At 35.7% G+C, this 72,089-nt stretch overlaps 2 protein-coding genes, 1 long non-coding RNA gene and 1 pseudogene across 3 annotated transcripts; 2 read left to right on the top strand and 2 right to left on the bottom strand.

Moving 5' to 3' along the window:
• The first annotated feature begins 16,682 nt into the window (after nt 1–16,682).
• Nucleotides 16,683–21,150, top strand: LPPBETA (Phosphatidic acid phosphatase (PAP2) family protein). Its single transcript, XM_012972794.2, has 2 exons — nt 16,683–17,478; nt 20,897–21,150. Exon 1 carries the CDS (start codon nt 16,785–16,787, stop codon nt 17,463–17,465), a length of 681 nt encoding a protein of 226 aa, XP_012828248.2. The 5' UTR covers nt 16,683–16,784; the 3' UTR covers nt 17,466–17,478; nt 20,897–21,150.
• Nucleotides 21,151–28,383: 7,233 nt separating this feature from the next.
• On the bottom strand, nt 28,384–30,474 carry LOC105953600 (uncharacterized). Its single transcript, XM_088818253.1, has 5 exons — nt 29,882–30,474; nt 29,569–29,796; nt 29,388–29,480; nt 29,130–29,293; nt 28,384–28,879 (listed from the first exon to the last, which is right to left on the bottom strand). The coding sequence occupies exons 4-5, from the start codon at nt 29,238–29,240 to the stop codon at nt 28,520–28,522; spliced, it is 471 nt and encodes a 156-aa protein (XP_088674379.1). The 5' UTR covers nt 29,241–29,293; nt 29,388–29,480; nt 29,569–29,796; nt 29,882–30,474; the 3' UTR covers nt 28,384–28,519.
• A 4,687-nt stretch (nt 30,475–35,161) lies between these two features.
• On the top strand, nt 35,162–37,281 carry LOC148770578 (uncharacterized). The gene is made up of 6 exons (XR_016031412.1): nt 35,162–35,439; nt 35,611–35,771; nt 36,381–36,449; nt 36,715–36,783; nt 36,915–36,993; nt 37,093–37,281. It is a non-coding gene; the product is annotated as an uncharacterized LOC148770578 (long non-coding RNA).
• Nucleotides 37,282–48,524: 11,243 nt separating this feature from the next.
• On the bottom strand, nt 48,525–49,248 carry LOC148770577 (secreted RxLR effector protein 161 pseudogene; annotated as a pseudogene).
• Nucleotides 49,249–72,089: the final 22,841 nt, after the last annotated feature.

Genomic DNA, 72,089 nt, shown 5'->3' with positions numbered 1-72,089 from the left:
TCGTCAATCCCTTCGTAGAAGATGTGGATTTGCCGACATTGCTCCATTCCATGTGTTGGACACCGCCGCAAAAGAGTTTTAAACCTCTCCCATGCCTCGTATAATTGCTCGCCTTGCTCTTGGAAGAAATTATTGAATTTCCTGTTGTATTCTCTCGTCCTTCTCTGGTGAGCTGTAAACTTTCATGAAAACGTTTAGGAGTTGAGGCCACGACGAGATATAATTGGGGGCTTGGGACATCAACCACTGGCGAGCTCTTCCTTGTAGGGAGTGCTTGAAGAGAATTAATTGAAGCGCCTCTTGGGAAACGCCGTTTTGACGATGGGAATTACAGGTATCTAGAAAATTGAAAATGTGAAGATGGGGATCTTCACCTGCCAATCCACTAAATAGCCCGTTATTTTGGAGCATCGACAAGAGGCCTTGCTTGATCTCACAATTGTGCGCCTCAATGGGTGGATATTGAATGCTCGGGCGGAATCCGTCGAGAGTTGGGATTATGTAGTCTTGAAGTGCCCCTGGCCTAGCTGCTGGTTGTAGTGGAAGCCTAAGATGTTGGTCGTGGACTTGGTTTCGGTTGGTTAGTGACTAAAATTTGTAACAACAAATTCTTATCTGCGATTTAAACAAACAAGAAATACTTGCAAAAATATAATTTATTGAATATAATAGCTAGACGCTAAGAGCATGTACAATGGAATAGCTAAAAAAACCCTCTCTAAAGAGTGGGGTCCACATGCCACATACTCATTTTCCTTCACTTTATCAACTCTCAAAAAATGGGTCCCACATTTATCACTCTCCAAATTAAAATTGCTCCAATGGGTATATTTTGTTGCTCTCCAAAATGACTCTCCAAATATTAAACTATAATAAAATATTCACTATTAATATAAAAAAGTACAAATTAAATTTTCAAGATTTTATATTTAATTAATAATATTAATATAATTACTTGACTTTAAAATTAGACTAATTACGTAAACAAAATTATCATTTAATCATGTTGTGATTTACGTTAGTTTATTTTTTTTATTTTTTATTTTTTGTAATATATAAAAACTAATTAATAATATAAAAATTTAACAACTAACATAAAATTGACATAAATATTCATAACACAATTTTATAGTATTTGTTGAAATACTCAATTATTATAAAAAAAAAATAATTAAGAATATGAAATTAACAAATACTAGAAAATTGAATTTTATTAAAATATTGTTTTTCGTTTGTTCGCTTTGATAAGCAAAAAAATTAAATTTAAATTTAATTAGTATTTAAAATTTATAATATTTTATTTATCATTTAAATATATACATAAATTAAAGTTAAACAGAATAGAAATAAAAGAATAAATAAAAGATATAAAAATATATTATTAAAATATAAATGGGCCCACATACCTTTGCTAGCTTGCTCCATAACTATGGCGATGACTTTTTAGTTACTCTCCAAATTTGGAGAGCAATCAAGAGCCTCTAATTATTCCACTGCAGCCCAATTTCATCTCCAAAGTTTACCTAGCCTTAAAGTCTGACACTAAAAGGGCTTTTAATGAGCCCATTGTACATGCTCTAAGTCCTAGCAATTAGTGGACAATTAAGTCCGGATAACGATTCCACAGAGAATATTTAATTTCTTAATCCTAGACGCTAAATCCTAGCAATTATTATCAAGTCCACCCTACACAGTCGAATTTGGAAAAGAGTAACTAAATTAAACTAAATTAAAAATCAAGCAAAAACAAGAAAGCAATTTAAAACGAAGATTTAATCAAAGTAAACAAGCCTAGGATTTTATTCTCCCCCCCTATGTGATCCATACTCCCCCAACTCCCTCAATTATGCAAGCAATTAACTCGGATTATTAACCTGAGATGCTAAATTAATCATAACCCGCTTCCCTGTGAATTACGATTCTAATACTCTAGATTCAATCACTGTATTCCTACGCAATTAATTCTAGAACACATCATTAAGCACAAATCTCAATAATGGCTACCTAAGAGATTAACTATATTCCTATGTTAATACCACAAAGGCTCTTCTACCACAGTTCTAATTATTAACCCGATCTTCCGATTCATGCGATTAACAATAACATAAAAGCAAATAAGGTGATCAAGTTCATGAACTTAATAAAACAAGTAGAAGAAATAATCCATAATTAAAACTTGCATAAAATCATAAAATTGGGTACATAAATCCCACATAGGGTTCAAAATAAAAACCTTGAAATAAAGAAATTAGCTATATTAAAGTAAAAACAAAATAATAATTCATGAAAAGATAAATTATGCTTGTAATCTTCGAATTCTTCGTATTTGTTATTGCTTCGTTGCTCTTGAAATTGCGTAAAAGATGGATCCACAATTGTGTGCTTGGCTTGGTCTTACATAGGGTGGAAAACTTGGAGAAGAAGGCAGTTTTCTTGTGCAATTAAAATTTCTTTACTGCGCCTTTTCGTCATATCGGACGGCCGTCCCGAATTTCGTACTAAAACTCGGACGGCCGTCTCAAAAGCAGAGACTGCCTCTGTTTCTCAGACGACCGTCTGAGATTTAAGTGTATTTCTCAGACAGCCGTCCTGGGCTATATTTCTTCAGATTTTTGACTTCTTCACTTTTTGCCCATATTTTCTCCAAAATAGCAGTTTTGACCCTTTATTTATCCAATTCATCAACTTGTACCTTAAATACAATAAATCAACATTTTAAACACCAATTATCATTAAAACACATCAAAAACTCTAATTAAAAGGTACGATTAAGTGTAAAAATATACACTTAACAATTATCATGACGGATGCCACCTTTGAGTAGCTTGATGTTGAACGAGGCGTGGGCTGTGAAGTCTCTCGTTTTGAACCTTCCACCTCTGCACTTGTGTTGACAAGAGGTAGTAAGCCTTTCTCAATTGTTTGGGGGCGTCGAGCTAGTCTCGGAGGATGCTTGCATCTTTTTAGCCATACTCTTTGTAATTACGCCCACACTTGATGAATCCGAAGTAGCAGTCTTTATTGCGAACGTAGAGCAGTCACTGCAACACTTCGAGGATCTTCGAGAGAGAGAAGAGATGAGAGGTTGAGATGTCCCACTTGGCGTGCCAAAATTTGTAACAACAAATTCTTATATGCGATTTAACAAACAAGAAATACTTGCACAAATATAATTTATTGAATTAAAATAAAATATTGCGGGTTATAAATATGATTTATCTTCGGAAGGAGAATCGGAAGCCGGCGCCAGCGTCGTGTGCTGCTAAGTGTCTCCATCGGTGAGTGGTGGTTTTAATGGACAACGTAGATGTGAGAAAATTATATAGGAAAAGGAGGGAGATGTGTTACCATTATCAATGCGGCTTGGCTGCGCGGAGGAAAAACTGGTCTCCATTAGAGTTTTCAATTTCAGTAGAAGAGCTTCATTGAATTGGTGAGCAGACGACGATGGTGTGCAAAAGAGGAAGAATGAGGGGCACACGTGTTGGGAATTGGGCACGTGTTCGTAGCGGAAAACAGAAATTTTATATGAAAAACAAGTTTAATCATATAAACACATACTCGATAATAACAATTAATTGTGTACATTAATGCTTCAAGCGAAATTAAATACAACATGCATATAATTTATTCAATAATTAAATCAAGTAGCATGCTCGCAGTAAATCACAAATCATACATCAACAGTCACATATAGTAATTCATGAAAAATCATACTGCGAATATCAACATTTAATTTAATCTAATTAAATTAAAATTTAATTAAAAACGGATCCGAAAAATTACCTCTCGAAGCGTGAGGCGAGTTCTCGAATTGAAGCTAACTGCCATGGAAACCAATCCGTGCAGTCGGGAGATGCAGCGACGAAGCTGTTGGGTTTCGGGCACGCATACGCAGCGGAAAACAAAAATTTTGTGCGATTTAAACGACTTTAAAGCACATAAGAACATGCCCGATAAAATAAATTCAATTAATTGCGTACCTTTGCGCTTCCAGCGAAATTAAAAACGATTTACATGCTAATAATTTCAGCCGAATTAAAATAGTTAACATGCTCGCGTTTAAACCAAATAACATGCTTGCAATGATTTAATCGATTACACATAATCACATAAAATCATACAAAGCAAAACATGAAATCATAGATTAAACGAAACTCAAAAACGAAACTAGGGTTTCGTGTGTTTACCTCTTGAAGCGTGAGGTAGGGGCGATTAGCACGTCGTGATTACTACGGAAACCAATCCGTAGAATCGGGGCAGCAATTGAGCAGCAGCAGCGGCGGTGTACGGCCACGGCGGCGCGTGGGGCAGCGTGCGGCAGCGTGCGGCTTCGGCTCGTGCGTTGCTCCTTGGTTCTTCGATCTACGATCTTCCTCCTCTCGGATTTCACCTCGTATACTTCGATCTACTAAAACGTGGCACTAGACACGAAGTAGTTAGAATTAACGGAAGAAAAAGAAAGGAGAAAAGAATACCGAAATGGATCGGCCAAGGGATGGCCGATTCCGGCGACGGGGCGGTGCCAACGGCGGAGGTGGCCGCGCGGGAGAGGGGGCGAGAGAGAGAGGTGGACGGCCGCTAGGGTTAGGGTTTGTTGTGTGTGTGCAAGGTCTATAAATCATGTATTTATAGTCCCTTGCATAAAACCCTAGCGGGCTTAAGTTGGACTGGGCCCAACAGCTTAAGCTCGTTAGTTCCTTTACTTGCTCGTCTCTCTCAATTCAATGACCGAAAAATTTCAACGATTGCATTTTCGGAATCATTATAACTTCCTCGTCATTAGGAGTGCCATCTCTTATTTTCCAACTTTCCAAAAGTGGAAACCCTAGTTCAGTGGACTTTCTAAATTTGGAAACTTCCCGATTTAGAAAGTTCACTAACACGTTCGCCTATTCTTTTCCTTTTCTTATTCTCATTCATAATTCCAAATCATGAATGTTGGACTCAATCATATTGACATCCAATCATGCAAAGATAAACTATTTTATCTCTGACCGTTCATTCAAAGATCTCATGTGCACGAGCAGTGTGACCCTCGATGGTTCAGGTGTAAGCTAGCCGTGGGCCCACAACCCTTTGTGGTCAAAACTCGTCCCTTTTGAGTTACGATTAAGATGAAACTCGTTTCACCTTAACCACCCAACGAATCAAGATTGGCGTCTAGCAACTACGCGTCATGATTCCCTAGATACAAATGAAGTGCCTGCAAGAACCTTCAGATATAGTTAACGTACAGTACGGTCCCTTCGATTCATATGTCCCGATCGAACTAGAGGCATTGGTTCATCGAGACCTCTTTATATGTTCGATGACGGTGCGATCGTTCTAAGTGTTGTAATCCTTACGTGCATGACTTAGAGAATCGAATTCTCTAATCATCACTTAGTCAGCTCTGGCCAGAGACTTAGAATGATTACAAACTTTCAGAACACACAGGACATCCAAGACTATTCTAGCGATCGAATCCCCGACTACAATGCACAGACCTCCCACTAGATTTCGGACTGCACGAACACTGGCCCTTGGGATGGTCCTCGGTGGAACTCAGGGACAGGTCACGATACAGCTGGTCCTCTAGTGAAGTCACGGTGATGTCTAGGTCATAAGGACTAATGGTGTACAACTATACCATAGATATCTCTACTTGATTATTGGGAACCACTTAGAGATTTCTAGGGTGAGGGAGTTCAGTGAACTCGTCAACTTACGAGCACCCACTTATGCATGCCGATATCACAATACCGTTTACTGATGAGATGCAGTACACATACACTAAGTGCTAGTCTTAATGGGAAAGGCCGATATCCTCATTAGTGGCGTAACCCTTCGACTAGGAACACGTTTAACAGTTATAATACTTAAGTAAATATCTCACGATCCTAACGATCAATTACTAGTACTTGTAATAACTGTAAGGACTATATCTATGCTTGTGACAAAGGGACAAAGATATAGAATGCCAAGGTGTTTTATCATTAATACGAATAAAGGTTCGTTTATTACAATAATAAATACGAAAGACCACAGCCACAGGTTGGCTTGTTGGTCACCTACTCTAACAATCTCCCACTTGACCTAAAGCCAACTACCCATAAACCGCAATCCCATCGACTCTCGATGTTTCTCATGGACCGATCTTGGTAAAGGCTTCGTGAAGGGGTCTGCAACGTTCTCTTCCGAGGTGACTCGTTCTACCTTAACTTCACCTCTATCAATGATCTCTCGGATCATATGATACTTTCTCAGAATATGCTTCAACTTCTGATGAGATCTCGGCTCCTTAGCTTGCGCCAAGGCTTCGGTGTTATCACAGTACAACGGTACTGGATCACTAGCATTAGGAATGACACCCAACTCTTGGATGAACTTCCTTATCCAAGTCCCATCTTTTGCAGCTTCGGACGCTGCAATGTATTCCGCTTCGGTAGTGGAATCGGCCGTCGTGCTTTTCTTGGAACTCTTCCAACACACGGCACCACCATTAAGCGTGAATATAAATCCAGAATTCGACTTTGAGTCGTCCACGTCCGATTGAAAACTAGACTCAGTGAAACCCTCTAATTTCAACTCGGCACCCCCATTGACCAAAAATATATCCTTAGTCCTTCGCAAGTACTTGAGGATATCTTTCACGGCTTTCCAGTGAGCCGGGCCGGGGTTAGACTGATATCTGCTTGTGACACTCACAGCATACGCAATATCGGGTCTCGTACATAGCATGCCATACATTATGCTTCCTATGGCAGAAGCATAGGGCGTCCTTTTCATCTCCTCGATTTCACTAGGTGTTTGGGGACACATAGATTTCGAGAGACGAACCCCATGGGACATTGGCAAGAATCCCTTCTTGGATTCTTCCATGCTAAACCGTTTCATAACGGTGTCTATGTACAGGCTTTGGGATAAGCCAAGCATCTTTCTTGCTCTATCTCTATAGATGCGTATTCCTAATACATAAGATGCTTCTCCCAAATCCTTCATTGAGAAACGTGTGGACAACCATGCTTTCGTTTGCTGTAACATTCCTACGTCATTCCCAATGAGTAGAATGTCATCAACGTAAAGCACTAGAAATATTACTGCCCTCCCACTAACCTTCTTGTATACACAAGGTTCCTCCGGATTCTTCTCAAAATCAAACTCTTTGATAGTTGAGTCGAACCTAATGTTCCAACTTCGGGATGCTTGTTTCAATCCATAAATGGATCGCTGGAGCTTGCAAACCTTTTGCTCACTTCCAGAAGATATGAAGCCTTCCGGCTGCGCCATGTAAATTTCTTCCTCAATATCTCCATTAAGGAAGGCGGTCTTCACATCCATCTGCCATATCTCGTAGTCGTACCACGCAGCTATGGCCAGCAAAATCCTAATGGACTTCAGCATCGCGACTGGCGAAAAGGTTTCCTCATAGTCAACACCTTGCCTTTGAGTGTATCCTTTTGCTACCAATCTAGCTTTATAGGTCGATACCTTTCCATCAACTCCAATTTTCTTCTTATAGATCCACTTGCAGCCTATAGGAACAATTCCTTTGGGTGGGTCTACCAAGGTCCATACCTTGTTGGAGTACATGGAGTCCATTTCGGATTTCATGGCAGTTAGCCAATGTCCCATGTCCGCATCCGATACGGCCTCATTGTATGTTCTTGGATCTTGTCCAAGATCAACATGATCTTCATCATTTTCGAGGAGGAATAACCTATCCGGCATTTTCCGAATTCTTTCGGATCTACGTACCGTAGGTTCAGGAGGTATATTAGTGGTTTGTTGTATTGGTTCGATTGCTTGTTCTTGCGTTTGAACTTCACTTTGTGGTTCTTGAACTACTTCAAGTTCTATCATGCTGCCCTTTCTATCGGATAGAAACTCCCTTTCCAAAAAGGTGGCATTTCTCGAAACAAACGTCTTTGCTTCTTTGACATAGTAGAACTCGTATCCCATTGAGTCTTCGGGATACCCCACAAAATAGCACAAGTCGGATTTACTATCCAACTTATCTCCCACTAATCGCTTCACATAAGCGGGACAACCCCATATCCTAATATGTTTGTAATTGGGTTTCCGGGAATGCCAAAGTTCATAAGGTGTGGATTTAACTGCTTTGGTGTTAACTCTATTCAGCAAATACGCGGCAGTACGAAGTGCGTGACCCCACAAGTATGCCGGTAAGTTCGTGAACCCCATCATTGATCGAACCATATCTAATAAAGTTCGATTCCGACGTTCGGACACTCCATTAAGTTGAGGAGTTCCCAGTGGAGTCCATTGGGACTGTATCCCATTTTCTTTTAGATAGTCAATGAACTCGATGCTCAAGTATTCTCCACCACGATCGGATCGCAGCTTCTTAATACTTCGTCCGAGTTGCTTTTCTACTTCATGTCTAAAATCTTTGAACCTTTCAAATGTTTCAGACTTGTACTTCATCAAGTACACATACCCATACCTAGAATAATCGTCGGTAAAGGTGGCGAAGTAGTTATATCCACCCTTCGCACTAACACTTAGTGGACCACATACGTCTGTATGGATCAAATCCAAAAGACCCTCGGCTCGTTCCATTTTCCCTTTGTAGGGTGACTTGGTCATTTTCCCTTTAAGGCAAGATTCACAAGTTTGTAGTGATTTCACGTCCTCCAAAGAGAACAGTCCTTCACTAACAAAATCGTTCATCCTTCTTAAAGAGACATGACCTAATCTAGCGTGCCAAAGTTGTGCGGGGTTTTGACCTATCTCCTTACGTTTTGCTGAATTTCGCCTTAGGGGCCCCCACTACCTTCACCCACTTCGAACTTGCTGATTGGGAAGGGAACTCTTTCCTTTCTCTTCTTTTGGAAAGAACTCTTCTTTCCAGAAGTAGCAGCAATGAGAACAAACTTCTCTTTCTTAATGGTGGACTCGAAGCTGACCAACATGTTCATTAACTCATCCAAGGGAGGATCTAGTTTGTTCATGTTGAAGTTCACTATGAACGATTCATAGGAACTAGGAAGGGACAACAGGATCAAATCCAAAGAGAGCTCGGCTGGGAGGGTGACATCAAGATTCACTAGCTTTTCAAGGAGAGTGATCATTTTGAGACAGTGCTCGTGGACCGAAGTCCCTTCGCGCAGTCTCGCTGTGATCAACTCCTTTGTAGCAGCGTACCTCGATGCCCTAATATTCTCACTATACATGCTATCGAGATGAGCCTTTATATCGAAAGCATGCAAGTGAGACTCATATTTCCTCGCAAGCGCGGGCTCCATGGCGGCTATCATATAGCACCTAGCATGAGTGTCATCTTTCTTCCAAACTTCATAAGTTTCCTTTTCAGCATCAGTCGCTGTGGCAGGTATAGTGGCGGGAAGCCTCTCGTTCAAAACATAGAGACGCCCCTCAGCAGTTAGCACAAGCTTAAGACTACGCAACCAATCTAGGTAATTAGGGCCATTGAGTTTATTGTCGAGGATTGACATTATGGGATTCTTAGACATGATTATCTGAGATATATAGAGAAGAGGATTATTAGAGATTCGCGTTAAATGATTGTTACAATTAAATGTTTGGACTTATGTTATTTAATTGTTCTCCCACTAATTTTATCGAGTTCCACTTCCCTCTAGTAGACAAACGAGAAAACTGATTTTTCTTAATGGGCTTTAGGTCCAATAGACAAATATAACCCGTAGTTAATCTAGCCCGATTATATTTGCCCAAAGGTAGATCACAATCAATCATATCCACAATATGACCCTAAATTAAATTTTCCTCACACTTGATAATGACCTAAGTTAATCTCGCGAATATCAAAATCGTCGTGTGTCAAGTCTAACCTACCAATCAAAGATGCTCATAGAACTCGATTATGCCAAACTAATGCAGTCCCTAGTTAATCTAGCCGACCACGTTAATTCAACATAACCCTTTTCTATGGCTACCTTCATCATTATGTCAATTGAATTACAGCTTACTCTACCATAGCACTCCCCGCTAACACGGCTTACTGCACTATAGTAAAGGGCTACACATAATCCAACCGTTGGCAGAAGGAAAGAAATAACTCAACAGATTGGGTTTTTCTTTATAGCTTGAAATGATTCTTAATTAAAAGAATGAGGGATTTTTAATTAAAGTGTTTTATCTCATCAGAAGGTTATGGATTGGTCTATGTGATTCCTACATCTATGTTCTTTAAAGGTATATGGAAACGCATATTGTCCTAAGAGGAACATACGACCTAACTACATAATTAATTACATTAATTAATTATCGAGTTTTCAAAATAATTATAGAACCTCAACTAGCATAAATCATTCAAATAACGTTGAGGTACTACTAATTAAGTTGAATTTATAATCAATATTATATATGTGTTCTATTAATTGAAATCAATTTAACAATTTAAATCAATTTAATTAATCTAACACCTATTTACTAAAATAGATGATTGTCGATCCAATTATCTAATTGGGATTAATTGAAAATAATTTTCCAAAAATTAAAATCAATTTGTTTTAAGTTTAATTTTAGAAATCTGAATTTTTTTTTTTTTTTTTTTTTTTTTTTTTTTCAGTGAACCGGTTCGGTCCAACCGGTCTGACCGGTTCGGACCGAAGCGGTCCGGTTCTGCCCGGTCCAGCTGACCCAAATCAGTGGGCCGGGTCAGTCGGACCGAGAACCGGTCTGACCGACCCGAATCCACGTGGATTCGGTCAACTAAACCGCACACAACCATCGAACCGGCCGGTTCGACCGGTTCGATCCGAACAATTAAAAACCGACGTTTTAAAAATAATTTCAGATCCGATTTTCCAATTTTAAACAATTTTAAAGCTGGAAAAACTCTAAACAATATTTCAAAAATATTTTAAACTTACGAAAACTCCCAATTACATAATACGACAATCACTACTTTAATAAATCGAACATGCATATTAAAACGAACGCAATTAATTGCGCAACGAGCTCTGATACCACTGTTGGGTTTCGGGCACGCATACGCAGCGGAAAACAAAAATTTTGTGCGATTTAAACGACTTTAAAGCACATAAGAACATGCCCGATAAAATAAATTCAATTAATTGCGTACCTTTGCGCTTCCAGCGAAATTAAAAACGATTTACATGCTAATAATTTCAGCCGAATTAAAACAGTTAACATGCTCGCGTTTAAACCAAATAACATGCTTGCAATGATTTAATCGATTACACATAATCACATAAAATCATACAAAGCAAAACATGAAATCATAGATTAAACGAAACTCAAAAACGAAACTAGGGTTTCGTGTGTTTACCTCTTGAAGCGTGAGGTAGGGGCGATTAGCACGTCGTGATTACTACGGAAACCAATCCGTAGAATCGGGGCAGCAATTGAGCAGCAGCAGCGGCGGTGTACGGCCACGGCGGCGCGTGAGCTTCACGCGCGGACTTCCGGGGCGGCGCGTGGGGCAGCGTGCGGCTTCGGCTCGTGCGTTGCTCCTTGGTTCTTCGATCTACGATCTTCCTCCTCTCGGATTTCACCTCGTATACTTCGATCTACTAAAACGTGGCACTAGACACGAAGTAGTTAGAATTAACGGAAGAAAAAGAAAGGAGAAAAGAATACCGAAATGGATCGGCCAAGGGATGGCCGATTCCGGCGACGGGGCGGTGCCAACGGCGGAGGTGGCCGCGCGGGAGAGGGGGCGAGAGAGAGAGGTGGACGGCCGCTAGGGTTAGGGTTTGTTGTGTGTGTGCAAGGTCTATAAATCATGTATTTATAGTCCCTTGCATAAAACCCTAGCGGGCTTAAGTTGGACTGGGCCCAACAGCTTAAGCTCGTTAGTTCCTTTACTTGCTCGTCTCTCTCAATTCAATGACCGAAAAATTTCAACGATTGCATTTTCGGAATCATTATAACTTCCTCGTCATTAGGAGTGCCATCTCTTATTTTCCAACTTTCCAAAAGTGGAAACCCTAGTTCAGTGGACTTTCTAAATTTGGAAACTTCCCGATTTAGAAAGTTCACTAACACGTTCGCCTATTCTTTTCCTTTTCTTATTCTCATTCATAATTCCAAATCATGAATGTTGGACTCAATCATATTGACATCCAATCATGCAAAGATAAACTATTTTATCTCTGACCGTTCATTCAAAGATCTCATGTGCACGAGCAGTGTGACCCTCGATGGTTCAGGTGTAAGCTAGCCGTGGGCCCACAACCCTTTGTGGTCAAAACTCGTCCCTTTTGAGTTACGATTAAGATGAAACTCGTTTCACCTTAACCACCCAACGAATCAAGATTGGCGTCTAGCAACTACGCGTCATGATTCCCTAGATACAAATGAAGTGCCTGCAAGAACCTTCAGATATAGTTAACGTACAGTACGGTCCCTTCGATTCATATGTCCCGATCGAACTAGAGGCATTGGTTCATCGAGACCTCTTTATATGTTCGATGACGGTGCGATCGTTCTAAGTGTTGTAATCCTTACGTGCATGACTTAGAGAATCGAATTCTCTAATCATCACTTAGTCAGCTCTGGCCAGAGACTTAGAATGATTACAAACTTTCAGAACACACAGGACATCCAAGACTATTCTAGCGATCGAATCCCCGACTACAATGCACAGACCTCCCACTAGATTTCGGACTGCACGAACACTGGCCCTTGGGATGGTCCTCGGTGGAACTCAGGGACAGGTCACGATACAGCTGGTCCTCTAGTGAAGTCACGGTGATGTCTAGGTCATAAGGACTAATGGTGTACAACTATACCATAGATATCTCTACTTGATTATTGGGAACCACTTAGAGATTTCTAGGGTGAGGGAGTTCAGTGAACTCGTCAACTTACGAGCACCCACTTATGCATGCCGATATCACAATACCGTTTACTGATGAGATGCAGTACACATACACTAAGTGCTAGTCTTAATGGGAAAGGCCGATATCCTCATTAGTGGCGTAACCCTTCGACTAGGAACACGTTTAACAGTTATAATACTTAAGTAAATATCTCACGATCCTAACGATCAATTACTAGTACTTGTAATAACTGTAAGGACTATATCTATGCTTGTGACAAAGGGACAAAGATATAGAATGCCAAGGTGTTTTATCATTAATACGAATAAAGGTTCGTTTATTACAATAATAAATACGAAAGACCACAGCCACAGGTTGGCTTGTTGGTCACCTACTCTAACAGAAGCGACGGCGGCGGACGCGCGGATCAGCGGCGGAGCGTGAGGGCGCGTGCAGCGGCAGTTCGGCGGCGGCGTTTCGGCAGATCGACTCCTTTGTCTTCCTCCTCTCGGATTTCACCTTGTATACCGAATTCAACTGATATGTGGCACTAGACATGCAAAAGTCAGAATAAAACGAAACAACAAAACAAAGGATAGAACTACCGAATAGTATCGGCGCGTGGGCGTCGATTCCGGCAACGAGGCAAGGTGAAGACGACAACGGCGGTGGTGGATGGCAGCGGACGTGAGGAGTGAGTGGCTAGGGTTTTTGTGCCTTGTCTTTTGTGCAAGACCTATAAATCTTATATTTATAGTGTCCTCTGTAAAAGCCCTAACAGGCTTAAGTTGGACCGAGCCCAACAACTTAAGTTCGTTATAAGTCTTTCTTCGCTCGTTTCTCACAACTCAATGATTGGAAAATTATAACAATTATATTTTCGGAATCATTGAAACGTCCTCCTCATTAAGAATTCCAATTCTCAATTTCCAATTTTTAAAACCGGAAACCCTAATTGAGTGGACCTTCTAAATTTGAAACTACCCAATGTAGAAAGTTCACTAAGATGTTCCCCTAGTTCTTTCCTTTTCGAATTCTCATTCATAATTCCAAATTACAAGTATTCGACTCAATCATATTGACTTCCAATTATGCAAAGATTAAACAATTTTATCTTTGACCGTTTATTCAAAGAACTCGAGTGCACAAGCAGAGTGACCATCGATGGTACATGTGTAAAAGCTAGCCCTGGGTCCACAACTTTTTGTGGTTTAAACTCGTCCCTAGATTTACAATAAAGATGAATCTCGTTTCAATTTAATCACCCAACGAATCAAGATTGGCGTCTAGCAACTACGCATCATGATTCCCTAGATACAAATGATGTCCCTGCAAGAACCGTGTGATATAATTAATGTATAGTACGATCCCTTCGATTCATATGTCCCGATTGAACTAGAGGCATTGGTTCATCAAGACCTCCTTAGTAGTTCAATAATTGTGCGATCGTTCTAAGTGTTGTAATCGATACGTGCATGACTTAGAGAATCGAATTCTCTAATCATCACTTAGTCAGCTCTGGCCAGAGACTTTAAAGATTACAAACTATGAGAACACACAGGGCATCCAAGACTATTCAACCGATCGAATCCCCGAGTACAATGCATAGACCTTCTACTAGATTTCCGACTACACGAACACTGGCCCTTGGGGCGGTCCTCGGTGGAACTCAGGGACAGGTCACGATACAGCTGGCCCTCTAGTGAAGTAACGGTGATGTCTAGGTTTTAAGGACTAATGGTGTACAACTATATCATAGAGATCTCTACTCGATTATTGCGAACCACTTAGAGATTTCTAGGATGATGGAGTTCAGTGAACTCGTCAACTTACGAGCACCCACTTATGCATGCCGATATCACAATACCGTTTACTGATGAAACGCAGTAAACATACACTAAGTGCTAGTCTCTTAATGGGAAAGGCCGACATCCTCATTGGTGGCGTAACCCTTCGAGTAGGAACACGGTTTAACAGTTATAATACTTAAGTAAATATCTCACGATCATAAAAGATCAATTATAAGTAATTGTAATAATTGCAAGGACTATATCTATGTTTGTACAAGGGACAAAGATATAGAATGCGAATGTGTGTTATCATTTATACGAAAAAGGATTATTTATACAAGAATAAACGAAAAGACCACAGCCACATGACTTGTTGGTCAGCTACTCTAACACGGCGGCGGTGTAAATCTGGAGGAAGGAGCGCGGCGGCGGTTTATGGATCTGAAGAAAAAAAGAGAAATTGTAAGAGAAAGATAGAGAACGTAGGGAGATATAAAAAGAGAGTTAATGTAATACTACAATCACGTGAGATGATTATAGAATTTATTGCAATTATTTTAAAAACTACGGATAATGGTAGTTTCGTCTTATCACGCTTGTTGAGGGGGGTTTCACTAATTGAAATTGGACTTTGGGTGTTGGTAAAAGTCTTGATAGTTAAATGGATTTAACTCATAATATTTTTGGTTTAAGGGGGATTGCATATTTTCCCATTAAAAAAATGCTACAGGGGTTCTCACTGATAGTCCCTAATTATTTTAGTAATGTTTTTCAATGAAAGAAAAAAAATTATGCGTTGAGTATACTTAAGGAAAAAATGTATCCGTTGAGTATTACTAAAAATCAAGGTTGTAAAAAGCGGTAATCGGACCGGAGACGGTTAGACACCGACTCACGATTAATCGGTGCGGCGGTGATTAGTCGGCGATAAATGGTAAATAAATCAGTTTTTAAAATTTAAATAGATATAATTATAATTACTCAAATATATATACAAATATATTTAAACATAGTTATATCTCCATCATTTATATATCATAATAACATAATAAAAATTTAAGAATAATAAGATAATAATACAATAAAAATAGTTATAAAATACAAAAAAATAATGCAAATCTTTTGAATTTAAATATATTCTTAAAATATTACAAGTATATATCATTAGGTTCTTTAATAATAAAAAATAACAAAAAACAAAATAAAGCATTAGAGGTGAGCAAAAAAACCGAAAAACCGAGCCCTTTCAAACCGTACCGAATAGCAAACCATATGTACGTTTTTTTATTTTTGAAATACCGAATTATTCGGTTCGGTATGTTGAAAAGGGTAAATTACCGAACCGAACCGAAACTATAAAAAATTGACTTCATTTTATATAATATATGCATTATTTTACCCTAATTTTTACTTTCTATCTTCCTACAAATGGAATGCATTATTTGTTCATAAATTGAGACATTGTATTTTATTTATTTAGTAGCTAAAATTTTATTTAAGTTCATGAATTTTAGTAATTTGGTTGATGAAAGTAGAAAAAAAAATGAAGCATAATACATAATCTAAATTACGATAAGTCCTATGAAGCATAAATCATAATCTAAATGAAGCATAATAAATATTTTATATTTTCATCCCATTAGTTACTTGTGAAAGTAATTGTAATTGAATTCTTTTGTTTATATAACTTGAATATAAAGTTAGTTAATCTTGAACTTAAAAATACCGAAACCAAAAGAAAGAATAGATAAAAAACCGCCATATATGGTTTTTTTATTTTAGAAAAATCAATATATTCGGTTCATGTTCGGTTTTAGCCAAAAACAGAATTGAGCCGTGCACACCCCTATTAAACATAAACTCATTTTTTTTTATTAAATACCGAACTTTTATTTTGAATTAGAAAAGTTAAAAAAAAAAAATCGATTTTTGACCCTTTTTCGCCACAGAAGTTTGACCGCGCCAAGCCGCCTCAAACCAAACTAACCCACGGGTCAAAAACCGATCTTTCAAACATTTACCCAAAAATCGTAAAGGTTTGTGACCGCCTCCGCCTCGAAGACCGATTAATCGACTACCTCGACCAATTTTTTTTAGAACAGTGCTATTTTAATATTTGTGCAAGAAAGAAAAAAAGAAAAAAATAATAAAATTACAAAATTTCCATTAGAAGCCATGAGCGGTACCAGGTGTCGTGGCTGAGGCAAATCCGAAAATCATGGAATCAAAAGCACCACCGCAATCAATCCCTCCCACCGTCCTCCGCCGCCTGATCATCCTCGATACCGCCGTATCCCTCAAACTCTACACCTTCTTTCAGCCCATCCTCCCTTTCTCTCTCCTGAAATCCCTAGAGCTCTCCGGCGATGGCCGCCTCTTCTTCCCAATCATCCTCTCAATTCTCCTCACCACAACCCCCATCGCCACCCTCACAAGCACAACTGTAACCCTAACCCCCACCGCTAATCTCCTAATAAACCTCCTAATCGGATCCCTATTAGACCTCGTCTTAATCGGGCTAATCAAGCACCTAATCCAACGGCCACGCCCTGTTTACAACAAGAACATGTTTCTCTCATTTGCCGTTGACCACTGGTCTTTCCCTAGTGGCCACTCTTCTAGGGTTTCGTTCATCGCCACATTTTGCTTCCTCTATTCGAATCATATTCGAGAAATTATGCTTATCAAGGTATTGAATTTGTATGCAAAGAGTGTGGTTGTGGAGTATTTTGCTGTTGCGGTGGGGATTTGGGCTTTCGTTACGTCGGTTTCTAGAGTGCTTCTCGGCCGGCATTTCGTGCTTGATGTTGTGTTCGGTGGGATTTTGGGTGTGATTGAAGGGATGCTTGTTTTTCGACTTCTTAATTATGACAACTTGAGCTCGTGGTTTATTCGATGACATCGCCTTAAATGTAAGTTCTTTTTATTTGCACTTGCATTTCAGTTTTGGTCTGAGCTCAATTGATTAAGGCCTCGTTTGGTTGAGGAGATTAGCCATGATTAACTAAATATTCGACTTTGTTTGATGTTTCGTAGTATTGCCGGGTCGACCCACAAATATTATGTTATCATGCCTTCTAGACATGTTTTTTTATTGGATCATCGAAGGTTCAATAATATAATTGGGTTTCATTAGATTCTTTAATCTTATGCTGGCTAATCTTATGTTGGCAACCAAACGCGGCCTAAGAAGATTTACTAGTCCTTTTCGTTTCCTATTTTGTATTACATAACCTTATGCAATTCAGAATTAATTTTTGATGATATTCAATAGCTAATCCTGTTAATTTAAATTTAAATTTAAATTTATATGTTTCTACTTATGTACCAATCTTTGCAATTGCACTTCTGTCATTGTGAGGACGTTTTCGTGTTTGGCGTGACTCATCCCGTTATCTATTGTATTTGTTATTTTGTCTGCTCTTCTTTTTTCCGTAAAACTCTGATATAACCACAGTTATACGGCTCCTTTTGTCGGATTATAGATCGTAAGACGGTTCTCCTTTTCTGTAAATTGAGTAAAGAACAAGATACACTTTTTTCTCTATTTACACGATCAGAAATCACTGTGTTGAACAATAGAATACGAAAAGAGAATATTCCATCTATTAGTCGATTACCATAGATGTTTCTTAGGTACTCGGACATTTTGAACATTATACTATTTTCTTTACTTTACCTTCTTGATTCTCTTATGGAAAAACTATTAGAGTGAGAAAATAAGAACAAAGAAAAATGGGCATTGGTAGTAGTGTCGTCAATCGGTTGGGCAATAGATAAAGCGATAACAAAGACTAATATGAGCAATAGACGTTAACAAATAATCGAAGACAAGTATGGATGTGTGATAGAGTACTATGGTTGGTCGACAATTTTGAATACCAAAGAATTTGTAGCAGCAAAGGGAATTTGAAAGAAAATCATCCTTCGGTTTCTTTGCTAGGTTCACGAATTTCTTTATTTGAATTTCTGACATTGATTTCGTATTTCCTTTTTTTTCTGTATTTAATCAAATTTCTTTATATGAGTTGAATTGAAATATTTGAATTGTGTATAGAAATATTTATATTTTTCTCTAGTGCATGTGGATTTGATTATGTGTTGCTGATGTTATTCCGGAAGCATTCTTAGAATAGAATCTCGGAGAAAGTGTTGTTTAATGTTCCGGTTACGGGTGCAAGGAAATCACCATTACAAATTATATATCTTATATACTTGTATATAGGCTTATACAAGTCAGTGTGGACACTCATCGAACTGGAATGGAGAACCATGCAAATATGAAATCTTTGCTAACTAAAAAAGTTAATTGCCTAGTCTATTACCGGGAGCCCTTTTTATTGTCAATAATCATGTTCTTCACATAACTGTTAAGATTTATCCTCGTAAGGCACAGATAATCACGATTTTTGCGGAAACTGCTACCAGTCGGACCATTCCAATCGAATTTCTATGCAAAAGGCAATTTCTAAGTTTAATTAATAAACATTATGCAATTTGATGGTGATTTAAGGTTCAAATAGATCAAAGTGCACTGCGTAATATTTATAACTATTCTTCTAAAAGATGAGTGATAACTGATAAGCAAGTAAACAGATTGTAGTTTGCATACTTTTGCTTATTGTGGTTTATGGATGAGTGAGTTACTTTCAGTCTGTGTTAGATTGTGAAAGAAATTTCACCAACAAATTGTTTAAATGTAACGGAATCGGAATGCCAATGCAATGAAGAGTGTTCTTCAAACTTTAATGAAGAAAATGAAAGGAGTTCAAGAAGAATTAGTACGTGCCTTATATATTACAAACATTACTTTGATTGAAGCTTTTGGATCTCAAATCCTTAACTCGTACACTCTGTTATCGTGATTGTTATTTTCTAAAGCCAAAATGTATGCCTCGATAAGTCACATTTTCTGAAGCACTTAAGAAATCACTATTGTGCTTTCTCTTATTATCCATGTTTTTGATCTTATTAGTCTTTTTCAATTTTTGCAGTGGTTCCTATGAATCGGTAATGGTTGTCTATTCTTTTATTTCTTACTTGTTTGTCATAGTTTGCTGAGCCCGTTATCTGTTCTAGTTATTTTGCTTGATGGGCCATTTGTTGTGCTTATGTTTTTGTAACCCTTTGGTCGAATTTCTTTTATGCTTTATGAGTTGAATTAGTTCCATTCGAACTGTAAACTGTTCTAGAACTACAACCCATACAACGCAACTAGGGATGGCAATGGGGCGCGGGTATGGGGCGGGTTTTGCAATCCCCATCCCCGCCCCGCAATGGAAATCCCCATCCCCATCCCCATCCCCATTAAAAATCCCCACGGGTATTAAAAGAATCCCCATACCCGCCCCATAAAATCCCCACGGGTATCGGGGCGGGTAAAAATCCCCGTCTATTTTTTTTTTCTTTTTTTTTTTAATAAATAAATATGCACTTTACTTATAATTTAAAGGTTTATTTCAACAAATAAATCATTATTTAATTATAATACTAATATTTAATTATATAATGGAAACCTAAAAATCCCCATTTTTAACTAATATTTAATATATTACTACTATTTAATTATTTATATTTAATATTATAATTAAAAAATATATGTTATATATATAAATAATGCGGGGCGGGTACAGGGACGGGTACGGGGCGGATCTACGGGGCGGGTATAGGCAAACCCATCCCCGTACCCGTACCCGGTCAAAAAAAAATTTCAATCCCCATACCCGCCCCATTTTTTTTCGGGGCGGGTAATACCCGAAAATTTCGGGGCAGGGCGGAGCGGGGATCCGTCGGGGCGGGTCAAATTGCCATCCCTAAACGCAACCTAATGGTTGGCTGCGGGCTTCTTCATTACCAAAAAAATAAAAAATATAATGTGATTGATATAAATGTGTTGAAGAGTATAAAGTAGTTGAAATTTAAGTCACTGAAAATAGGTTGGTTTCAAGAACCAACCCTTTTTTCTAGTTGGTTTATTCAATAGTTCAGACTTGTTACTTGTGATGAATGAATATGCTTGTGGTTTTTATTCGCATCCTTTTGAGTTTGGATAAAATTTGATAAAAATAAACGTAAATTTGCAGCAGGGCTTGTTAGAGTGGGGATATGTCAACATAATTGTGAATAAATGACTAAGACTCTACATAATAATAAATATAATGATTCAACTGTTATAAAACAAGTGATTGGCCTTAAATTTTGTCACTTTCGACGCTGTTATGAAAATAATTATGGAGAAAATATGTGTGGTTGGCTTGGTTTGACTGGTATCTTCGGTACGTCTGGATCTGAATCAACAATCTTAATTATCATGCATGTACCTCTGTACAGGAGAGATGCCTTTAGCTGATTTCTTTGTTCCGATAGCAAGTTCTTGGGCTATGCTTCATTTTTCGGACCACTGCGCGCTCTATGTTTTCTTTCTTGGGCAGAAGGTGGTCTGTAGATCTTGGGCCTAAAGTGTTTATCATAATCCTTGCTGTTTGGAAAACCTTAGATTATTGTCTTTCCATTATTCTGCATTTGTTGAATGTGTATAATACTAATTAATCACAAGTTGTTGGAATTTACTAATAATTGGTTCCCTTGCAATTTTCAACTTTAATTATTGTTCAATGATGCACATTTTTTATACATGTTCACCAAAAAAAACATTGTTTGCCGTAGCCAGGATTTTATCGGCCGAATATACATTAAAAGATAATGTAAAAAAAATTGTGATAACAATGATTGTTTTAAGAATGACGACTGTGTTTGAATTTTCAGGGATTCCCGGAGAGAGCCCTTGAAAAAAATAGGATTTTGTTTTTCTTTTGACGAAATCAGAAGACATGAAAAGAAAAAAAGAGAAAAAACAAAAAATTTAGGATTTTCTTTTCGAATTAATTTAAATTTTGGGTGAAATAAATTAGAAAAATTGGGAGGACTAAATAAATATAAAGGGTATAATAATACTGAAATGTTAAATGTCGTTTCAGTTTTACTAATGTCGTTTTGACTTCGAACCTGATTTTGGCATACTTTTATTTTGATTTTGGCAAAATTCGAAGCACGAAAACTGTAGTCCTTTGGATTAGTTTTCTAATCCAACTTAATTCCGCTAGATTGGATGCCGTGTGACAAAGTTATGTATGAATGAGTCTCATTTTGAATTTTAGATACTTCAGTACATCAATGTTGTGGGCAGTATCCATTGATTCATGTATATCTTTCTCGTCCGACATCCAATTTTGGTGGTTCAAGTTGGATTAGGAAACTAACTCAGAATACTACAAATTCTATTTTTTGGGTTTTGCAAAATTTGGAATTAAAAATGATCAAAATTATGTTCGAAGTGATAACGGTATTATTAAAGCTCGAACGACACTTGGAATTTTTTTTCCATTTAGTCACAATTTGTAACTTTCTTATCAAATTTGTTACTCTCTTTTATTATTTTTCTTTGTTATCTTCAATTAAAAATAATTAATTTTAGGGCAAATTAGGGCCTCTCTTGAGGTATGGTTAAAATACAAAAAATTCCATTTTGTTTGTGTAATTACAACTACCCCTCAACTATGTATTATCTTACGAAAAATCCCTCCAGTGATAAATTTTGGGACGTTAAATCGGTAAAATCGAACCGAAATTTCGGTACGCCAACATTTTATACCGCTTACCAAATTGAATATAGGATTTGGCTTGGTAAATAACCGAATTGCATAAATTTCACGAAAAAATATTTAAAAGGATGGGGTGGCTGTAATTATCCAAACAAGTTGGGTTTTTTTTTTCATAATTTAGCCATAAACCAGGGTGGTTGTAATTTGCCATTAATTTTATTTATAAAATAAAACTACATTGTTAAAAATTATAGAGCACAACACAAAAATAAAATACAAAACAATTAATTATAGTAAAGAAACCCCACCCCACCCCGGCTTCCCCACTTATTGTTTAATATATCCAAGTTAATTAAGCTAGAGTTTGTCAAGTGGGCATTGAGCATGCGAAGTTACTTGTTAGATTTGACAGAGATTTGATTTTTATTGGCAAGGTTTGGTTTGAAGTTTGATTAGACACAACTAATCACATGTCATGCTCATCATCTAGTAAATTAGTATTGGCATGCAATTAACGTGGGTGAAATTAACTCTGGTTGTGGGTGGTGATTAGGTGGAATGGGCACATCAATGTAAAGTGCTTACAAGTTACAACAACAATAATCTGATATGAAATGTCGGCTCTAGCTATTGGCCTATTTAGGGAACCAAACGGATCTAATCCCATCCCAATTTTCTGCATCCTAGAGAGAGAGAGAGAGAGAGAGAGAGAGAGAGAGAGAGAGAGAGAGAGAGAGAGAGAGAGAGAGAGAGAGAGAGAGAGAGAGAGAGAGAGAGAGAGAGAGAGAGAGAGAGAGAGAGAGAGAGAGAGAGAGAGAGAGAGATTCATGCGTCTTTGATGAATTCTTTCTGTGCTGAATGTGAATACTTTTACTGCAATAATTTAGAGTTTTGCAGAAACTAAGGTGGTCCTGTCCCTAATACAGATAATGATGATGATGGCTTTGTTGATAAAAGTTGGAAGAACCATTTACTTATATATATGGGTCTTAGACCAGGTCATTAATCACTGAATTTGTGGCATATATTTCAACTAAACATGGTCCACAATTAGAGGGGGCTTTCCATAATTCAATTTTTCACAATTCTACCTTTTGTTATTAGTATCCTAACACCAGACCATTGCAATAATGTAGCGTACATTCTAACAACATTTTGTCGACATATTTATCCCGTAAGACGTTAATCCGTTAACTTTAATTGAGCTTGTTTGGAATATTATTGGACAAGCTAGTCCAAATGTACAATTGAACCTTGATAGAATTGCAATAATCTTATCTTGATTAATTTCATTCTGAAAACTAGAAAAACGGGCCTAAATTAGTATCACGGACTGTGTTCGTAGAGGGAGGCAATATCTTTTGGTTCAACATTCAAAATCAGGTCGAAAAATTATCCCATCCCTTGACTACATACTTGCAATGTAGGTTTTCGTTAACACCCGATTTGTGAAAATGTAATCTTACATGTATTTGATATACGTTCAATATATCAAAAAACATTAATACTCGTATTCAAGACATGCTCAATATGTGACCACAACGAGGGCGTGCAGAGAGAGAGAGAGGTGGATGACCATGGTCAAACATTGGTTGCTTGCGATTGCGACTGCAGCTCGAACCCCAATGGAGATGGATAATGTCAAAAGTCAAGTATAGACCATTTGAGGTTTTTGCAAATGTCTGAAATGGTCCCAGGTTTGGACACCTAACCAAAGGTTGAATGTGACCAAGTTTTGGCAGTCACATTAAAGGCTAAAAACTACCACTGCAATCTTACATGATGGTCATTTTTGGGGCTGTCAATATTTTTTGGCAGTGTTAGTGCAGTACTACTGAGTAGTGACACCAAAAATATGGTCAAACGGACTCTGTAAAAATAAATCACATTACCACGAAATTCCTAATTTCATTGAATCCAAGAGTGAGTGAGTGTCGGTTCGTGGTGAAAGCCAGAAAGTGAAAATCTGATGGAGCAAATCGGAATCTACATTTTTTAAAAAAAGTAATATATATTCTTTTTCGTAATACAAAATCAATTTCAATTCCAATTGCATACAGGATTTAGAAATCTATTCCAATTCCAAAAGCTTTATAAAATTTGAAATTTCTAAAATTTCGAAAGTTAAAGAAGTTTTGAATATTTCAGAATGCTTCCGAATCTTTGTGAGATCTCTTTCAAAGTATAAGATCACCGAATTTTATAAAGGGGCAATTTGATATAGCTCCATCTATATTATAGTTTACGTGAATAGATCCAATTCAAAATCTCCATATTTTAATAAATTAATTATATTTATTATGGCAAAAATACCCTTAATCAAATCAAATCCCTCAAAATATCTCTATTAAATCAAATGTCGCCAAATTTTAACTAAAACAACCATTTGATATACACCCCTAGTATGGAAAATATATAGGGATAGGTCTACCCCTAAAATTCTTCCTTTGAGATACCCCTGTAGAGGCAAAAGTACTATTGTACCCTTAATTGCAATTTTCGACCAACTGCATTCAGTATTTTCGCCCCAGCATTTAGCATTTTTGGGCCTGCATTTATCATTTTTATATATTAATTTAATAAAAAACTATAAATGTTTATTTTATTATTATTTTTATATATACCCTCTTTTGTATTTTTTTATTTATTTTTATTTTTTTAATTTTTTTTAATTGTTAGTTTTTATTTTTTTTTTTTGAAAAAATTACTGTACTGAAATTGACTACACATGATTATAGTATACTACATGTAACTATAGTATAACACAGTCATGTATAGTTATATGTATTCATGTACTGTCTTTTTACACCAAAATTAATCTACACCAACAACAAAATTTACAATTTTTATCTTTTTATTATAAATCAACTAACCCAAAAAAACATGAAAAAATACAATCACATGCATATAATCTTCAAACATGAACACGCATTAATATACATTAAAAAACACATAGCATACATATAACTATATGTTACTACACGTGACTATAGTTATCTACAATTATCGATAGTTATATATAGTAACATAAAGTCTGGACTACTGCAGTATGAATCCAACTTCACAAGGCACTTCGCCGCAACTTATTCTCTGCATCTCATAAAATTATACAAAGAGCAAAACCTGCGACAAAAAAATACGAGTTAAAGAGCAAAATTGAACATGCAAATTATATTTACATGAAAAAATACAAAAAAAAACAATGATTTTTTGTTTTTTTTGATAAATTTACCGTACTGGAATAGACTACAAATGACTATAGTATACTACAAATTCTTTAGTCATGTATAGTTGTATGTAGCCATGACTACATATGACTGTATGACTACATATAACTGTATATTCACCCGAACCAAATCACCCATCTAAGAAACCACTACTGATTAAGTTTCTATTACAGACAAACAAAGCTCTCACACTTGAGGTATTTCGGATCATCTTCAAATAAATACAAAAATATAAATTACATATGAATTATAGCAAAAATTAACAAGATAAGAATAAAAATAAATAAAAAAATCAAATTAATGCAACGAAAAAGATTTTAATATTAATTGTTCACAGATCTTGAAAAACATAGTAGATCTGTGTTTTTTATAAGAAATAATAGATCTGGTTTGAGCCATCCCTCAACAAAAAAAGAGAAGAAACTAAAACAATAACGTAGAAACCATTTCTTCAAACGGAAGTACAAAGAGTTTTAAAACAAACAAACCCTCATCCATCATATTTTTGGCATTATATTCGATTTGGACGAGTGATTCAAAGTGGCGGTTGGCGTCGAGCACACGAAAAGTGGCGGTGACTCAAGGTTGTGTGAGGAGCAGCGGCGGCGGTGTAAAGCTGTGGGAGAGCAACGGCGGCGGCGCAAGGGGGTGGGGGGAAGCAACGACGATGGGCGGCGCAAGGCAGTGGGGAAGCAGAGGTGGCCACGGAGAGCTGTGTGCCGAAGTGAGAGAGAGATCGAATGAGAGAGAGAGAGAGAGAGAGAGAGAGAGAGAGAGAGAGAGAGAGAGAGAGAGAGAGAGAGAGAGAGAGAGAGAGAGAGAGAGAGAGAGAGAGACGGTTGGCGTCGAGCACACGAAAAGTGGCGGCTGCTCAAGGTTGTGTGAGGAGCAGCGGCGACGGTGTAAGGCTGTGGGAGAGCAACGGCGGCGGTGCAAGGAGGTGGGGGGAAGCAACGACGATGGGCGGCGCAAGGCGGTGGGGAAGCAGAGGTGGCCACGGGGAGCTGTGTGCCGAAGAGAGAGAGAGAGAGAGAGAGAGAGAGAGAGAGAGAGAGAGAGAGAGAGAGAGAGAGAGAGAGAGAGAGTAAGAATGACGGCTGAGAGAGTAGGTCTGTGGATAAGAGAAAATATGGGTTAGGGTTTGAATTGTAACTAAAAGGGTAAAACATGTATTTCAATTTGTCCGGTGGTCTGTCAAATTAAGATTAGAATTTAGGTTTTTGACTACGGAAGAAAAATCCATTAGACCTATCCATATATATTTTCAAAACTAGGGTTATCCCACATTTTCCAAAAAAAATAGTCAACAAATGTTTTTTTTAATTTATAATTTTTCCTTATGTGTATTAATCAGATTAATTTCTAACTATTCTGCCTATGCTTTTTATTTTCTAGTTTTTCTTTGTACATGTATTAATTACAATTTGACTTTCAAATTTGGCTTTTATCCTACAATCACATATAAATATTTCAATTGTTTTTTTAAATTTTCAAACATGTGGGTATTTTTTATATTTCAAAAATCAAAATTTGCTAATGAAATATATATTTTGCTACTTGCCAACTTTAATTTTTGTAATCCCTCCTTGAACATTTTCGCCAATCTTCTCTGTAAACATTTTCTAAATTATTCAAAAATTCTTCATATTTTATATATATTTCAACTATTTTCTAAATTTCCAACTACGTGGGTATTTTTTTTTATTTCAGAAAATCAAAATCCGCAAATAAAATACTTATTTTGCTACTTACAACTTTAATTTATTTCCCGCTCTTTTAATATTTTCATTAATTTTTTGTCTAAATTAAATATTTCCTAAATTATCCCAAAATTTGCAAATAATCTTTTTAAATTCGAAGTTATTACGTATTTCTATTATGTCATGTATATGTAGTATTAAAAAAATCGGGGGCGTTGTCCCCAAACTCCCGTAAACTTTTATTGCACCATTATATTTTTTATTATTCTTATTTTCGAACACTCTTGCCAAAAATCATGTATATATGCCACATCAAATGTAATGAATGAAACTTTTGGAATAATGTAATGCATTATACAATTATACATTTCTACAAATTACTATATAAATGCCAATTATTACAAAAGTCAAGCCAAAATCATCTAATTCCAACAAACTATTTATGCACAATGCAAATAATATTTCCAGAAACGCAAACAATAGTACAATTGCTGCATAAATACAAATAATTTTATCTCATTGAGATGACCATAAATTAATGACTAAGTTCCAACTAATACCAAACATCTATACTCACTATTTGGACAATATTTCAATGAAATTTTCAAAAGTCAATGCTCAAATGGGCTAAGTGTCAACTAATACCTAACAACAAAATTGTTGATGCCACTAGTAGAAAACCGGCCACAGGCGACGAAATATTGCGACGAAACGAGGACTCTTGCGACGAAATTAGGACTCCCGCGACGATTCATATTGCGTCGCAATGGGGGTCAGAATTCGTCGCCAATCATCCCGTCGCAAACGCTGCGACGAATTCTCCGTTTCGTCGCTACATGGGCGACGAAAAACGTTTTCGTCGCAAAAAGTCGATGTTTTATAATAAATTAGATTTTTGTGTTTGCGACGTTTATATCTACTTTATCGTCGCTATTTTCTGCGACGTTTTTATTACTTTCGTCGCAATATAACAATTTCAACAAAAATAAAATAATATTAATTGGCGACGAACTATATATATCGTCGCAACGTATTGCCTCGATATTTCTTTGTTCGTCGCCAATGTTTGCGACGAATGTTAACTATTCGTCGCAATATTTAGTCCTGCCAAAACAAGATTTACGACGAAATATAGTACATCGACGCACTTCATTTGCGACGAAAATTATTATATTGGTCGCAAATCTTACTGTACAGTTTTATATATATATATATATTATATATATATATATAATATTTTATATATATAATAAATTACCTGTAAATAATTATTAATTTCACTAAAACAATTAAACTATTAAATTAAATTACATAGCAATTTTAAAGTTGAAGTCTACATAAAATTAAATACCAAGTCAACACTACATATACGAATCTAGAATTACATAAAAACTTAGAAAAATATTGTAGCATTACACAATGAAATTAATCCGAATTGAGTCGTTCTTCGTCGTCATTTGAAGTACCCGAATTTGGAGTTTTGGAAACGGGCTGATCGACAATTCCTTTTTGTCTTAAAGTATTAAGTAATGAGTTCAAAGATTCTTTAAGTGAGCTCACCTCATCTCGCGGTTCTTGCAATTCTCCTTCTAAGAGCTCGACTTTAGTCTCCAACTCTTCATTTCTAACAGAAGAAAATCTTGATCTTGCAACTTTCTTAGTGGTTGAGCTTTGAATCCCAAGTAATTTTGTCTTACCCAACACTCTTTCACAAGCTATTGAGTCGGTCGTACTTTGATCTTTTCCATCATTAATACAGTCTTCGTATACTCTTTCCAAGTCTTCCTGAAAATACAAATAAATAACCATAAATTCATAAATTAAACAAAAAATTGGGCAGCATAACATCTATTGTATGGACATACCAAAAAAATATCAATACATAGAAAACACATCAACAAATTCAACATATATACCAACCAATAGATCAAACACAATTTAACATATATACCAAACAATAGATCAAACACACAATACCAAAACAAAAAACCCACCAACTAATTCAACATAAAAACAATTAAGGATGAAAACTTACCGCAATAGCACGTTGTTTAGGAGTTCCAATCCCAGTATATGGTTCTGCCCTCTCACCCTCCTCCGTGGATGACCCGGATTCCACGAATGGCATCAATGGGTCGATACGCATATAGCCTTTTTATATTTATCAACCACGGTAGGAGCTTTACCAAATTTTTGAAGCTGTAATAAAAATTTATAAAAAAAATTAATATAAAATATACATGCATGAATATAATACGAAAAATAACAAAAAAATATATAAGACTAGACTTACATGTTCATGAGACCACCCACTAATACTAGTTCGACCCCAATGGTGGTCGGTAGGGATTTTCATTCGGGATTCTCGGCATTTATCAGATTTGGACTGTGAACATACACATGTTAATAAACTTCGATTAAATTTATTTGAACAGGACAAATTAGAAAAAAAAATCAAAAGAAATATAATTTACCTTGCCATCACCACTAGAATCAGATATAGAAAAAAATTGATCACACAATTCCTCCCATGTAGATGAACTAATCAATCCCTCCGGACGATTTGCCTTAGCAATGGCAAGATCTGGTGCTCTATCATAAAAATTTTTCAACACTTTAGTTCTATGATCTTTCCAACGAGCATTGGCCGTAGCATTGAACCATTTCTTCGTAGCATCTCCATCAGGAAGTTTCCATTTGTCCTAACAAGAATAAAAAAATTCATATACAACAAATCAATTTAACTAACTAAGAATTCAACTATAAATTTTTAATAATTTCAAATACCTTGAATCGTAACCACAATTGCTCAACCCGACCGTCTTTTTTGTGCTTAGGCGAAGAAATGCAAGGACTAAAAAGGTCACAATGTGTAACTTGACTAGCAATGGCCCGCACCAATCGGTTCCTCCCACGCCCGACTGGAAGACCTGCATCGTTATAGTCCACGTGTACTACTACACCGTAATCTGTGCTCGAACCTTGCCATGTGCTCGAACCTTACCCTGACATAGAAAATACACAAATCGGGTTGCCTGAACAAGAAAACAAGATACATTAGCATCAATTTTAAGTTAAGACAACACATATAACATAATATGACGAGTTAAATACATTAATAATTTAAATAAACTTAATGAAAACACTAAGACGACAAATAATTCAAATAAAAGGTAAATTTACAAATATGAGTTCCAAAAATATTTGATCAACTAATACAATGAGTTACTCTTCCATAACATCTATAACATTTATGTCATTATTTATCGAAAGTATCTCATAACATCCATCTTCAACTTCAACAAGATCCTCAGATTTTAGAGCAAAGTTGTCCCTTGGTTTAATAACAACAGGCACCACCCATGGCCTATCACGTGGATCTTCGACGTAGAATGCTTGCAATACTTGTGATAGCAGAACAAAAGGATTTGCTTTTGCATCTGGCCTGGATAAATTCACAAGTGTAAAGCCTTGGTTGTCCCTCTTGTTCGTACGAATATTAGCCCAATCACACTCGAACAAGAATAGCCACATATACCCAGATTTCCTACCTCCAACCAAATAGCCTAACAATTGAAAGCAAAAAAGTCCCAATGATCCCAATAGCTTAATGTTCGATATTAGTAGAGTAGAATATTTTGGTGAGTATTTGGAGTCAAACATATACATGTAAGCATAAGTTTTTTCTATCTTTAATTTACAAATATTGGATACTTGAAGCAATTACATGATTTGTAGTTTTTGGCTATGGTAAGTGACTAAGTGCTTTTGAATTTTGAGCTTGTGAATGCCTAAGAATTTTCATTATAATTACAAGTTCTGAAAACGTGAAGTTAGTCATTAATCTATGTGATGAGATGCGGTAGTTGAGTTTTTTGCTTACGATTTGATCTTGCTTGAGGACAAACAAAAGTTCAAGTTTGGGGGTGTGTTGAGTGTAGATATTACACTCAATACGTTTACTTTGCGTGGATCTTTTGTTTAGATTTAATTATATTTGTGCTTTAATTGATTGATTTTGTGTTTTATAGGTGAAAAACGAGAATTAGGTGGCCATGAAGGAAAAAAGATCTAAAAGAAAGGAAAAAGTTGCAAATAAGGAAACAAATCAAATTGGAAGAAGGAATCTCGCCACAGCTTTGACAGTGTCCACCATTTCGAGCATATCTCTCTCATACGAAGTCCAACTTAGGTAATTTTTGCGGCATTGGAAAGCTAATTTCAAGGGCTACAATTCTTATTTTTACAACATTCCAAAATTCGGACTCCAACATGGCACAAATCGACGAACAAATCCTGATGGGGGAAAGTGGCGAAATTGATTCCTATTAGGTTTCTACTACTTCCTTATAAAGAAAAGCCTATAAAAGCAACAAGTCTCTACACCATAAGCACGAAATTTTACACCACAAAACACGAAGAACGAAGATCAACGAAGACTCAAGCATAGTTTTTCTTATTTCTTTTATTTTTATTTTGTTTATCATAAGAATTACGAGTAGCTAAGTTTTTAATCTAGGATTTTATTTGGACCCTATGTGGTAATTCGAACCTCTTTTTCTACTTTTATGCAAGTTTAATTCTTCGATTATTTCTTCTATTTTGATCTTATTTAGCGCATGAACGTAGCTAATTTATGTTGCTATTGGTTATTGTTAGAATTGATTGACAGATCGTTTTAATAATTAGAACAGGGATAGAAGAGCCTTCGAGTAGTTTTCACCGGATGAGTGTGTCAATTGCATGTATTATCGTAGACATATAGATAATACCTTAGGTAGCCGTTTACGAGACTTGTTATTTAATGCTTTATTTATACTAGGTTTGCATAGACATATAGTGAATCTTTTATGAATAATAGACTTATAATACAGCGACAGCTGGTTATGAGTAATTTCGTGTCTTGGGTTAATAATCGGGAATCATAACTTGCATGATAGGAGATTAATTGGGTGAAGAATTATCGCATAGGGGGAAGATAAAATTCTAGATCCGTTTTATATTGATATTCTCTCGTGTTTAATTGCTTTCTTAATTAGTTTAATTTATTTAGTTAATTAATTCGACAACCCTGCGTAGGCTGGATAAAAAATCGTAATTGTTAAGATTTGGTACTTAGGATTAAATAATTTGCGTATTCCCTGTGGGATCGACATACGACTCTCACGAGTCTACTTTACTACTTGTTTGCGATACGTACACTTGCGTGTTGGTATTTAGCACCCAACAACGTCCATAAAATTGTTTGATGGATCTTATGTCAAATTTGATTTCCGTCACAAACATTGTGACTCCAATGTAACCGAATTTTGTTTGTCACAAAATCCATCACGAAATCGAACACTCACCTGTCACAGTGTACTGTAGTTATTTTTGTTAGATTTTGTCACGTATTTGTCACAAGTTCCGTCACTCATTGTGACGGATTTGATGTGTTACAAAAGCACTATTTTTTGGTAGTGGCCTCCTCCCTACCTTCAAATTTGTAAAAAAAATTACAGAAAAAAAAAACGTTATTGTTTAATCATCTAGTACGACTTTCTTTCTCTTCTTTCTCATTCTAAACCCCGAGCTTAGTTACCTTTTTTTTCCCAATTAATTGAATAATTTAAACCAAACCCTCATTTGGAGGAGAGTTGGTGACTAGTCTATAATGTACCATGAAGGTAGAGGTATGTGCAGGGTTCAAATCCTGTCTCTCACATACTTCCCTAATTTGTAACCGAATTTTCTAAAGAATCTTTATTTATTTATTATTATAATATAATTTTCTCTTTCTCCTCTCTAATCCCTCTCATTAAAAACCCTACAAGCCTAGGTCTAGGGTACACGTACTTTCTCAACAATGTGCGATCCGCCTTTGTCAATCAAATCACTCGTCGGTCGAAACCTTAATCATTATCAAAAATGAAAAGTAATTTGTAGTGATGACTTCAATTATACACGGTGGAGTGTCATTGCTACTTCCTTAATCACAGTCCTGAATAAAGTTGTTAATTACACCTAAAATATAATCCTGTATCGACAATTCTAGGAAACCAACCGATCATGCGATGAATGATAATTATGAATGACGAATTGTTTTTTCCTCTAATAATATAACTTTCCTATCCCCTAACGGTTTATAATTTTCAATGAAATATAATGCCCTTTAAGGATTAACTATTTCAATTATTTATTTTTTCTGCAGCATTTATATATATGATATTAATTAACATACATAATCAACCGACATAAGGTTGCACGTGAACTGATTGACCTCAATTTGATGAGAGGACTTTGGAGTACTTTAAATAATAATGACTTCATCTAAAATTGATTCCAAGTTTCCACCGTAATATAATATAATTGAAACAAAAAAATACTAATTTTTTGATAGTTATTTAATAAATAATACTACAGTCATATGAAAATCAATTCATCCCCATAAACGTAACTTAATTATATATTATTCTGGATTTGAAAATATATCCAAATTCGAATTCATCAAATGCAAACTAAATGTTTAAAGAAAATGGGTTTGAAATTGGCATGCAACAAAGGCTAAAAGGGATATAAATGGGTGTAGCATGCATGCACATGTAATGTTGGAGATATTATATATTTAATTGTTTTATATATCCAGAAAGGATTAATGTTTGACATGATATCAGTGGGCTCACTTTGCTGCAATAATTAAATAATTAATTAAGTTGGTTTATTTCCCAACTGTAAATTAAAATGGTACGTGTGTGTGTGTGTGTGTGTGTGTGTGTGTGTGTGTGTGTGTGTGTGTGTGTGTGTGTGTGTGTGTTGGTGTTGGGTGTTGATCATGTGACTCACTGTGCCAGGGAAAAAATAGGTTTGTTGTTGAGTACATCAGAAACATGGAATTGATAGGTAGAGCCACATATTACATATATGTTTTGATTTTTCAATCTCATAAATAAATAATACCATCTTACTTAGTCATTATTTCCTCTGATCAAGAGACATAAAAAAGTGTGTTCAGGATGTAACATGCATGAAACAATATGCATGTCTCGTTTTCTTAATAAAAAAATTAAGAATCATGAAAAAGAACATCATATATATATATATATAATCAATCATGTTAATTTTCTGTTTTGTGCATGTGCTAGCTGCGCTGTAGTGGATTCCAGCCAAGGATGTTGACGGATAAATTTAGAACTTATAATTCATCAAATTATATCAAATTTGTATACGCAAACTCATGACGTGGTTCGTTGTATTTGACATAGAGTGTCATATTGCATGGTCCTAAACTCAATTATTAGACACTACAAGAAAAACTAGTTTCAGTGACCAAATTCTCAGCGACCATAGCTAAATGGTCACTGAATATTCACATTTAGTAACCAAAAGTAATTTGGTAGCAAAAGTCGGAAGGGTCAAATCCTTTTGCGACCGGCGAACATTTGGTAGCTATAAGTGGTCACTAATAGTTATACACCTTGTAGCAACTAAAGTTAAAGTTTGTAGCGACAATTTTTATGGTCACTATAACTTATTGTCAATAGTGACCAATTTAACATCAATTTTTTTTACGGTTGCTACAAGCCTTTAATTTAACTATTAACAACCTTCTAATTGAGTTGTTAGTAACCACTTTAATTTGGTTAGTACGAAACTACTTATGAAAATCTAATCGATTTGATTAGTAATTGAATTTTTAAACAAATCAAGGAAAGAAAAGAAAAGAAAGAAAGATGGAGGGCGAAAATGCAAATAATGGAAAAACATAACCAATTCTCATTGTTTCGTTACACTCATTTCTTTCATTCCAAATTATTTCTCTCTTTCAAAAAAATATAATTTATGTCCAAATACTACGGTAGAATACTATTCAAATTGTCATTAAAAAACTAATCTTAATTTTTGAACAATTCTTTATACCTTTGAGATATAAAAATAGGGGGTGAAATTGTAAGCTATGAAATTATATGTTTACTTTAAGAGAAATAAAAAGCCATAAGTACTAGATTGCAAATTTTGGAAACTTAAAAAACCTTTGACTCAGATTTAGGTATCCATCAAACCACGACTAGGCCCCTCACCGTCTTCTTTTTTCCGTTTTTCTTCTTTTTTTTAATCAGATTTTTCTCTCCGAGTCACGGTGTGAAAATCGATTTGGTTAAGGATTCCGGAACGGAGGGCACCGTTCCCGTTCCGTTCCGGCGAACCCTGGGACCCACCGTTGGAATAATTGTGAGTTTAGATGTACACCGGTGTTGGTGATTTCCGGCAGAGGTCGCCGATGGTGGCCGTAATCTGAAGTTCAGCTTTTGGCTCTTCAAAGAATTAAATGAACGGAGGTCTTAGCGGTGGATTATTGATGATAGAAGGTACCGTTACAAACCTCGAGAAATAAGTCAGGAAAACATATTTTCTATGAAGACCTAAATATCATCATCTAATTGTTTTTCTTCCTAGTGTTATTTTTCAAATGTTAAGATTATTAATGGTAATAAGTAACAGAACTCGATTTTTTTCTTCTCCTTTTCCACCATAAAAAGAAAAATTCAATTTCGAGACGGAAATTCAGCCTGCTCGCCAGAACCCTAAGGGAAATAAAATCTGCTACCGCACCTGTTTCGGAGCCAAAATCGAAGGGTTTGGAGTGTGAATTTGGGAATAATTCCTTCTCAAAACTCGTAGAGGACCTCGAAAACTAAATGTAAGTGGTTAATTGTTTCCAATTCGAGCACGTGGTATAGCCTTTTAGGGGTCGGAATCAGACGACAGTGAATCTGTCAAAAAACAGGGCAGTTTTGCCTAATCATCTTACGGAGCTGTTTTTGTTATGTTGGAGTAATAATTTAGGCTATGTGTCTTCTGATGTTTTGTATATTGAGTTGTCAGGTTTGATTTTGTATATTTTGTGGTCGATTTGGATAACTCTACAAATTGTTATGATTTTTCAAATAAGCTGTGACAGCAAACGACTTTGTCCAAAACAATTCTGGCAGTTTTTTCTGTATTCATCTCTTCGGGCTGTTATTGCTGTGTTATCTTAGTGATTTGGGTTGGTATCTTCGCGAAAATTGTAGATAAAGTTGTGACCTTTTATTTGGTATATTATTTTCCCAATTTGGATAAGCATACGGCCTGCTACAATTTTTGGAAGAAAATGTGACAACAAATAACGTTGGATTTTAGTTTAATGTTCATAGTTAGCATCAATCTGAGTCATCAGTTATTTGAAATTTGTCTTATGCACATTGAGCAACAATAAAGTAATGTGATCGAAAGTGAAGCTTAAGAAACTAATGGATTCTTATTTCAGGTGTGTTATTCGTTGTTGTTTACCTAAGAAAATTTTGGTCTATGGTGCTGCTGTTGGTGCTAACTCGAGGTGAGAAAACTTTGTTAGTTATTTCTTCAAGTTATTTACTTAATTCGTGTGGCACGTCTTATTTTGATCAAGTAATACTATTGGAGAAAATTGATTTCAATGGGAAGAAACTTCTACACAAAAAGGTCGGTCCAATATATTGAATTTTGTTCTTTGGTACCATATATTTAGGTTCAAGAGTGTTATTTATTTATTTTTAATTTTTTCTATGTAATATCTTTATTGGTGTTTAATAGGAAAAAATATTATTTGCTATGATGTGCAGGAATTATACATAACATCATATGGGTACGTTAAGTAAATTCTTGGTTGGACGATATTGAGTCAGTATTTGGTAATGTGTTGATCTCATCGTTACAATTTTTTCTAAATATATTCAATTCAATTTGTTCTCTCTTTTGTTACCTCAAGCTGGCTTTTTGTTTGACATGTATAAATTTAAACAAATCAATATTCTTATTTCAGATGGAGCTGATACAGAAAATAATATAAGATTATCGAGTGTTGCTCATGTTTATACGAGATTTATTTGTCGTGGATCCAGGTATACTGAATTGAATTGGTATTTGGTAATGTATTGATCTCATCGTTACGATTTTTGCTAAATATTCTTAATTTTTGTTCTCTCTTTTATGAATGCAAGGACCATGTTTTTTTGACATGTATAAATTTGAACGAAACAACACTCTTACTTCATATGGAGCTGACATAGAAAGTAGTATTAGCTTACCGGGTGTTGCTCACGATTATACGAGATTTATTTGTCGTGGATCCAGGTGTGGATCCAGGTATACCGAATGTACGTTATATAAAAATGAACCATAAAGTTTGTCAAAATTCTACTTCTTATTTTCTAATTGATCTTTTTTTTACCATTTTTCAGGTTGGACTGTTTGATGAAGTGAAAGAACGTTATCATGGAAGTCATATTTGTTGTCGCTTAACAATTTATGAAGTGGAATTTATTATGAAATAATTATAGGAATCTTTCTTATTACTTGGAATGATTGATTTATTATTGTATTCAGTATGATAGATTGAAATTATAATATTCACATTCGATTGATAATATGTAAATTTACAATCTTTAGTTTTATTTTAATTATTTTTTTACACCCACTGTTGCAAATAAACATTAATGATTAATGTAATCAATTAATTATTGGTTTGAATTGGTCAGTAAATTTAATAAATGTCGAAACCATGTAAAAACTATTGCAACCAATAATATGGTCACTATATGTAAATATTTTAGCAACCAACAAATATATTATTTATCAACCAACATATATCGTCACTATATGTATATTGTGTAGCAACCAAAAAATGTGGTGGCCAAATATATATCCTATAGCAACAATAAAATATGGTCACTATACGTATATATCATTTAGCGACCAAAATTATATGGCCACTATATATGTTGCTATAGCAACCATGTTAATATTATTGCCACCATATAATTTACATTAGCGAGTCAAAAATTGGTCGTTAATAATTATATTTTTAGTGACCATTATTAGTTCGCCGCTAAATCTCATCTTTTAGCGTCCAATTAATTTTCTTGTCGCTGAGTACTTTTAGTAACTACCCTGTTGTGACCACCGGTGACCAAGCTTAATTTGGTCGCTAGAAGTTTTAGCTACCATTTTCTAACTTTTAGCGACCATACATAATCGTCACTAAAACCAATATTTCTTGTAGTGACATATGCAAATCAAAAGGATGCATGCACACTCAAATGACCAAAGTAAATTATGTTTTTTATAAATGTTCCAAAACTCTCATCATTCAACCTATATTTGAATTAATTCATAATATATAACACTTACTCGAGTTTATAAGCATTGTACCTGCTAGGTCGGGTCGGTTTCAGGTTATTCATTTGTTTAAATTTGAGCCAGCCTCAAGGAGAAGAACTTACTTAACGTCCGAGACAGTAATATTGCAGATCAAGATAATAATATTATTATTGACACATTAATACTACTGTATTAACAATAATATTACTAATATTGTTGGCCAAGATAGTAACATATTGTGTTAACAACAATATTACTATTTGAGACAGGAAAATTGCGATAAAAAACAATAATATTGGTAACAATAATATTATTTTATGGCGGTAAAAAAAGTTAGAAGAAAAAAATTCAGCACCGGAGACCATCGCCGACCGGTGGAAAAAAATTAAGGGAAAAAAAGGGTCAACTTCGGTGATGAGAAAAAATATTCAAAAGATGAAAAAGTCAACGATGGAAACCGGCGGCGACTGACTGGAAAGAAATTGGCAAAAAGAAAAAAAAAATCAGAGACTGACAGACAACAACAATGCCAGTCAAAATTTGCTAATTGATGAAATTGGGGCTAAATTTTGAGTTTAAATCATTCGATTAGGGCGAATTAGAGTTTCAAGAAGTTATGGAGTTGATATTTATGAGAAGTTTTTCCGTAATTGCAAATAAGTATTGATGGATAGATATATTTACAAGACCAAAAATTAAGATATCATTTTTTTTTTTTTAATATAGTGCTCTTGTCACCGGTTTTTTTTTTTTTGTAATTCGTCCTTGTTTATTCATACATTATGAAACGGATAAATAAAAATGAAAATGACGTGATATGAATGGAAGGACCCTCCAGTAGTGAACTTATTGTGACATGATATCAAACTGAAATTAAGGAGATGAAAGAAATCATCATTCTACTTTGTTTTTTCTTCTCTTTTTATTTAAAACTAAAATTAAATTTGAATAAAAAGTAACGAAAATTGGAAATCAGATGAAGAATAAACTTAAGGCACAAAAATGGACTGAAATTAGAATTAACTAAATTGAGAATGATATCGTTTTTTGAAGGGCGAATGGCAAAAAATGCCATCACATGGGACTTAAATGCATTTTGGTCAAAAAAAAAAGAACAGCTGTAACTTCCTTAATAATATAATTCTTATCAATTCCACCCCTTATGCTCTAACTTCCTTAATATTACACATTGACCCCGGATTTAAACAAATATATCACATTAACCCCCAAAACTTTCTTTTTTCAGAAAATAATTTTTTTTCTGAAAATATTTTTTTTCCGGCCAACTTCCTTAATATTTTTGTTTTTTTGAAAACTTTTTTTTTCCTGAATTTTTTTCCGGCCGGTCAACCACCGTTGACCGCCGGTCTCCGGCGTTGACTTTTTTTTTTTTTTTCTTAGGAAAAAAATATTTTAATTAATATTACTGTTTTGGCTACTAAATTACTGTCTAAGACAGTAATATTACTGTTTGGGACAGTAATATTATGAATATTATTTTCCCGAACAATAATATTATTAATACAATTGTCTAAGACAGTTAAATTACTGTTGGAGACAGTTAAATTACTGTTGGAGACAGTAATTTAGCATCCAAGGCAGTAATATTAATTAAAATATTTTTTTTAAGAAAAAAAAAAGTCAATTAACAGTTAAATTGTTGTCTCCAACAGTTAAATAACTGCTGGAGACAGTGATTTAGCATCGAATACAATAATATTAAAAAAAAATATTTTTTTAAGAATAAAAAAGTCAATTAACAGTTAAATTACTGTCTCCAACAGTTAAATAACTGCTGGAGACAGTAATTTAGCAACGAATACAATAATATTAATTAAAATATTTTTGAATAAAAAAAAAGGTCAATTAACAGTTAAATTACTGTCTCCGACAGTTAAATAACTGCCGGAGACAGTAATTTAGCAGCCAAGACAGTAATATTAAATCAAATATTTTTTTAAGAAAAAACAAAATTATAAAAAAAAAAAAAAAAAGTCGACGCCGGAGACCCGGCGGTCAACAGCAGTTGCCTGGCCGGAAAAAAATTTCAGGAAAAAAAAAAGTTTTTCAAAAAAAAAAAAAAAGTCAACGCCGGAGACCGGCGGTTTCCGGTGGTGGCGGGTCAAAATTGGGTACAAAATTGAAATTAGGGTTAAAATTGGTTAATTGATGAAATTTGGCTAAATTGTGGTGTAAATCATGAAATTGGAGTTGGATTGAGTTTCAATGAACTGGGGGTAATTTTGGTATATATAAAAGGATTTTCCTTATTTGCAAATAAGTTTGAATGGACTGGATTTATTTGAAAGACAAAAATGTTGGATGTCCCTCTTTTAATTAAGTGCCCTTGTCATGGGCCTGTTTACCATTACCCCTTTTTTTAATGATAAAAGATAAAATGATATCCAGTATCCGATCAAAAGTTACGTCCGCTAATACATATATTTAGTACAGTTTTTAAAATAAAATTGAACATGATCAAATCGGTTTGGTATTGAGTACAGAAAGTCGAATGCACGATCCTAGTTAAAGTAATTTTCATTGGAACCACGACCAAATACTTAAGTACCACTGATAATTGATTGACGCATGCATGGTTATCAAATCGTAAATCGAATCGAAAATCGTAAGATTTACTAAATTTCATTAAAATATTAATATATTAAATGATGTACACATATTTATGAGACATTGTATAATATTAAACTACAAGGTTATATGATTAATAACCTAATATTTAAAATTTAATAGTAAATGGACTATACAAAAATTTAACACAATAAAAAAAAGTTTAATATCAAAAGAATTTCATTTAATTTGTAGTATTTGTCAATGCATGGCAATGGACGTGTGTCCGAGTAAATCAAATATAACATTGAAAAAAAATAAGAATAAAACTGTCTTGAATATATATGCTACTTTAAAATGTTATTAGAGTTGTAAAGTACAGTAAAAATATTATTAATTTAAAAAAAATACAATTGCAGATGAACAATATTAAAAATAGTCATTATACGATGTAAAAGTGTTGGTATTATGAGGAATTATCATATATTATTGTATTTGTACTTAAAATCTAAATTTTAGCACAATTTTTTATTTTATTCTGGAAATATATATTTTTGCTGAAAATTGAATGTAAATCGTACGATTTTTTAAGATTTACGATTTATTCAACGATTTGAATTGAGAAGGATTCAAATCTAATCGAATCATACGATTCAAATCGTAAATCGTACGATTTTGATAGCAATGAACGCATGTAATATGTCCCCGCAGGGAATCAAGGAGGGCAAGAAATGAGTTGCAAAAAGAAGATTAGAGCTATACATATATGCCTCATTATTTTGTATGCAGACCACAATGTAAAATGTGCAAGGTCATTCGATACTTGGATAACAAATCGACCTCCTCCTTAAATTCGTCAATGGATTCCTAATTAGAATGTGCAGAAAATCTTACTAGACTCACTTAAAAAACTTAAGGCCCCGTTTGGTTGGCATAGTTAGTTAAGATTACCTAATTAGTAAGATTTAGTTTGATGTTTGGTTAGTCTGGCCTATTATTTTCCGGGTCGAAATAATTTTGTCATGACTTATCTTGACTAATTGGGAGATAACTAATTGGACCTAATATTATTCTGCTATGATTAGATACATTACTGACACAATTATTCTAGTTTTCATCTATTTATCACAATGACATATTCAACTATTTTTTTTATAAAAAATAATTAATATAAAATAAAAATAAATAAAAGTGGAAAAAAAAATCGAAAAAAAATTAAAAATATATATATTCATTTTGAAAAATAATTCTTAGTCGACTAAGATTCCAATCCCACTCTGTTATAAAAAAATTGCATAAAATTCCCTCAATAGTTAACGTCGTTAACTTTTAATGGAAAATGGCATTTCGTGCAAAATAAATAAAATACAAGGGGTTTTACGCAAGAAAAAGAACACAGGGGGATTTGGTGCAGGTTTTTCTCAACAATTCCATGGCCGACTATCTTTATTATTCTAGGTTTATGGGCTATATCTCTTTAGCCAATAAGCTCATCCCTTTAATATGTATGATAAATAAAGGCAAAATTAATGTATATGACAAAATTACCCACAACTCTTAAAACTCAATTCCTAATTGTAACCCCAATTTAATGCAATTTTATCAATTTTGACCACAAAATGTTTAATTTTGACTTTTTCTTTTTAAAACGGTGCCACGAGAACAAGGACTTGCAACGTCAATTTCACAAAGGCCAATGTGTGCTATCGTGAAATTCATGTTTCCGGTTGTTCCTAAGAAAACTCAATTCGAGGTGGTCGGGGCCATTTATATTGACCAAGACAGTTCCCCGCATGGATCCATTGAGATAAAGGATCGGGACTCCGATTGAATATTCAAAGTGAACAACAACCGGTTAAAGCATTATTGGGGAGATAGCAAGGATCTCCAAGTGTCTTTCGTCACTTTAGCTTGAAGAAAAAGAAGCAAAGTTCGGCTGAAGACTATAAACTTAACGTTTCTCGGTAGGCAACCTTATCTTTTATTGTTTTCTTGTATATTTCTTTATTTTTATTTTTCCTATCATTTTTATAAGCATGCATTCTAACAATTTACTTGTCTTTTAGTTTTCAGGTCGAAAAGTGCATATTACAAACCAAGACGTCCGTCCGAAATCATGAGGTAAAATTCACACGGTCATAAACTTTTGGAGTTCTTTGTCAAAAATCGCACATTCCGACAACCGTCCGAAAATCAAGAGGAAAATCTAGACGACAGTCCAAAATTCTTCAGCTCTATGTCCAATATTGCACATTCGGACAACCGTCCGAAACACAGTTTAAAGATCAAAACGGTCGTCCGAGAAGACTTTCGGGCGAAATAAAGGAGTGCAGCCTGGAGACGGGCATTTTGACTAATCCAGGTGTTTTCTGTCATTGAATTCGCGCTATAATGAAAATTTTAAGTTTGGGGAATGAAATCACTTTTATATGCTTTATTTGTGCTTTAGGATTTTTGTTTTCTTTTTGATTGTTTTAGTTTATTTTCGTTTTTGTTGTTTTATTTATAAACGAAAAAAAAATGCTTGAGTTTTAAGGCATCGGAGAATTGTAATGAAGATGGCCAATGTTTTATGATGAAATCACTTGCTTGGCTTTCTTTACCTAAGATTGAATTTTGGTGAGCTCTTGATTCAATGTAACTTAGGAGTAAGTCATTGTTAGGAATATCTATTTAGGTGTTGATTTTGTGGATGAAAAATGTTGTAACCTTGGAGTAATTAGGCTATATCATATAATTTTGCAGAGTGAAGTATTGTGTCGTTGAGTGATTTGGATGTGATTTGGGCCTTCTTTGAATCGTCTGAGACTTTCAAGCCTACCTTTTAATATTTTTTATCATTAGAAACTTGATTAAGCCCTAAACAAACGGTGTTTTCTCTTTTAGCCAAAGTGAAGTGGATACATTAGATGGAGGTTTCTTGATAAATTATCCTTTGGTGTTTGGTTGGAAAATTAGTTAATTCCTTCTTTTTTTTAAAAAAGGGGAAAAGAAAATAGAAGAAGAAGAAGAAGAAGAAGACAACTAGAAGGACAAAAGAGAAAATGAGCGAAAAATTGAAATAAAAACTCGAACTATATTTCAAGAGTAAAATTGGAGATTTTTTAACTCTTGAGAATCGAGTGGGGTAATAATTCCTAAGAGATGAAACAATAGTTCTAAAAGACCAAATCTTCAAATCTCGGCGAAGCACCTCAATTCAAGAAAAGAATTTAAAAATCCCTTCACTGCAACTCTTAGTAAATAATGTTAGATAAAAAGGAGACGAGTAGTCATTAACACCCATATTTTCTACCTTCCACCAAAGAGCCCAACAATTGAAAGCCAAAAATTCCTAATGATTCCAATAGTTTAAAGATTCGACATTAGCGATGTAGAGACATTCGGTGAGTCTTTGAAGTCAACCATGATTATGTAAGCATATTTTTTCTCTATTTTTAGATTACAAATATTGAATGCTTGAAGAGATAGCATGATTTTTTGTTCTTGGTAATGGTAAGCAATTAAGTGTCTTTGAATTTTTAGAATTGTCATGAAAATTTTGGAAGTTCTGAGAACGTGAAGTTGACCATTAATCTTTATGTTGTGAAGCATTTGTTTATTTGAAAATCAATAGTTTTGCTTGAAGGCAAGTAAAATTTCAAGTTTTGGGGTGTGTTTCTTGTAGAAATTACAGTCAATGCGTTTCATTTTATTTTGATTTTTATTTAGATTAATTTACATTTTTTGTTTAATTGGTAGATTTTGTGTTTTATAGGTGCACTAGGACAATTAGGTGTAGTGTTCATAAAGGAAAATGGTTAAAAAGTAACGACAAAAGTTGCAGTTAAGGAATTAAATCAAATTGGAAGAAGGAATTACACAACATCTTTAACATTGTCCATAAATTCGAGCATATATCTCCCATCAGAACTTCAAATCACCTGATTCAAGCATCATTGGACAACTCGCTTATTAAGGCCACAACTCGTATTTCATGTTGTTATCCTAAATTTGGAATTTAACATAGTCAAAAGTAGATGAAAAATGCTTCGAACGGTCGTCTCGTGATGCAAAATTGGACAGAACGTTAAGAAATCTGAGACGGTCATCCCAGTTTCACCTTGAAATTTTGAACTTCCGTTCGAACCGGCGAGTAAGAAAATTTCATCTGCACAAATAATCTCTTGCATTTGTACCAAGTTTTGACCTCTATATAAGAGAAAGTGATACGATCCTAACAAGCTCCAACATGAAGAATTGGAAAAAGATTTTGCGCTTGAGTTTATTGGATTTTTTCATATTTGAAATGTAAGAATCAACACAAGGGAGTTGATTGAATATTCCATGGTTTGGAATTGGAAGAAAAGGGAAAGGGAACTCGTTGCACATGTCGAATTTCATGCATCCCGAAAGTTCCGTATGATTATGGTAGCGTTTACCATTCGCCTTATAAATCTCTCATCTGACTTCCAATTAAAATGATTCAAATTTCTAACAAAAGCCAACTAGAAGGTCTACAACTTTTATGTTTTGAGATGAGAGAGATTAAAAGTGTAACATTGTTGAAATCGAGATTGCGGTTTCTTCACGTGCACAACCAAATGTCTACGCCAGTTTAGAAGAGTGATCATGAAGTCGAATGATGTTTAAGTTATTTAATTTAATTATACACGTTTTTATTGTAGGATATATCATGTTTTATTATTTGAGATTTATTCAATGGTTATAATTAACTTAATTATAAGTTTCCTGATTATAGTTTAGGTAGAAGTCATTTTCCTTGTGAAAAATGAGTCTTTTTAGCACTTAAAATAAATATGTTGCCAATATGGCATTCTATTAGGGACGGATTTTGGTTATGACATTGAGATTGTTCTCTCTAGTTCTTTAAAGAATTTTTGAACATATCGGAGTATTCCGTGCGTTCACCCAGACTTATCAATCGACCTTTCACAATTGATTGTGGTGTCTTCACATACCAATGTTTTTATCTCTTTATAGGCAACGGGTCGCAGTTCCACCCCTTTAATTCCTTCTTTTGGACGATCAAGGAATTGATATCCGAAGTATTATTATCGGGTCTGGTCACATGTTTGATGTGGTTCATATCATTTGGTAATCAGAGCCATCTTCCTAACAAGGTTTCGTCATTGTATATCTTTATTGTTGAGTCATTCTTTTTTCGTGTTTTGTTTATTATATTTCTTTTCATGTCCATTGGTTTTTAGTCTTCTACTCTTTGTTAATTTTATTATAGTCTATACAAAAAATAATAGGAAATCGAAATTTGTTCTTTATATGACGTTTCTAAGAGTCTAAGTTAAGTCTGCAAAGTCCAAAAAAACACAAAAAAACAAAAACAAATTTTTATTCTTTGTTTAGAGTTTCTTAGAGTCTAAGTTATGTTTTGTTAGTCTAAAAAAAAGGAGTTCAAGGACAAAATTTTTTTTGGCCATGTCCGGAAAAGGTTATAATGAAGAAAGAATGGAGCAAATTTGGATGTCGACATCGGAGAAGTTCTTCCAGACCCTATTCGTAGCACTTGATGTTGGGGATCAGGCACGTGTATGCAGCGGAAAACAAAAATTTTATATGAAAAACAATCTTAATCACATAAACACATACTCAATAATAGCAATTAATTGTGTACCTTAATGCTTCCAGCGCAAATTAAAATACTACATGCATATTAATTCGATAATTAAATCATGTAGCATGCTCGCAGTAAATCATAATTCATACATAAATAATTTCACGAAAAAATTCAAGCGAAATCATCATAATTCATACATAAACAATTTCACGAAAACATTCAAGCGAAAACATACTGCGAATATCACCATTTAATTTAATCTAATTAAATTAAAACCTAATCTAGTACGGATCTGAAAATTACCTCTTGAAGCGTGAGGCGAATTCTCGGATTGAAGCAAACTACCACCGAAACCAATCCGTGCAGTCGGAAGCAGCGGCGGCGAAGGACGCGTGGGCAGCGGCGGTGCGTGTGAATCACGCGCTGTCTTCGGGCAGCACGTGAGGGTGCGTGCGGCGGCAGTTCGGCGAGTGCTTCTCGCCGATTTGACTTCTTTGTCTTCCTCATCTCGGATTTCACCTCGTATACCAAGTTCTACTAAATATGTGGAACTAGACACGCAAAAGTTAAGAATAAAACAAAAGGAATAAAACTACCGAAGAGTATCGGCGCGTGGGGCACCGATTTCCGGCGACGGCGGCGGTGGAGATGGCAGCAGCCGTGTGTGAGAGCGGCTAGGGTTTATTGGGTATTGCGCAAGATCTATAATTTTTTTATTTATAGTGTCTTGTATAAAGGCCCTAACGGGCTTAAGTTGGACCGGGCCCAACAACTTAAGTTCGTTAATCTTTCGTCGCTCGTTTCTCACAACTCAATAATTGGAAAATTACAACAATTATATTTTCGGAATCATTGTAATGTCCTCGTCATTACGAATGCCAGTTCTCGATTTTCAATTTCTAAAAGTGGAAACCCTAATTCAGTGGACCTTCTAAATTTGGAAACTTCCCAATTTTGAAAGTTCACGAAGATGTTTGCCTAGTTCTTTCCTTTTCTTATTCTCATTCATAATTCCAAATTACGAATGTTAGACTCAAACATACTGACTTCCAATTATGCAAAGATTAAACATTTTTTTCTTTGACCGTCTATTCAAAGAACTCGAGTGCACGAGCAGTGTGACCCTCGATGGTTCAGGTGTTAGCTAGCCGTGGGTCCACAACTCTTTCTGGTCTAAACTCGTTCCTAGAGTTACAATTAAGATGAAGCTCGTTTCAACTTAATCACCCAACGAATCAAGATTGGCGCCTAGCAACTACGGGTCATGATTCCCTAGATACAAATGAAGTGCCTGCAAGAACCGTGTGATATAGTTAATGTACGGTACGATCCCTTCGATTCATATGTCCAGATTGAACTAGAGGCATTGGTTCATCGAGACCTCCTTAATAGTTAAATAACTATGCGATCGTTCTAAGTGTTGTAATCGGTACGTGCATGACTTAGAGAATCGAATTACCTAATCATCACTTAGTCATCTCTGGCCAGAGACTTACTTACAAACTATGGGAACACACAAGACATCCAAGACTATTCTAGCGATGGAATCCTCGACTACAATGCACAGACCTCCCACTAGATTTTGGACTGCACGAACACTGGCCCTTGGGGCGGTCCTCAGTGGAACTCATGGACAAGTCACGATACAGTTGGTCCTCTCGTGAAGGCACAGTGATGTCTAGGTCTTAAGGACTAATGGTGTACAACTATATCATAGAGATCTCTACTCGATTATTGAGAACCACTTAGAGATTTCTAGGATGATGGAGTTCAGTGAACTCGTCAACTTACGAGCACCCAGTCATGCATGCCGATATCACAATACCGTTTAAATGTTAGTCTCTTAATGGGAAAGGCCGATATCCTCATTGGTGGCGTAACTCTTCGACTCGGAACACAGTTTAACAGTATAATACTTACGTAAATATTTCACGATCCTAAAAGATCAATTGCATGTAATTGTAATAACTGTAATGACTATATCTATGTTTGAACAAGGGACAAAGATATAGAATGCCAAGGTGTTTTATCATTAATACGAAAAATAATTATTTATCACAAGAATAAATTGAAATACCACAACCACAAGTTGGATTGTTGGTCACCTACTCTAAAAATCTCCCACTTGACCTAAAGACAACTACCCATAAAGCGTAATCCCATCGACTCTTGATGTTTCTCATGGACCGACCTTGGTAAAGGCTTCGTGAAGGGGTCTGCAACGTTCTCCTCCGAAGTGACTCGTTCTACTTTGACTTCACCTCTATCACTGATCTCTCGGATCACATGATATTTCCTTAGAATATGCTTGAACTTCTGATGAGATCTCGGCTCCTTAGCTTGCACCACGGCTCTGGTGTTATCGTAGTACAACGGTAGTGGATCATTAGCATTAGGAATGACACCCAACTCTTGGATGAATTTCATTATCAAAGTCCATTCTTTTGCAGCTTCGGACGCTGCAATATACTCAGCTTCGGTAGTGGAACCGGCCGTCATGCTTTGCTTGGAACTCTTCCAACACACTACACCACCATTAAGCGTGAATATAAATCCCGATTTTGACTTTGAGTCGTCCACATCCGATTGAAAACTACAGTCAATAAAGCCCTAATTTCAACTCGGCACCCCCATAGACAAAAAATATATCCTTAGTTATTCGTAAGTACATGAAGATATCTTTCACGACCTTCCAATGAGCAGGACCGGGGTTAGACTTATATCTGCTTGTGACACTTACAGCATACGCAATATCGGGTCTAGTACATAGCATGCCATACATTATTCTTCCTATGTAATAAGCATAAGGTGTCCTTTTCATCACCTCGATTTCACTAGGTGTCTGAGGACACATAGATTTCGAGAGACGAACCCTATGGGACATTGGCAAGAATCCCATCTTGGATTCTTCCATGCTAACTTGTTTCATAACGGTGTCTATGTACAGGGTTAGAAATAAGCCTACCATCTTTCTTGCTCTATCTCTATAGATACGTATTCCCAATACGTAAGATGCTTCTCCCAAAATCCTTCATTGAGAAACGTGTGGACAACCAAGCTTTTGTCTGTTGCAACATTTTTATGTCATTCCCAATGAGTAGAATGTCATTTACATAAAGCACCAAAAATATCACTGCCATCCCACTAACCTTCTTGTATGCACAAGGTTCCTCCGGGTTCTTCTCAAAATCAAACTCTTTGATAGTTGAGTAGAACCTTCTGTTCCAACTACGGGATGCTTGTTCAATCCATAAATAGATCGCTGGAGTTTACAAACTTTTTGCTCACATCCAGAAGATATGAAGCCTTCCGGCTGCGCCATGTAAATTTCTTCCTCAATGTCTCCATTAAGGAAAGCGGTTAGCAAAATCTCGTAGTCGTACCATGCAACTATGGCCAGCTAAATCCTAATGGACTTTAGCATTGCAATTGGTGAAAAAGTTTCCTCATAATCAACACCTTGCCTTTGAGTATATCCTTTTGCTACCAATCTAGCTTTATAGGTCGATACCTTTCCATCCACTCCATTTTTCTTCATATAGATCCACTTGCAGCCTATGGGAACCATTCCCTTGGGTGGATCTACCAAGGTCCACACCTTGTTGGAGTACATGGAGTCCATTTCGGATTTCATGGCATTTAGCCAGTGTCCCATGTCCGCATTTGATACAACCTCATTGTATGTTCCTGGATCTCCTCCAAGTTCAACATGATCTTCATCATTTTCGAGGAGTAATAACCTATCAGCAATTTTCCGAACTCTTTCGGTTCTGCGTACAGAAGGTTCATGAGGTATATTAGTTGATTGTTGTATTAGTTCGATTACTTGTTCTTGTGCATGAACTTCACTTTGCGGTTCTTGAACTACTTCAAGTTATATCATGCTGCCTTTTCTATCTGATAGAAACTCCCTTTCTAGAAAGGTGGCATTTCTTGAAACAAACGTTTTTGCTTCCTTGACATAATAGAATTTGTATCCCATTGAGTCATAGGTATACCCCACAAAGTAGCACAAGTTCAAATTTACTATCCAACTTGTCTCCCACGAGTCGCTTCACATAAGCGGGACAACCCCATTGTTGGGAATTGGACCTGTGTACGTAGCGGAAAACAAAAAATTTATGCGAATTTAACGAATTTAAAACACATAAACACATGCCCGATAATTGAAAACAATTAATTGCGTACCTTTCCGCTTCCAGCGAAATTAAAAATAACATACATGCGAATTATTTAATCGAAATTAAATCAACTAGCATGCTTGCTTTAAATCAAATAATCATGCTCGCAGTAAATAATCAATTTCATGTAGTCACATAAAATCATACAACATACTTACTAAACGAACATGCATATTTAATTTAAATAAAACCGAATCGAATGACAATGGATTCGAAACTTTACCTCTTGAAGCGTGAGGTGGGCGCACTAAATGAAGCTAGATTGCCACTGAAACCAATCCGTGCAATCCGGGGAGCAACGGCAAAACGACAGTAGCGGCGGTGCGAGCTACGGCCGCGCGTGTGGCTCACACGCTGTCTTCGGGAGGCGCGTGGAGGCGCGTGCGTCGTCGGCTCGTGGATGCTCCTCGATTCTTCAGTTCTTCGATCTTCCGCCTCTCGGATTTCACCTCGTATACCTCGATCTACTAAAACGTGGCACTAGACACGCAGTAGTTAGAATAAACGGAAGAATAAACAAAGAAAAGAACTACCAGGAATTAATCGGCCAAGAGGAGGCTGATTCCGGCGAGTGGACGGCGACGGCGGCGGTGTTGGCCGCGGGGGGAGATGGGCCGAGAGAGAGGGAGCGGCTAGGGTTTCGTGTGTGAGTTGTCTGTGTGCAAGACCTATAAATCAAGTATTTATAGTGTCTTGTATAAAACCCTAACGGGCTTAAGTTGGACCGGGCCCAACAGCTTAAGTTCGTTAGTTCTTTTACTCGCTCGTTTCTCTCAATTCGATGATCAGAAAATTGTAACAATTACATTTTCGGAATCATTATAATGTCCTCGTCATTACGAGTGCCAATTCTCAATTTCCAACTTTCTAAAAGTGGAAACCCTAATTCAGTGCACTTTCTAAATTTGGAAACTTCCCGATTTAGAAAGTACACTAAGATGTTCGCCTGTTCTTTTCCTTTTCTTATTCTCATTCATAATTCCAAATTAAGAATGTTGGACCCAATCATATTGACATCCAATCATGCAAAGATTAAACATTTTTACCTTTGATCGTTCATTCAAATATCTCATGTGCACGAGCAGTGTGACCCTCGATGGTTCAAGTGTAAGCTAGCCGTGGGCCCACAACCCTTTGTGGTCAAAACTAATCCCTTAGAGTTACGATTAAGATGAATCTCGTTTCACCTTAATCACCCACCGAATCAAGATTGGCGTCTAGCAACTACGCGTCATGATTCCCTAGATACAAATGAAGTGTTTGCAAGAACCTTTTAATATAGTTAGCATACAGTACGATCCCTTCGATTCATATGTCCCGATTGAACTAGAGGCATTGGTTCATCGAGACCTCCTTAGTAGTTCAATGACTTTGCGATCATTCTAAGTGTTGTAATCGTTACGTGCATGACTTAGAGAATCGAATTCTCTAATCATCACTTAGTCAGCTCTGGCCAGAAACTTAGAGATTACAATCTATGAGAACACACAAGGCATCCAAGACTATTCTAGCGATCGAATCCCCGACTACAATGCACAGACCTCCCACTAGATTTCGGACTGCATGAACACTGGCCCTCGGGGTGGTCCTCGGTGGAACTCAGGGACAGGTCACGATACAACTGGTCCACTAGTGAAGTCACGGTGATGTCTAGGTCATAAGGACTTATGGTGTACAACTATACCATAGATATCTCTACTCGATTATTGAGAACCACTTAGAGATTTCTAGGATGATGGAGTTCAGTGAACTCGTCAACTTACGAGCACCCACTTATGCATGCCGATATCATAATACCGTTTACTGATGAGATGCAGTACACATACACTAAGTTCTAGTCTCTTAATGGGAAAGGCCGATATCCTCATTGGTGGCATAACCATTCGACTAGGAACAAGTTTAACAGTTATAATACTAAAGTAAATATCTCACGATCTTAATTAATGATCAATTACTAGTATTTGTAATAACTGTAAGAACGATATCTATGCTTGTGACAAAGGGACAAATATATAGAATACCAAGGTGTTTTATCATTAAAACGAAAAAGGTTTGTTTATTATAATAATAAATATGAAAGACCACAACCACAAGTTGGCTTGTTGGTCACCTACTCTAACACCCATATCTTAATATGTTTGATGTTGGGCTTCCGGGAATGCCAAAGTTTGTATAGTATGGATTTAACTGCTTTGGTGTTAACTCTATTTAGCAAATACGAGGCAGTGCGAAGTGCGTGACCCCACAAGTATGTCAGTAAGTTTGTGAACCTTATCATAGATCGAACCATGTCTAACAAGGTTCTATTCCGACGTTCGAAAACTCCATTTAGTTGAGGAGTTCCAGGTGGAGTCCATTGAGATTGTATTCCATTCTCTTTTAGATAGTCAATGAACTCAATGCTCAAGTATTCTCCACCACGATCGGATCGTAGTTTCTTAATACTTCGTCCGAGTTATTTCTCCACTTCGTGTCTAAAATATTTGAACTTTTCAAATGTTTCAGACTTGTACTTCATCAAGTACACGTACCCATACCTAGAGTAATCATCAGTAAAGGTAGCGAAGTAGTTATAACCACCCTTCGCACTAACACTTTGTCGACCACATACGTCTGTATGGATCAAATCAAAAAGACCTTCGGCCCGCTTCATTTTTCCTTTGTAGGGTGACTTGGTCATCTTCCCTATAAGGTAGGATTCAAAAGTTTGTAGTGATTTCACGTCGTCCAAAGTGAACAATCCTTCACTAACAAAATCGTTCATCCTTCTTAAAGAGACATGACCAAATCTAGCGTGCCAAAGTTGTGCGGGTTTTTGATCTATCTCCTTACGTTTTGCTGATATAACATTAATAGGTATTTCACTTGGATTTAGTTCATATAGGTTGTTTAATAGTCGTCCCTTGCAAATCATATTTTCATTCTTTTGTATAATGCAAATTGAATATTCAAAAGCAAAAGTAAAACCTTCAATATCCAAAATATGAATATAAATAATGTTTCTAATGAGAGACGGGACAAATAAACAATCGTTCAAAAAAATAGGAAAACTGGAATCCAAAATATTTAAGTAAATAGTCCTAATGGCCTCAGCAACAACTCTTGCTCCATTCCCCATCCTTAGGTAGGTCTCCCCCGCTCTAAGCTTTCTATTTCTTGTCATTTGCTGCAAATAATTACATAGATGTGAGCCACAGCCCGTATCTAATACCCAAGAAGAAGAATTTACAGAAAAATTTACGTCAATGAAATACGTACCCTTTTCAGAACGTTTCTGCTTTAGGTAAGCCTTGCAGTTGCTGCGCCGATGCCCTTTCTTTCCACAGTGATGGCAAGCATCATCAGCCTGCTTGCTGAGTTTCACTTTAGGGCCCCCACTACCTTCACCCACGTCGAACTTGCTGTTTGAGAAGGGAACTCTTTCCTTTCTCTTCTTTTCGGAAGAACTCTTCTTTCCATAACTGGCAGCAACAAGAAAAGATTTCTCTTTCACGGTGGTGGACTCGAAACTGACAAAACTGTTCATTAACTCATCCAAGGGAGGATCAAGTTTGTTCATGTTTAAGTTACGTTCACTATGAACGATTGATAGGAACTAGGAAGGGACAACAGGATCAAATCCAACGAGAGCTCGGCACGGAGGGTAACGTCAAGGTTCACTAGCTTCTCAAGGAGAGTGATAATCTTGAGACAGTGCTCGTGGACCGAAGCCGCTTCGCACAGTGTCATAGTGGTCAACTCCTTGGTAGCAACGTACCTAGACGCCATAATATTCTCACTATACATGCTATCGAGATGAGCCTTGATGTCGAAAGCATGCAAGTGAGAATCATATTTCCTCGCGAGCGCGGGCTCCATGGTTGCTATCATGTAGGACCTAGCATGAGTGTCGTCCTTCTTCCATGCTTCATAAGTTTCCTTTTCAGCATCGGTCGCAGTGTCGGGTATAGTGGCAGGAAGTCTTTCATTTAGCACATAGAGACGCCCCTCAATGATGAGCACAAGTTTTAGACTACGTAACCAATCTAGGTAGTTTGGGCCATTGAGTTTTTGGTCGAGGAATGCATTATGGGATTCTTAGATATGATTATCTAAGAATTTTTCTTTAATGGGCTTTAGGTACAATAGACAAATATATCCCGTAGTTAATCTAGCCTGATTATATTTTCCCAAAGGTATATCACAATCAATCATATCATTTATATGATCCTAAAGTAATTTTCCTCACACTTGATAATGACCTAAGTTAATCTCGCGAATTCAAAATCTTCGTGTGTCAAATCTAACCTACCAATCAAAGATGCTCATAGAACTTAATTATAGCAAACTAATGCAGTCCCTAGTTAATCTAGCTGCCACGTTAATCCAGCATAACCTTTTCTATAGCTACCTTCATCGTTATGTCAATCGAATTACAACTTACCTTACTATAGTACTTCTTGCTAACACAACTTACTGCGCTATTGCAAAGGGCTACACATAATCCAACCGTTAGCAGAAGGAAAGAAATATTCAACAGATTGGTTTTTCTTTATAGCTTGAAATAATTCTTAATTAAATTAAGAATGAGGGATTTTTTAAAAAGTTTTATCTCATTAGAAGGTTTGGATTGGTCGATGTGATTCCTACATCTATGTTCTCTAAATGTATATAGAAACGCATATTGTCCTAAGAGAAACATACGACCTAACTATATAATTAATTACATTAATTAATTATCGGGTTTTTCAAAGTAATTATAGGACTTCAGTTAGCATAAATTAATCAAATAATGTTGAGATATTAATAATTAAGTTTAAGTATAATCAATATTATATATGTGTTCTATTAATTAAGATCAATTTAACAATTTAAATTAATTAATTAATCGAACACCTATTTACTAAAATAGATGATTGTTGAATCAATTATCTAATTGCGTTTAATTGAAAATAATTTTCAAAAAGTTAAAATCAATTTGTTCTAACTTTAATTTTAGAAATCGGAAATAATTTTGTTTTTCAGTAAACCGGTTCGGTCCGACTGTCTGACCGGTTCGGACCGAAACGGTCCGGTTCTGTCCAGCCCAGCTGGCCGAATCAGTGGGTCGGGTCAATCAGACCGAGAACCGGTCTGACCGATCCGAATCCACGTCGATTCGGTCAGTTGGATCGAAAAGAACCATCGAACCGGTCCGACCGGTTTGATCCAGACAAAATTAAAATCAGCCGTTCTAATTAAATTTCAAATCCGATTTTCCAATTTTAAAAAAAAAAATTAAAGCTCGAAAAATTCTAAACAGTATTTCAAAAATATTTTAAACTTTCGAAAAACACCCAATTAAATAATACAACAATCACAATTTTAATAAATCGAACATGCATTAAAATAAGCAAAATATATTGACGCAATTAATTGCGCAACGAGCTCTGATACCACGGTTGGGAATCAGGTTTATGTACGTAGCGGAAAACAAAAATTTGATATGAAAAACAATCTTAATCACAAAAATACGTACTCGATAATAACGATTAATTGCGTACGTTAATGCTTCCAGCGCAAATTAAAATACTGCATGCATATTAATTCGATAATTAAATCATTTAGCATGCTCGCAGTAAATCATAATTCATACATAAACAATTTCATGAAAACATTCAAGCGAAATCATCATAATGCATAAATAAAAAATTTCACAAAAACATTCAATTGAAAGCATACTGCGAATATCATCATTTAATTTAATCTAATTAAATTAAAACCTAATATAGTACGGATCTGAAAATTACATCTTGAAGCGTGAGGCGAATTCTCGGATTGAAGCAAATTACCATGGAAACCAATCCGTGCAGTCAGAAGCAGCGGCGGCAACGGACGCGCAGGCCGCGGCGGCGCGTGCGACGGATGTTCGGTGAGTGCTTCTCGGCAATTTTACTCCTTTGTCTTCCTCCTCTCGGATTTCACCTCATATACCAAGTTATACTAAATACATGGCACTAGACACGCAAAAGTTAGAATGAACGGAAGAATAAATCAAAAGGAATAGAACTACCGAAAAGTAGCGGCGCGTGGGGCACCGATTTCCGGCGACGGAGCGACGGTGGAGATGGCAGCGGCCGTGTAGGAGAGAGGCTAAGGTTTGTTGTGTATTGTGCAAGACCTATAAATCTTGTATTTATAGTATCTTGTATAAAAGCCCTAACGGGCTTATGTTGGACCGGGCCCAACAACTTTAAGTTCGTTAGTCTTTCGTCGCTCATTTCTCACAACTCAATTATTGAAAAATTACAAAAATTATTTTCGGAATCATTGAAACGTCCTCGTCATCACGAATGCCAAATATCGATTTCCAATTTCTAAAAGTGGAAACCCTAATTCAGTAGACCTTCTAAATTTGGAAACTTCCCAATTTAGAAAGATCACTAAGATGTTTGCCTTGTTCTTTCCTTTTCTTATTCTCATTCATAATTCCAAATTACGAATGTTGGACTCAATCATATTGACTTCTAATTATGCAAAGATTAAATATTTTTATCTTTGACCGTCTATTCAAAGAACTCGAGTGCACGAGCAGTGTGACCCTCGATGGTTCAGGTGTAAGATAGCCGTGGGTCCACAACTATTTGTGGTTTAAACTCGTCCCTAGAGTTAGAATTAAGATGGAGCTCGTTTCAACTTAATCACCCAACGAATCAAGATTGGCGTCTAGTAACTACGCGTCATGATTCCCTATATACAAATGAAGTGCATGCAAGAACCGTGTGATATAGTTAATGTACAATACGATACCTTCGATTCATATGTCCCGATTGAACTAGAGGCATTGGTTCATCGAGACCTCCTTTGTAGTTAAGTAACCGTGCGATCGTTCTAAGTGTTGTTTGTAATCGGTACGTGCATGACTTAGAGAATCGAATTCCCTAATCATCACTTAGTCAACTCTGGGAAGAGACTTAAAGATTACAAACTATGAGAACACACTGGACATCCAAGACTATTCTAGCGATGGAATCTCCGACTACAATGCACAGAACTCCCACTAGATTTCGGAATGCACGATCAATGGCCCTTGGGGCGGTCCTCGGTGGAACTCAGGGACACGTGACGATACAGCTGGTCATCTAGTGAAGTCACGGTGATATCTAGGTCATAAGAGCTAATGGTGTACAACTATACCATTGATATCTCTACTCGATTATTGAGAACCACTTAGAGATTTCTAGGGTGAGGGAGTTCAGTGAACTCGTCAACTTACGAGCACCCACTTATGTATACCGATATCACAATACCGTTTACTGATGAGACGCAATACACATACACTAATTCTAGTCTCTTAATGGGAAAGGCTGACATCCTCATTGGTGGCGTAACTCTTCGACTAGGAACATGGTTTAAGAGTTATAATACGTAAGTAAATATCTCACGATCCTAAAAGATCAATTACAAGTAATTGTAATAATTGTAAGGACTATATCTATATTTGAACAAGGGACAAATATATACAATGCCAAGGTGTTTTATCATTAATACAAAAAAGGATTATTTATTACAAGAATTAATTGAAAGACCATAGCCACAAGTTGGCATGTTGGTCACATACTCTAACACTTGAAGAACTGCACGATCTAATGGAAGGACTTAAAGCCCTATATATAAACAATGCAAAGTTCGACATGTTCAAGAGCCGCACATAAGACATAATGTTCACCAACCAGTTATACCTCACCGCAATAAAGAGGTTTATGATAATGGAAATTTTGGTGTGATCGTTGATAAGTGTTCGTTTTACACGATTTTTACTTATCGAATCGTCAAGTTTTGGTCTTCGTTTCTCCGAGTTTTCGGCTTTATTTGTATATATTGTGTTGTTTTTGTTTTATTTATATGTTAGGTAAAGAGAAGCTATTTTTGTCGATTCGAAACGATTTTGGAAGCGGAGCCGAGAACCAAACCAAACACGTGCAAAAGTGCATTCTAGAGGAATGTGGCAGAGTTTGGTATTTGATGCATAACTTTCGCATACGACCTCTGATTGAGCTGATTCGAGCGGCCTTAAAAAGCTTACTTCAAGATCTAGAACATTTGTGAAATGCCAAATTGTCACATTTGGGATAAAAAAAAGGGGTCAAAACAGTGTTTGAAGTTGACGCAGAAGCCTAGATTGCGATCCAACCTTCTTGTATCGCGATCGGGGGGAGGGTCTTACGGAAGGCTTTTTTGATTAGGACCCAGATCGCGATCCAGCCTTTATGTATCGCGATTTAGGGAGTCTCACATAACATTTTTTCATCAAAAACCAGATCGCGATCCACAATCCTGTGTCGCGATCTAGAAAGGCGGTGCGCAGTTTTCTAGGCTGCCAGATCGCGATTCCAGAAGCCCATATCGCGATCTGGGCACATAAATCGAGACCAGCTATTTTTCTTTGTTTATTTACTATAAATAGAAGGTCTCTTTTTCATTTTTGGATCTCAAGACCTCTTGAAAGACTTCTTTTTCGGTTTTTCTTCGGTTTTCACCAGTTCTTCGCGGGAAGCTTCAGCGAGGGTTTTGACTCGGGTTTTTCATAAGCTTTTTCTTTACATTTAGTTTATGATTTCTCGTGTTCTTCATTTTGGTGCTATGTTTGTAATGAACTGAGCATTTTCTTTTAGTGAAATGAAACCTTGTATATATTGATTTTGATTTCGAGATCTGTGATCTATTTGTCGTTCTTTGATTCTGTTTATGTTTTAATGTATTAAATGTTTTCGATTGTTTAGCCAACATTTGAATTGATTTAAATGGGAATGAACTCAAGAGATGATTTCTCGTTTGATTTTAGGAAAACAAAGCTCGGTTGTGGAAACGGAGACGTGATGCACCTCGGGTAGCCCTTAAGGACTTGACCTAAATGCTCTCTTAATATCAGGTTCTGAACGGAGACGTTGGACCTGTGGGTAGACTCTAACTACACTGGGGATGAGGGTTAGGGTATTTTAGTGTCTGGGTTAACGAACATATAATTGACAATAGATTCGGATTTATAGATCTTTATCGATAGTACACTGGTGGATTTTACCCTAGAAGCCATCACACTATGGAATTCCTTGCTTGTCCTGGAGGACCGGTGTTTTATTATTGTTTCCTTTTAGCTTTATTTCATCCTCCATTCGTTCGTATGTCTAAATAAAGTTTAGGATAGTATAATTACGGTACTTGGTAAATTTAGGAACTTAATTCCCTGTGGATCGATATCTGGAATTCACTATTCTACAAAACGTGATACTGTATACTTGCGGTAATTTATACGTAGGTTTTACGCGTATCAAGTTTTTGGCGCCGTTGCTGGGGAATTAGTTAATCTTGAATTTACTAATATCGTTACCAACTATCCTTGCTTTACTTTAGACATTTTTTCTTTTATTAAATTTTTTTTTTTGTTTTGATTTTTTTTAATTTGTTTTAGCAGATTTGTATGCATTGATGGCCTCGATTTATGGCCTCTCACTTTGCGAGCTTCAATGCAGAGCTGATTACATTCATAAGCTGAACCGAGAAACTGGAATTGGACAGACAAATGAGCATTTGTGCTATTTACAAGACGAACTACACTATCTGGAAAATCTTTTCAAAAAAATTCAGAGATGTCACAGTCCCAAACCACATCCAACCCTCCACTATGAAAACCACGAGGTATTTACATATTTTCATATGAACGACGAGGCTGGGCACCTTGAGGGAATTTTCAATCCCAATTATGTATGAGAATGGGATGAAGATGATGGTAGATACGGAATTTGACGAGCAAAATCCTATCCACATTGTTACTCTGGATTTGATTGTGATCGAGAAGATGAGTATCAAATTAGATGTAGAGCTTACTCCAAAACTCGAATATCTTGTGTACAATTTTGAGAGATCGGTAGGCAAGCAACCCATTCTAGTCTCCTACCGACTGATTTCCAAAGCAAACGAGAAGTTCCATGGGATGGGATGGGCACTATGTGATTGCAACCTAGTCCATGATATGATTGCAAAGTATGTATCAAGACTAATGGATGGATGCGCAATCTACAAGGTTTTGGATTGGACATAATCCATAAAAAACGTGTCGAGCCGTCGACGGTAAAACTGGCGATGAATGGGAGGCAACCCATTATTTAGTTCTCGTCATTTATTTTCTTTGTTTTTGTATTTTTTGTTTTTTTGGTTTAAAGCTACATTTCACCCATTTTTCTTAATTTTTGCCAGTATTTTGTCCCCAAGGAAAGAAGAGTAAGAAGTCGGAAAGTCTAGACAACTCTGGCAATTCGCCCTCGGTGCCAAAATCCACCACACCCCGTGCAACCAGAGAGCAGTTTCGCCACCGTAGAACACTGATCAATCTGCGGCACGAGTGTTCAGGGCGTATTTATTTCTCATATCTTTTAGTTTTCGCATTGAGGCTAATGCATGATTTAAGTTTGTGGGTGAGTTTATCTTATTTTTATTTTTGGTCTTTTGCATGCATATCATATAATTTAGTTTTATTTATGTATTTTGATTTCCGTATTAGTGTTATGTTTGTCACATGCATTTCATATAGGATCGATTGTAAGTTGCATTTTTGGATTCTATTGAAGCAGAGCAGTTAATGAATTAGTAGATTTGCTAGTTGATTTTAAAATTAAAGTTGTGCATAGCCGGGAATTGATAGATGAACCTTCTGACTGCGTTTCTGCAACTTGTTTTGACAGCCTTTCGAATCTTTTCAAATTAAGCATGAGCACACTTTTCTGAGGGATATATTAGTCTGAGGTTTGGGGGTGACTTAGAATTGAACAATATTTTCACGATTCGAGTTGTCGGCAAAAAAAAAATCAATAATGGTCTTTACGTTTTTACTTTCTGGTGTTGTGTTGTTAAAAAAAAGAGAAAAAAATGGTATAGTCGTGATTCACGCTCTGATTTCCCGACCTCTCTGACTCGAGCTTAATCCATAGGGTGCACTTCGTCTCCTAGTCTCTCGATCTAACTAGCTTGCGGGTTTCCTGGACTAAAGTTCGATACATGGGTCAAAGAGATAAAACAACGGTGTCAACCCTTACACGAGTCACGATTGTATCGCGTTTCAAAAAAAAAACAGTTGTGATCAAAATCAACAATAAAATTGATGTTGTCATTTTTCTATTGAATAAATAGACCTACTTGTGCCCGATTCAAGTTTTTGAATTTCATAATCAAAACTTACTCTTCGTCCACATTTCTACTCAAAACCCTCGATGATTGTGCTTTATGTTTAATTATGGATTTTAGAGTCTATCTAAGATTTTAGTGTAGAAACAACTAATTGCCTCGGAAGGCAATTCAAATATCTTGAGCCGTACGACATTCTAAGATTTTAGGTCATGTAGCTTGTTTTAACTTTGGAATTAATTGCAAAGCTTTGACCAAATCCGGCAAATTTGTGGGTGTATTGTCTGAAAACACTCACGAGACACAACTCGTCCTTTGGGGGGTACCCAGGGGTTCAAAGGCTTGTAGCATACGCTAAATGCAACCGTGATTCACTACGTTAGTGGCCTAGGTTTAGTTTTTTTGCTTTCGTCGTTTTTTTTTATGTTTTAGTTTTGTTTTGATTTACTCGGGACGATTTGCACGATTTGTAAGTCTGAGGGTGTGATAAGTGTTCGTTTTGCACGATTTTTACTTATCGAATCTTCGAGTTTTGGTCTTCGTTTGTCCCAGTTTTCGGCTTTATTTGTATATATTATGTTGCCTTTGTTTTATTTATATTTTAGGTAAAGAAAAACAATTTTTGTCGATTCGAAACGATTTTGGAAGCGAAGCCGAGAACCAAACCAAACAAGTGCAAAAGTGCATTCTAGAGGAATATGGCAGAGTTCGGTATTTGATGCATAACTTTCGCATACGACCTCTGATTGAGATGATTCAAGAAGCCTTAGAAAGATCAATTCAAGATCTACAACATTTGTGAAATGCAAAATTGTCAAATTCGGGCTAACAAAGGGTCAATATAGTGTTTGAAGTTGACGTAGAAACCCAGATCGCGATCCAGCCTTCGTGTATCGCGATCTTGGGGGTCTTACAGAAGGCTTGTTTTATCAGGATCCAGATCGCGATCCAGGATTCCTATATCGCGATTTAGGGGGGTCTCAAAAAAAAATTTGGAATCAAGAACTAGATCGCGATCCACAATCCTGTATTGCGATCTGGCAAGGCGGTGCGTAGTTTTCTAGGCTGCCAGATCGCGATCCAAGAAGCCCAGATCGCGATCTGGGCACATAAATCGAGACTAGATATTTTTCTTTGTTTTCTTACTATAAATAAAAGGTCTCTTTATCATTTTTGGATCTCAAGACCTCTTCAAATACTTTTTTTTCGGTTTTTCTTCGGTTTTCACCAGTTCTTCGCGGGAAGCTTCGACTAGGGTTTGACTCGGGTTTTTCATAAGCTTTTTCTTTACGTTTAGTTTATGATTTCTCGTGTTCTTAATTTTGATGCTATGTTTGTAATGAACTGAACATTTTCTTTTAGGGAAATGAAACCTTGTATAAATGGATTTTGATTTCCAGATCTGTGATCTATTTGTTGTTCTTTGATTTTGTTTATGTTTTCCTGTATTAAATGCTTTCGATTGTTTGGCCAACAGTTGAATTGATTCTAAATGGGAATGAACTCGAGAGAGGATTTCTCGTTTGATTTTAGGAAAACATAGCTCGGGTTGTGGAAATTGACCTAAATGTTGTCTAAATATCAGGTTCTGAATGGAGACGTCGGACCTGTGGGTAGACTCTAATTACACTGGGGACGGGGTTTAGGGTATTTTAGTGTCTAGGTTAGAAAACATAGAATTGACAATAGATTCGGATTTGTAGATCTTTATCGATAGTACACTGGTGGATTTTACCCTAGAAGCCATCACACTATGGAATTCCTTGTTGTGACATGGCGGACCGGTGTTTTTATTATTGTTTCCTTTTAGCTTCATTTCATCCTCCATTCGTACATATGTCTAAATAAAGTTTAGGATAGTATAATTACGGTACTTGGTAAATTTAGGAACTTAATTCCCTGCGGATCGATATCTGGATTTCACTATTCTACAAAACGCGATACGGTATACTTGTGGTAATTTATACGTATGTTTTACACGTATCAATCACTTGCACATCAAGTAGGGAGATTATGGGAAGATGCTCCAGATTGAATAGATCGAGTCGGGGTATTTTGGTCTAAATGAGTTGGATAAGATCAAAACTTCTATTCAGTCAAGATGACAATACCATATTTCCAAGGTAAGAGTGATCATGAGACGTACATTCAATGGGAATGAAAGGTTGAGCTCGTATTCGATTATCACAACTATTCCAAAAAAAAAGATGAACCTCTCCGTCGAAGCATTCCTTGACTATGCAATTATTTGGTGGGACCAATTTGTCTTAATTAGTCCCCGTTGTGGCGAACCACCAATTAAATATTGGGAGTCCATGAAGGCAGTTATGAGCAGAAGGTTCACTCATTCACGCAATTATAGGGACTTGTGATTGCAAAGTTTGAGGCAGTCTACTAAGTTAAAAGAAAGGAGCTCATCAAGTTGGAAAACATAATTGATATCTTCAACGAGCCAAGAAAAAGAACCATTACGAAAGCCGGAAAGAGAGAAAATTCTTCGAGACAAAAGAGGTAACTCATTTTCCCAGTATCATTCAATTTATGATACTAAGTGCTTTTTTATTTTGGATTTCGGTCATGTTCCTTCAGAGTTTTTAAACAAACCATTCATGAATTTGTGATCGGATTACGAGGAAGTGAAGAGAAAGGGTGATTCTTTATCATTGTCCGGAAAGGATAATACTCATAAAGCATTGGAGAATGAGAACATTGTAGTTGATTTTCAAAGTGTTGATGCAGTAGTTGAGGAAGAGGTAAATCAGAGTGATGAGCTCGAGTTCAAGAAGAAAGAAAATTTCAAACCCGGGCCACCACTTGAAGAAAAAGAAGTTTCGGATTCGAGGGCAAATCCGTTTGAAGAGGTGGAGGATGATACGATCAAGCCATGTGTCGAAGTTAATGTCGAGCTAAACAAAGTGCAAAATCACATTGGCTATGTTGATGATATGGCGGTACCTAGAGAGATGCTTCAATCATACCATATACAGATGTTTGACGCATTGGGACTTCGATCTACAAAACACCCACGTTTGTATACGCTTCAATGGCTAAAAGATGGTGTGTTATGCGATGTGGTGAACGTGCATGTTAACCACATTCCACTTGGTCTACCATGGCAGTATGATAGTAAGGAGAAACCCGCAGGTTCGATGAGCATATATACATTTGAGAATAATGGTGGACTTGCTACACTTGTGTCTTTTGTCTTGGCTCAACCATACAATGATCAAGATCACACTTGGAGGGATGTCATTGAGTTTGAGAGACGTGTTAGTTAGCTTCCAAAGAGAGAGAGATGGATAATGAGATTGATTTCATTTATTCTCCTTTGGATATGGCCCGGATTCGAGGACGAATCCTTTTGTAGAGGGGAGTATGATACAATCCTAACAAGCCCCAGCATGAATAATTGGAAAAGGAGAAAGCGCGTGAGTTAATAATCTGAACAAGAGAGTTGATTGAAGAGTCCATGTTTTGGAATTGGAATCAAAGGAAAAGGGGAATTCGTTGGACATGTCGAATTTCATGCATCCCGAAAGTCACGTATGATTCTGGTAGTGTTTACCGTTCGACTTATACTCTCATCTGACGTCCGATTAAAGTGATTCAAATTTCTAATGAAAGTCAACTGGAAGATCTACAACTTTGATATTTTGAGATGAGGGAGATTCAAAGTGTAACATTGTTGAAATCGAGATTGCAGTTTCTTCACGTGAGCAACCAAATGTCCACGCGAGTTTAGAAGGATGATCGGGAAGTCGACTTGATGTTTAATTTATTTAATTTAATTATGCACGTTTTTATTTTAGGATATATTATGTTTTATTATTTATAGTTATTATGGTTAGAATTACCTTAATTATAAGTTTAATTATTATAGTTCAGATATAAGTCATTTTCCTTGTGAAAAAAAAATAGTTTTTTTATCACTTATAAATAGGTTATTGATACAACTAAATGGCCCATATTGGGCCATTTACATCATACCACCATGTGGGCCGAAATACTAGGACCAGAGCCTGCCAGATAAAGACTCGAATCATTCTCCTAACTGGGCATCTATGGGCCCACCATGTATAAGCGTATTAGTAAAACACCTAATCAAAGTCCTAATCTAGCAATAAATTAGATTAGTACTCTAATTAGGAGTTTGCTATTAATTAAATATAAATATACCTCAACCTGAGGAAAAAGGTAATTTCTAACAAATCTCTTGAGTTCTATTGATCTCGTGTCCTCTACTCTATTTTCTGTGCTAGCATCTAACTTGAGCATCAGAGGATTTTTTGCCGGATCAATCCCCGGCTTAGTTCACGTGCTTTGATTTTACAGGTTTGGTTGGATCATTTACTCGCGTGCAAGAAACCTACCCCGTGTTCCCGTAAAATCTATCAAGGTGATTCACACATCATTAGTTACCAATGTGTGGCTTTTTATTAGGGACGAATTTTGATAAAGAATTGAGATTATTTCCTCTAGTTCTGTAAGAAATATTTGAATATATCGAAGGATTCCATGCGTTCACCCGAACTTATCAATTAATCTTTCACAATTGATTGTGATGTCTTCACATACCAAGGTTATTGTCTCTTTATAGGCAACAGTCGCGGTTCCACCCCTTTGATTCCTTCTTTGGACAATCCATGAATTGATATCCGAAATATTATTATCGGGCCTCGTCACATAGTTGGCATGATTTATATCAGAAACACTATGCAGTATGCACGGACATCAAGATCCATGTTCAAAGTTTAGGGCAATAATCAAGGCGCGAAGACGAAGAACTCGGAGATTCAAGCATAGAATTTACTTTATTTTCTTATAATTTATACGTTTGTGTTTTTAATGATTATGAGTACTAGTCAAACTCCTAGATTCTAGGATTTTATTTGAATTCTATGTGGGATTTGTGAACCTAATTCTATGATTTTATACAAGTACTAATTACAAATAAATTATTCTATTTGTTTTCTTAAGTGCATGAAACTTGCTGTTTAATGCAAGAATCCGGAGATCAGTTTAACAATTAGAACTGTGGTAGAACAACATTTGTTGTGTTATTGTAGGAATATAGTTAATCTCTTAGGTAGCCATTATTGATATTTGTGTTTAATGCTTTCTTCTTGATTGAACTTCGTTGGAATACAATAAGTAGTCATGAATAGTAGTAAACGCTGAAGCGAATTATGATTAAATTTACATCCCAGTTTAGTGATCTGAGTTATTTGGTTGCATAATTGAGAAAATTGAGGAATCGATAATCACATATAGGGAAGATAAAACCCTTGGTTTTCTTAATTTGATTAATCTTTGTGTTATTTGCTTATTTGCTATTACTTGCTCTTATTTGTTTTTCATAATTTAGTTAAATCATCTCCAAAGTTGATTGTGTAGGATGGGTTTGAAAATAGTTGCGAGAATCTAGCACTTAAGATTAGACAGTTAAATATTTCTCATAGGATACTACAACTTTTAGTATTACTTGTACCACAAATAATGCTAAAAGTTCAAGTATCAATCCCACAAGTAATATTAAAATATTATTGTTTTATGTATTGTGGGTGTATCCCCGAACCCCATGTTAGTCCAACATTTTATTGAATGTTATTTTTAATTTTACTATTCTCAATTTCAAACGATTTCAAACGCCTTGAGATGCCGCCTCCTAACTCACATACTGGAATGGAGCGTCTACTCACTTCCCCTTTTTTTTTCTTTTTTTTTTCCTTTTTCTTTGTTGAACATTGTCTATTTATTTATTTTTCTTTTCTTTTCGCTTCTCTTTCTACATGTCGTTTTTATATTATTTTATTTTCGTTTTCTTTTGTATTTTTTTTTATATTATATTATTATTTTGTTTTATTTATTTAGTTACATAATTTAATATCACATAATTTCATTAAAATCAAACACTTAGTTCGTAAATAAAGACTTTTTATATTTTTTTTCCTTTTTTTCTTTTATTTTTTTATTTCCTTTTGAATTATTTCTTTATTTGTAATTAGTTGAACATTATTTCTTTAATTTTATTTAAATATTGTAATATTATAAGTAAAATTATTATTATAATTAATTAAATAATAATTATTAAATATTAATTTTTATTAATATTATTATTATTTGTTATCATTACTATTATTAATTATTATTAATTATTAATTATTATTATTATTATTATTATTATTATTATTATTATTATTATTATTATTATTATTAGTATTATTATTATTGTTGTTGTTGTTGTTGTTGTTGTTGTTGTTGTTATTTTATTATTATTATGGTGGTGAGAGTGAAGGTTGAAACAAATATAATAAAAAATCGAACGTTTGGAAACAATGTAGTTCGAGGGAGGGGGAGGGGATGGTGGGGGAGGGGGAAACCCCCTCTCCATTAAAGATGCTCTAAACGGCGAGCCAGTAGTCAAATTGTCAATGTTTGAGTACAAAGTTAGAGTTTCCAATTAATTTGAATTGCATGTTTAAAATGATTAAGGATATTTTTGTTATCGGTGGGTTTTTAAGTAAACTATATTTTTCTTTGAACTTATAGAAAAGAGAATTCAATTTACCGTATTTGTAAAAGCAACTCCAACGGGAGTATCAAATGGATTATCAAATCCATAAGCTACCTTTCTGATATCCCAAAATTAAAAATTTCTACTCAAACGGGAGTATCAAATGAAATATCAAACCCATAAGCTATCTTTCTGATATCCCAAAATAAAAAATTTCTACTCCAATGGGAGTATCAAAATGAGTAAGTATTTTGACATTCTACCTCTTTGTATGTAAAAATACATCCTGGAAATTGAGTTATAAAAAAAACACGGCCTTTGAGATCCTACACTGGGTGAAATACACCGGGTAGACCTTTACCATTCATATACACACAAACACACACACACACACACACACACATTGGTGTGTGTAGATCAACGGCAAGAAATCACCCGGTGTAACCTTCACCGGGTGTAGGATAGAAATAACCCAAAAAAAAACACCTAAACATCCAATCAAAAAATGACATACGGCAATTACAAATAAAACCAGTTAAAAACTTCCAATTGATTATTAATTTTGATAACCATGATTATAGTAGATAAATCGTAGATGGATATTACAATATAATGTTAATTATCAAATGAGTATTTAATAATCCAATTTTAATGTTTAGGATTGGAGTTGCTGTAAGCATTTTATTGTCGAGGAACCTATACGAGATTGTTCCTATTTCAAAACATTTCACATGGCATCTTCAGTTGAAAACCATTAGAAGATCATTTATACAAATAATCAATTATCGTACTTAATTTTTCATTGAAAAGGACAAGAATATGATAACGCACAATGTGAAAGGCAATACTATCAGATCATATGATTGATGGTACATTTGGATATTATCCCTCGTGATCAAGAAAACATGACAAGTTTGAAATGATTCCCTACTCCTAGCCCCAACAACCTATTATGTTAATTATCAAATGTGGAAATGATTACTATTATGTTTCAAACTATTATTACAATATTAAAAAAAATATTTTTTTTACGAAAAAACTATTTGCGATCTATTCTCTCTTCTTTAATTTCCACACCATTAACATCTCTCTTCATCCCCACCTTAGTAAAGATATTTTAATTGGCAAATCAAAATGGAGGCGTAAAAAATAGTATAACGTGCTACACAACCTTGACTACAAGCCATTCACTACAAATACAACCTTGCCTTGGCCACCATTTGATCTCATTTCCACGATACCCTTTGTGGTGCATGGTCGGCCGCGTTGCACTTGAAAACATTTTTTTATGCCTCATTTGATTCGCAAGATTAGTCAAATTTTAACTAAATAGTAAGGTTTAGTTTGATGTTTGGTTAGTCTTATAATTTTCCGGATCCACCCGTAAAAATAATTTTTTCACGCCTTATCATTGGAAGATAACCAATGTTGTCAGAACCGGACCGGGTACAAAACCGAATAAGTATTCGGATTACGGTTGGACATGTTCAACCGAATTCGACCTGGATTTTATATATATATTTTAATTTTTTAAATATTTTAACTATTTTAATATTTTAATTTATATTTTCTATATATCAGTTTTTTTATCTTTCACACCCTCTTCCACTTTATTATTATTTTTTATACCTATTAACTATGCCTTTATTATTTCACCCACTCAATTTTTTCTTATATATCTTTTTATGCCTAATTTTTTTATTTTCTATCATCTCTCTCCCTGTTTCTTTTTTTTTTTTTTCCAGTTTTTCTTCTCTTCTCTTGTTCTTCTATTTTCTAACTTCATATCCCATAAAACACAATGTGTTCCAGTCACCCACGACTCAGACTCGTCGAATTTCGGTCACCCACGGCCTACTCCACCTAGATCCGGCCACCTCTGGCAAATTTTATGCAGATTTGACCACTAACAGCCACCGGCAAAGTGTTTTATATAAAAAAAACCAGGGTCGTTGATCGGTTTCCGGGTTCGTCAGGTTTCGCCGGTCAAACCGGGTTTCTGACACTTGGCCCGAGTTTTTGAATATCCCAGTTTTAGGCGTCAGATCGAACGAACCACTTTCGTGGCGGGTCGCGGTCGGGCCGGTCCGACCAGGCGGTCCAATCATGTTCCGACAATATTGAAGATAACTAATTGGACCTTGAAAGGTCCAATAAAATTATTGTGCTATTATTAGATACGTTAATGACACAATTTCCCTTCTACTTTTCATCTATTTATCACAATTACATATTCAATTATTTTTTCAAAAATAAAAAAAAACATAAAAAATGCGAAAAATATAAAAAAAATGGAAAAATAAATTTTTTTCTGAAAAAATTGAAAGATAATAAAAAATATTTTTTCGAAAAAAAAAAGTTCGAAAAATATTTTTTTTCAAAAAAGAACGAACAAGATAAAAACATTGAAAAATAATATTTTTCCGAAAATTAAAAAAAAAAAAATTTTCCGATTCTTTTTTTTGGAAAATAAAATAAAGAATTGGAAGAACTGAAGAAAAAAAAGTTCGACAAAAGGTAAAAAAATTGAAAAAGATAAAAATAAAAAATATAAATATTAAAAATGAGAAAAAACTATGTATAATAAGAAAGGGTAATTCGGTCATTTTTTAGTAATTTGGCTGATGTTAAGGAAATTAAATATCAAACACTATTAAATAAGGGTATTTACAAATAAGCCCATCAATGGATACTTATTCATAAAGATATCCAGACAAAAAACTCATTTACCAATAAGTCCACACATGGTCCACATTTTTGTAAAGGACTAAAATAACCCCTCATACTTTAATATGCTCCTGTTTCATCCTTAACTTAATTTAACTTCGATTTGACCCCAAATTTCATAAATTATTCAATTTTGACCCAAAACTCTTTTTTTTTTACTTTTTTTTCAAAAAAAAATTTTTCCGCCGGATTCCGGCGTTGACTTTTCAATTTTTTTTTTCTTCCATATTTTTTCGTCGGATTCCGGCGTTGACTTTTTTGAATTTCTTTTCTTTTTTTCTTTTTTCCTTTCTTTCTTTCTGTAACTTTTTTTTTTCCGTTTAAACATCAATGTTGTTGTGATTGACAGTTATATTAACTATATTACTCTTAAACACAGTAAAATTAACTAAACTATAGTTTAACACAATAATATTGCTATATTAATCTCTAGCACAGTAATATTAACACAACAAAACTCATTATTATTGTGTAATAAAGTAATATTACTATGTTGACCGTTCAACAAATGTAAAAATAATAAAAAGCCAAATGAATTAATATCACAGCAATATTGCTATAACAACAGTAAATTACTGTTGTCAGAACCGGACGACCATTTGGGTCATGGGTTTATAGGGTCGAACCGGTTTAACCGGGTGTTTGATTTTTTTTAATATGCTATTATTTTATTAATTTTAATGTTTTAAAAATATTATTTTCTTTATATTTTTAATCTCCGAGTTATTATTTTCGCTTTTATCTACTTCACCTCACTTTTTACTATATTTTATTGCTTATATTCTATATTTTTCCATTTTTATTCTTCAAATCCAGCAATCGGTCACCCCTATTCGATCACCCATGATCATATCTGACAATCCTTCAACCACTCATGATTAGATCCGGCCACCCACTACTAAGTATGTGAATGTTCGCTCAAATCTAGCCACAAATAACCAACTCAACGGTGATTCGAGACGTTTTTTGCCGAAAACCGGGTTCCTTGACTGACTCGGCGGTTCTCGGGTTTTACCCGGTCGAACCGGATTTTGGTCATTTGACCCCGGTTTTTGATTTTTCCGGTTTTAGATGTTAGACCGGACCGCTTTATTGCCGGGTCACGGTCGAACCGGTCCGACCGGCCGGTTCGGTCCG

Source organism: Erythranthe guttata, chromosome 5 (assembly GCF_056151865.1).
Source record: "Erythranthe guttata isolate IM_541 chromosome 5, IM_541, whole genome shotgun sequence".
NCBI lineage: Eukaryota > Viridiplantae > Streptophyta > Magnoliopsida > Lamiales > Phrymaceae > Erythranthe > Erythranthe guttata.
The sequence above is the reverse complement of the archived record's forward strand: the minus strand, read 5'-3'. Positions and strand labels throughout refer to the sequence as shown.

Coding starts and splice junctions, on each gene's coding strand:
- LPPBETA (XM_012972794.2), top strand. CDS start 16,785: ATGGAATCAAAAGCACCACCGCAATCAATCCCTCCCACCGTCCTCCGC.
- LOC105953600 (XM_088818253.1), bottom strand. CDS start 29,240: ATGCGTATCGACCCATTGATGCCATTCGTGGAATCCGGGTCATCCACG. Junction 28,880..29,129: donor CTAAACAACGTGCTATTGCG/GTAAGTTTTCAT, acceptor TTGTATTTTCAG/GAAGACTTGGAAAGAGTATA.